Source organism: Hydra vulgaris, chromosome 15, assembly GCF_038396675.1.
Source record: "Hydra vulgaris chromosome 15, alternate assembly HydraT2T_AEP".
Lineage (NCBI taxonomy): Eukaryota > Metazoa > Cnidaria > Hydrozoa > Anthoathecata > Hydridae > Hydra > Hydra vulgaris.
Window position 1 is genome coordinate 19,969,674 of NC_088934.1, and position 72,089 is coordinate 20,041,762.

The 72,089-nt window shown below is 27.4% G+C and overlaps 2 protein-coding genes and 1 long non-coding RNA gene across 5 annotated transcripts; all 3 read right to left on the reverse strand.

Moving 5' to 3' along the window:
* Positions 1-4,691: 4,691 nt before the first annotated feature.
* LOC136091573 (uncharacterized) lies at positions 4,692-5,553 on the reverse strand. Of its 2 annotated transcripts, none has more exons than XR_010644087.1 (2): positions 5,465-5,553; positions 4,692-5,290 (listed from the first exon to the last, which is right to left on the reverse strand). It is a non-coding gene; the product is annotated as an uncharacterized LOC136091573 (long non-coding RNA). The 2 variants fall into 2 exon arrangements; XR_010644086.1 differs by having other exon boundaries at positions 4,692-5,300; positions 5,465-5,538.
* An 11,298-nt stretch (positions 5,554-16,851) lies between these two features.
* Positions 16,852-44,195, reverse strand: LOC136072049 (amidase-like). Of its 2 annotated transcripts, none has more exons than XM_065820086.1 (4): positions 43,422-44,195; positions 40,960-41,139; positions 34,972-35,289; positions 16,852-17,515 (listed from the first exon to the last, which is right to left on the reverse strand). In XM_065820086.1, exons 1-4 carry the CDS (start codon positions 43,999-44,001, stop codon positions 17,046-17,048), a joined length of 1,548 nt encoding a protein of 515 aa, XP_065676158.1. In that variant the 5' UTR covers positions 44,002-44,195; the 3' UTR covers positions 16,852-17,045. The 2 variants fall into 2 exon arrangements, with proteins under 2 accessions (XP_065676158.1, XP_065676159.1); XM_065820087.1 differs by lacking the exon at positions 16,852-17,515 and adding an exon at positions 25,381-25,991.
* Positions 44,196-45,748: 1,553 nt separating this feature from the next.
* LOC136091803 (uncharacterized) lies at positions 45,749-46,219 on the reverse strand. Its single transcript, XM_065819515.1, has one exon. It carries the CDS (start codon positions 46,217-46,219, stop codon positions 45,749-45,751), a length of 471 nt encoding a protein of 156 aa, XP_065675587.1.
* Positions 46,220-72,089: the final 25,870 nt, after the last annotated feature.

A 72,089-nucleotide genomic window follows, 5' to 3' on the forward strand; every position in this document is an offset into this window, starting at 1 on the left:
ATATTAAAAATTGAAATGTACGGTATAAAGGGAACCATTCTTAAGGGGATTGAGTCTTTTTTATCAAATAGAAGGCAAAGAGTTGTTATTGAAAACTTTGTTTCTACGTGGCTTAGTGTTTTAAGTGGTGTACCGCAAGACTCTGTACTAGGACCAATCTTGTTTTTAATTTATGTCAATGATCTTCCTGTTAAACTAAAAACTAAATGCAAGCTCTATGCTAATTAAAGTGCTATAAAATAAAATAAAATGCTAGCTCTATGCTAATAAAATCTATGATTGCTAAGTTTCTCACATAATCCGTGATAACAGTTGTAATGATCTACAGGATGACATAAACTCTATTTTTAATTGGTGCAATGACTGGAGTATGCGACTAGATGTCGAAAAATGTAAAATAATGCATGTAAATAAAAATAATAAATTAAATAAAAATATTAATAAATATTATATCTGATTATCAATTGAGTACGGTGGATTGCGTAAATGATTTTGGTATCATGTTTAAAAGCAATCTGAAATATGGCCATCATATATCTGGTTGTGTTTCTAAAGCAAATTTTAGGTCTTATCCGACACATTTTTATTTTTAAATGCTGATATACTTAAATTGTTATATATTTTGCTAGTACGCCCTTATCTAGAATATGAGTCTTCTATTTGGAATCCATTTTTAAAAAAAGACATTAATCTTATTGAAGGAATAAAACATAGAGCAACAAGAATAGTTCTAGGATATTCAGAGCTTCTTTTTGAGGAAAGATTAAATAGACTTAATTTAACAACCTTATCTATGAGAAAAAAAAGAAGCGATTTAATTAACTTTTTTAAATGTCTTAATTATTCTTTTCAGCTAAATACAGTATCTTCCCTAAAAAACTTTTATCGACCAACTGGAAGTTTTCGTTGTACCTTCGACCGATGCGCGTTGTTCCTTTTACCAAAATGTCATTATTAAAAATGACAATATAAAATATTACTGTCATTAATAAAAAACAATATTAAATATTAAAGAGTTCCAATCATGCAATGTTTGGAACTCTTTAATATTTTAGCTTGTTATATATTCTATTGTTATATATTATATTGTTATCTATTCTATTGTTATATATTCTATTGTTATATATTCTATTGTTATATATTCTATAGCAACTTCTGGCCTTCCTCATGTCAATAAAAAAAAACAAATCTAACTATTTTTTAATCAATCTTAATTGTTTAAAAAAAAATTAGAAAAATCAATCCTTACAATAGTGAAAGACTTGCGTATCAAAGTTACAATACTCAGTCAGTATTACTAATAGTATTACCAATTTTCTTAATGAAATCAGTTATTATAACTATTTAGATATTGTCACATATTTTCTTTAGTTAAATGCTACTTACATAGGATGATTAGGGTTAAGGTCCAAAACTTTAAATGCGATTTAATTGTACAAAATGTGTTTTCTAATATATATATAGTTATTTTTATTATTTTAGATAAGAAAAGAGCCAAGGTGGTCTATATTCATTTATATATGATCATAACACTTTTTATAGAAAATATTTTAATGATGGCAACAAAAAACACAATCATAAAAGAGTATAATATATTAATGATAACAAGAAACCAGATCAAAATCAAACATAAGATTGATGTTTAGATGATCCATGACCAATACTTGGTGGTGGAAGTTTCATAATAATATCCTTAAGTTCAACATCATAAAGATTGTCATCTCTTACAAATTTGTTACAAAATTCTCCTGATTTCTTAAGATCCTTAATTTTGTAAATTATACCAACAACTTCTATAACTTCTGCTACATAACGCCTAGAGTATTTCTTGTCAGCCAACTTGACAATAAAAAATTTCCAGAAACAATTTCACTTTCATTATCAAATATATTTACTCCAAAATCAATTTCATCAGAGCTTTCATCATTTAAACACATGTCAGACTGACTAAAAATAATCTATTATGCCTTTTTTTTTTCTTTTGCTTAAATTGTAGGTTATTAGATTTTGAACATAGAATAATTTTAATTTCCGGTGTATCAGTTAAAATACATGATTTTCCCTTTATTCTTTTTGAAGTAGTTGTTTTTGTTAATTTGGCTTTAGGATGAGGTCGTTTTATTTCAGGTGAAACAATAAACGATGTTGATGGTAAACTCACAGTAGCGGTTTCGCCTAAAACAGTGGATGATGTTGATGGTAAACTATATTGAGCAGTTTTAACATCAATACTTTCATTAGAAATGCAAGCTTTCACTATTCACTATTGGCCTATCAGTAACACTTGCAGCTAAAAAGTCAATATCAGCAAAAATATTTTCATTAAATGGATAAAATCCAGTTCATTTAAAACTGTTTACAATATAATTTGGTACAGAAGCATGAGGATAAACTTGATCAACAAGGTAAGGTATATCATAAATTGTAAGTGGTTTACCAGCATTGCCTGGTGCATCATTGCCATACCAGCATTGCCTGGTGATATCATCCAATTATTCATGGCATTGTTATAAAAATTTTAAAATGACCCAAAAACACTACAATCGAGAGGTTGCATTTTATGGGTTGTGTGAGGATGAAATGTCGTTAAAACTATGCCCAATTTTTTTGCTAACTCAATAACAGAAATGTTTACATGATTTTCGTGATTATCCATTATTAAAAGAACAGGTTTTTCAATTGATGGTCGCACATTATTAAAAAAATGTTCCAGAAATTGTACAAAAATGACATCATTTGACCATCCAGACTTATTAGCTGCTCCTACACTTCCAGGAGGACAATTATTTAACATGTAATCTTTGAATTTAGCACGTGAAAATACAAGTAATGGTGGGATGCTATTTCCAGTAACATTAATGGCTGCAATCATTGTTACATTATTTCCTCATTTAGCAATAGTAATGCGTTTTTTATGTGTTTAGGTGTTTTTTACTGTTTGGAGCTAGAACTTTTGGTGGTACATAGACTCTGGTAATTCCTGTTTCATCACAGTTCCAAATGTTTGATGATTTAAAATGATAACGGTCTAAAACATTTTTGTAATTTTTTTATGCAATTCTTATGATTTCTTTATTGAATGCAGAAGATCTACCAAGACTTGTAGGTTGTGGTTTACATAGAGATAGTTTGTTATTATATCTTTTGCAAAAATCTTGCAGCCATTGTTCACTTGCACATTTATTTTTCATCCATAAAGTTTCAATTTTTTTGTGATTTGCTAAAGCATACTCATATGCGAAGGACCTTATCTGCTTTAATGTAAGTCCATAATGCATATTTGCAGCATCTGTCAAGTAGTTAACCAAAAATAACTCTTTTTCTGTTGAGAATATGTTTTTTGGTTTGGTATGTGAATATAAATATTCGCAACTAAAAGATTTTTTTAAACTACTTCAACTAATATAGTTCAACTAAAAGTTGGCATTTTAAAACTACAATATATTAACAGAACTGATTAACTACTTTTATGCATTTAATTCTCTATAATTGTGCAGAAATTAAGTAATAAAATGAACTTGATAATAATATTATCTAGCTAATATTAATTATCTAATAGTATTATCCAACTAACTAAATTAACAAAATTGATTTTGTTAATAATTAATATATTATCGAATAATATTATCCAACTAACTAAATTAACAAAATTGATCATTTTAAGTGTAGTAGTGGTCCAAGAATAAATACGATAATACTAGAAACAATAAGGCACAGACGCCTAATAAACTAGATCATAAATATTATAAACTTGTCCTCTTAAAGTCCGCAAATAACCGAGGAAACAGTTTTTGTCAGTCAAAGGTACAACGTCCTAGTCTGGTCAAAGGTACACGAGATAGGTTTCTTTAACAATTATCGTCTTCATCCCCATTTACGGTACGAAATAATCATCCAAACTTTTCCATAACAAAAGAATGATGTTGGGTAATGTTTATAATGTCGTAAATGAATCAAACAACAATTTATGACTGTTTTAAAATCAAAATAAGATTAACACAAATATTTACTTTTTAAGAGCCAAAACTTATAATTTCTCGTGGATTGGTACCTTCTATCCTAAGTATAACGTTTTACTGTAAGAAGAGTTGTCGTGGACTATTATTTCAAATGGCACTTCACGTTTTTTTTAAATAATAATAGTAAGCCGACAGTGTAGAGTGACCAAAGGTGCAACGTAGTCAAAGGTACAACAGGTTCCCCTACTTCTGAGATCTGTAGACACTCGAGTAGAAGGAATTTTTTTTACAATCATGTTATTCCAATTCGGAACAATTTCACGTTTGAAGTCGAACTTAATAAGTCAGTGTTAAACTTTAAAAAAAGTCTTGATGAACTTTATTATGTGAATTAAAATTGCAAATTGTAGTTTTTAAATTTGCTGCTAAAGTGGATTACCACTTAGTGAACATTCGCTCACTGCAGCAATTAAATAAATAAGTAAACAAACCGTGATAATAGCAGAATTTATTTTTTTCTTTATAAATGTTTTTAAATAAATATAAATTGGTCTTAAATATTTTTTTGAGTTTTAAATTGTATTGTAAAACTCAACCACAATTTGAATAAAAATAACTTTACAATTATTATTTTCATTAAAGTTTTTGCAGTTGGTTGTTCTTTTGTTATATTAATCACTTGTTTTGATTTGAACGACATAATTCTTACTCAAAATACTTAATACACAAATCTGAAATGATTTTTCATAATATACAAATATTTTATACAATTTTTTCATTTTTATTTTTTTATAAATGTGTTACTATTTTTTCAAAGCTATCTCCACATTTTTGAAATATAGTTAAGCTAAAGTCTTTTTTAATAATTAATTTACATTTTTGCCGGTAAGTCTTTATGTTCACACGTTTACACAAGTTTCTACAAGAGTTTTGTTTGTTTTTTTGTTTAATAGTTTGTGTACGCAATCAATCTTTTGTACTAAATTTAAGTACGTCGGCACTCGATGTTTTTTTTAAGTGATTCTTTGTATAAACACTTGCAAGAATTACTTTTTCTTTTGAATCCAACCTCGCCATTTATAGCTTTTAAGTTCTCCATACTAAAGGTTCTTCCTTGTAGTCGTAGTGCCGAAGCTAAAATATGTGACTTCTGCGTCTCTTTACTACTTTTATCATTACTTAACTTCATTTCTAGATAACTTTTTGGACGGTATAAAGTTTCTGTTTTGCTTTCGTCCATTTTACATAAAAAAAATTCAACTCGCAATCTTACTTGAATTCACCTTTATATTCGATACGTCGCTAATACTACAATTGCTGTATTAATTGATCTATAAAATACTGGCAAATAATGTCGTTTTATTTGTTATGGATTTATTTAATAAAAGGTCTTGAAATAAGTTATTTGAACCAAAACTTGTTTTTTTTTTAAATATACTTGTAAAGACTTATCAGTAATTTAGATTAGATTTGTATTATAAATATATCAAAATAAAAAAAATTACTTGATTGTCGATAGATTTATTAAACTGTACTCTTTAGCATTTTTTAGTCGTTAAACAACGTGTGTAACTTGATTTTGAAATTAAAAGCTCGTTGGATTAAGTAAACTTCTAAAGAATGCTTGGCAACTTTCCAAAGAATAAAAGTCAATAATTTAAAAATAAGAATAAATTTTAATAAATATATTTGAGTATTTTCATTCATTTTAAGTTGTTTCTTTATTTAATTTTTAAAAGAAGAACCTGGTTAATTTTTATATGTTTTTATATTTTATATGTTCTTATAATTAAAAAATTATAAAAGTCATTTTATATTTTTTTAGTTATGAGAATATATCAGAATACATCATTTCGAATATTTTGAATATTTATAAATGAAATTTGAGAATATATCATTTTGCAAAAGTATTAAACCGCGTTGGAAGATTTCAACTGCGCAGTAGTAAATGGTATTTACAATTTCAAAAATAAAATGTGTTACAAAAAATACGCTAATTACATCGTGGTATTCATTTGTCATATTAGTGACTTGAAGTACTGAACACAAAATATATTTCGTGACTTTTTTTATTATCGATTAGTACCCGTGTATCAGGTAATAGAGGGCTAACAATAGAAAATCCGTGATTCTTTATTAAACAAACATTTTTTAATATCCGAGGTGAAAATTTAAAATACATACCATGATATATCAGTTACACTTATAAATGTTATTCTCAATACTATATGTAGCTTATATTTATTTTTTTAAAGAACGGATATAGTGTTAAAAGGGGTTTACACTAAATCAATTCCTTAAAAAAAGCATTTTAAGCGTGTCTTAAAACAACACGGTGGGAAATGAGCTAGCGACTAGTTAGCAAATAGCTATTTGCTACCTAACGGTAAAAGACGAGCTGAAGTCGTATTAGATACGCAGTAATACGTTTTTTAGACGTTTTGTGTCATATCTTTTCCGCACCGGCTATCTTTTCCGCTCTGGGAACTTTACAATATTTTATTTTAATAAAGTTTTGGGTAGCCTCTTTTGTCAAACTCCTATTCCGACATTGAGCGTCCTTCCCGCTTGCAAACAAGAATTTATAGAAGATAAAAAAAACCGGAATTAATAAGGATAAACGTATTGTACTATACACAGATCAACTCATATATTTAGCTTTAGACTTAGTGGACTTACATGTGTGGACTGAAAGTTTTGACAAATTGTCTCGCATTAAAAAGATTTTTTTCGAGGTGAAGAATCAAGTTGAACCTTTAAAAAAACTCATTTTAAATACTATACTTAAAACGTGCTTTTTGTAATGGTGAAGACCTTTTGAGAATCGAATACACTTACAATAAATGACCAGAATTTTTGAGAATCGAATACACTTACAATAAATGACCAATGAAGAAAGCATATAGAGTCTTATCATCGATTCCCATCTACATAGTCGCTGTATAGTACACTTTAAAAAAATAAAATAAAGGTAAAATACAATTATTGTGTACTATTACAGTTGTAATTTTTATTGTGATTACTAATTATTTTAGCTAAAATATAAAATAATATATAAATTAAAAATAGCATATTTTATCAAATAATCAATAAATAAAATCAAGTTGAAAAAAAGCAAGCATTTATACCTTTTTCCAGCTATAGATTTAAAAAACTAACTGAAAATAAACTAATTGATACTTTAAATTCATAAACCAAATAAAGGCCATGAAATTAATTATAATATATAATAATACATGGAATTAGTTATAATATAAATAGAAACCAAATATAAACCGCATAAAGGCCAAGGAATTAATGATGTTAGTAGTAATATAATAATTAAATCAATGTTTTGTTTCAAATTTATCTATAGTATATATAATTATTATTTATAGTATATATTATTATTATTTATAGTATATATAAGTTTTTCTTTAGAACAAGGAATTTTTCTTGATAAACTTTAAGTTGTAAGAGTGATACCAATTCTAAAATCCGGTAATGTAATCTGTCTCAAATTTATTTATGGTATTACTTTATACTCTTGAAAAAATATTTGTAAAAAATATATATTGTAACACGTTGCTCGGCGATAAGACAAAAATAATGTCTTCTTCATGCTCCGGCCATCAATTTTATTTGTAAATTTGTTGGTAGTATAATTTTTTCAACGGTAAAATATAATGTTGAAAAGAAAAAAAAATTACTGACCTATTTCTAAGGCCGACTATAAAAATTCCCCCCGACTATAAAATACCTGTCGGCAAATATCGGCTATATCTACCATGTCGGGAAATGTAGACTTTCAGTCGGCAAATATATAAAAACGAGGACCTATTTTTTTTTTTTTTAATAGAGTCTTTTTCTAATAAAATGTAAATCTAGTCGGCAAAAAATCATATTTTACCCCCCATACTATTCTCTTCGGGACGCCAGTGCCTATTTCTATACTACCATACTTTTCAAAATCATTAGAATATATTATATATGAAAAGTTTTACAAACTTTTTTACAAAAAAAGTATAAAATTTATAAACAAATATTTTTAAGTATCTTAAGTGATCTCTTAATTATAGATTAGTATCTTACTAATCTATAATTAAGAAAATCGTACAAATAAAATAAAAAATAATCAAACCTAAACCCTAAAGATAAGTTAATAAGATATTTTAAAGAAAATTTAAATTAGAGACAAGATAATAAGATAGTTGTTATATATATATATATATATATATATATATATATATATATATATATATACATATATATATATATATATATATATATATATATATATATATATATATTAAAAAGAATTTATTTCGTATACATTAAGTACTTAATATTTTCATATTTAAATATATAATAGTAACAATAATAACAATAATATTTAATAGAAGATCTGGGAAAATTCCATTTCTAAATGAGCTATTCATAATTATGGATAGTGGTTTTGAGATTATGTTTGGAATAAGCTTAAGAATAAATGTGGAAAGGCTGTTTTGGCCCAGACTTTTTTTGTTTTGAAGTTTCATTATGAGACTTGACACCTCAACTTCAGTCACTGGCTCAAAAAAAATAGAACTTTCATTAGGATTTTTAAGAAAGTCTTTATTATAATATTTTGGGATAATTTTTTTGTTTATAAGATTCTCTTGGATAGTAGCAAAGTAATTGTTAAAAATATTAGCAATTGTGGTTTGATCAGAGATGACTTTATCATTTATTTTGAGGTTGAAAGAGTTGTTGTATATAGTAGGTCTGATGTTGATAATTTCTTTTATTTCTTTCCAAGTTCTCTTAATGCTGTTTAGGTTGTTGTTAAAAAAGGAAATGTAATACATTTTTTTGGATTGTTTAAGTAACTTGGTTATTTTATTTTTATATAACCTAAATTTATCAAAGAATGGATTTCTTGTATTAATATTGTTTGATTTAACAAATTTTTTATAAATGACATTTTTGGTTGAGATGGATCTAAGAATACCAGCAGTTATCCATGGTTTAGATTTAAGTTTAATTTGTTTTTTTTGTTAATACTTTGTATGGAGTATGTCTGTTTAGAACTTTTACTAATGTATTTAAAAAAACTTATCATTGTTTTATTTATATCGACGCCTTTTATTTGCACCTCTCAGTTTATACTAGATATATCTTGTATAAAGGTGTCAGAATCAAAGTTTTTAAAGCATCTTCTAGAGATTTTTATATTCTTTTTTTTGGTGTAAAACCAGGAATACAGAGGAACTGGGCCGTGTGGTCTGAAATAGAAACTGTTAGATTGCCAGAGATTGTTTCAGAAGAATAGGAGTTTATAAAAATATTATCAATGGGAGTTTTGGTTTATATTATCAATGTTTACTAGTTATTACTAATTGTTACAATGTTTACTAATTATTATAGGAGTTATTTTATTATGAAGTTTGTACATAAATATAAAAATTTGATAAAAGTTTAACTGAAAAACATTGAGTATGTGATGATTTTTATAGTTCTTTAGAATGTAAGAACCGACCTGCTCTTGAAATAATTCTGACAGCGTGTTTTTGTCTACTAAATAGTTTTTAAATTTTACTTAAAAATTTGTAAATTCACAGTCTAGATTACAAAAAAATAAAATTAAATTAAAATACAAACAAAGGTATCTGATGGAAGATCCTTATGATCTTATCGCCGGAACCTTTTTTCAAAAACAACATGCATTACAATGCCAGATAAAAATTCTTATTAATATACACATTGTATCATAAATTTCATTATATATTGTATAGGTACGTTATCAAAAGTATTCAAAAATATTTTCAATCGAAAGAATGAAATTTTAAATTTATTTTTGAAGGCTGGAAAAGTAATTGACAAATCAAAATTTGGTAAAACAATTCTATTCCAGAGATAAGGTACACGATATGAAATACAAAATTGATTAAATCTTGTTTTACAAAGCGGTCATTTTACAAAATTATTATTTCTTAAGGTGTATTTGATTATGGGTTTCAAAATAAATATGTCTTTAAAAACTAAAGGGCATAAATCTTTTTTCGACATATAAATGAAAATAAAACATTAAATACATTTAATTCGTATACATTAAGTTCTCTCGTTTCCATAAAAAATATTTTAGTATGTGAGAATCTACAAAATAGATTAGGCGCATAGCGTGTTTCTGACGGCGGTAAAGACATTAACTTTTTCCTGTACTACCCCAGACAGTAATTGCATAATTTATATAACTATGAATAAATTAGTAGTGAAGTTGTTTTAAACTTTTTTTATTTGAATATATTCTGGCCTTGTATAAAATTCCAATACTTTTAGTATGTAATGTAATTAATATATTATTTTCGTGTGATGTTCATGTCTTGAAAAAAATTTTTGTTACTAAATCTTTTTTTATTTCAACTTGATCAATAAAAATTTGCAGCATATTTGTGGGTAAGGAACGTTTTTTGAAGAAGGGATGAAAGAGAATCCATTTTGTTTTGTTCATGTTTAGGTTTAATTTGTTACATTTGAACCAATTTGATACTTTTTGCAGTTCATCATTCATAGTCGAAAAGAGTATAATATAGAGAAAAGTATATATTTTTACTAGAGAGAAACAAATTGGTATCATCGGCAAACATGATACTTAAAAGATTCGAAGCTTTATAAAAGTCATTTACGTAAATCAAGAACAAAAGTAGCCATAGAATAGAACCTTGAGGAATCGAATTCAATAACGATAATTGTTCTTTAAACTGTTCTACATTAGCTAGGTCAAAAATACGTTTTTTAGTTTTTTTGTGCTGAATTTTTATTTTAGAGCTTGATTGAATGCTAAGAAAATTGGAAAATGGTCAGATATATCTGTTTTAAGAATTTCTTTTTAAAAATCATTGTTAAAGATATTAGCCGTGATTGCACAACTCTCGAAAAACCCCGTAAAAGAGCAGACCTTATCGAGCAACCTAAAATCGCGCGTCAACTAGAGTTTGTCATTTTTTTCGTCCCGCAAAAACTTTTAAACAGTAAAGTCTAGTATATTTTGAGAAAATATAACCCTAAACTAGAAGGCCAGCTAATATAAAATTGTGAAAAAAGGACATAACTTTTTTTCAAATAAAGTTGTTGTCCCATGGAATGCACTTTTCCAAGCAACAGTGAATGCTCCATCAATCAATGCTTTCAAAGACAGCATAACAAAGAAACTTTAACAAATGCTGCTTTGACTGTAGCGTCTGTTTTTTAATTTTGTCAGAATAAAAGGGGCTGGTATATCACTTCTTCGTCAAAGTATAAACAGATTTATTGTATTTGTTTTTTTGTTTTTTTGATCACTGAAAGAAAAGAAAAAAATAATAATAATAAAATCACTTTTTAGGTATAAACAACATCCTATATAATAAACAATACGGGTTTAAAAAGGATCACTTTACTAATAAGGTTGTTAATAATATTCCCAACTCATTTGATTAAAAAAAAAAAAATGCTTTAGGTGTTTTTATTGATCTGAGCAAGGCTTTTGACACAATCAATCATTACATTTTATTAACCAAACTAGAAAACTACGGTATTAAATATACATTTTTTTTTTATCGGGCCCCGAGCCAGCTTGAAGCGGCCCTGTATGAAAGTATTTATAAAAATCAAAAGCATCGAGTAAACAAAAGGAAAAAAAGTTAATGAAATACATAAATGATTGTTTGTCTTTTTTTTTTATATGTAGTTATTAAGGTGCTCCCTAAAGTCTTTACGGTCTTGTTACAGAGCACTGGAAAAATCTTAAATAATGTTAATATGCTATGAATTAGATAAAACTTTAGAGTAAACATAGAATAAGTATTAGTTATAGTTAAAGATGTCATACTTTTTAAAATAGCCATTCACTATGTACACTGCCACCGCCTAATAATAAAATATTTTAGCAAGTTCTGATAGGATAATGTTTGCGTTTGCTGACCAACACTTGTAAGGGTTTACTGTCTAATTAAGCAAACAGTTTCATATAAAAACTGATACTATTTGCAATTGGAATTATTCTTTCTTACATCTTCATATGTGTGCATTTTTTGGTAGAGATTAGTTTGATCGATTTCATTTACATTTCTTTTACTTACAAAGTACTTCGTAAAAACCATCACCGGTGACTAGTGGCACCGGTTATGATTCAACTCTACGTAGAGCTGAATCATAACCAGTGCCACTAGTCACCAGTGGTGGTTCATCGTTGTCAAGCAGCCTTTCACTGAGAAGAATTTATTGTATCGTTTTATCGTAACCGTAAAATTGACATTCTCATTAAAGTTAAACGATGTTTTAAGATCAGGTTGTAGTGAAGATCTATTTATATCAACTTCTGAAATTAACTGAAATGCAAATACCTGAGCTGGTTATTTTTGTAATCTTTTTAAATGGTTTGAAGAGTATGATACTTTTATACATAATTATCGTTAAATCAAATTGATGTAACAGTCAACAAATAATGTGTGTTTTTACACAAGTCATAAATTAACAAAAACGCCCACAGCGTTGTTGTAATTGTGGGGGTTCTGGCAAAAAACTCAAAAATCATTGTTAAAAGCAATCAATCATTTAAGTTTTTTTCCAATTTGAAACTTTTATTATCTCATTAAATTGCATTTGGTTTTGACATTTAATTACACCTTAATGTTAAGTGTTTACTTAAGAAAATATTTATAGCATTAATTTTTTTTAATTTAAAAGCTTTTTAACTTAAAAGTTTTTTTATTTAAAAGCTTTTAGCCTTAATAAAATACCTGTTTTTATGATTTAACATTAAATGTAACTTTATAAACAGAGAAAAGCTTTCCTCTGGTTATAAAAATACATTTAAACATCTTTAAAGATGTTTTATTCGACTTGTATTTTGCCAGTTTGTTGGTTGTTTTTCTACCGACTAATTGCCGGTCAATGTACTCTCAAAAATGCTCAATAGGATTGAGGTCTGGACTCTGAAGGTCATTCAAAAACTTTGATTTTTTGATTTTTAATTTTCCTTAACAGGTCTTGTGCTATGCTTTGGATCATTATCTTGCTGTAAGATCCAATGCGAGTCATTTTATACTTTGCACGTGGCAGCATAGCATTCTTCATAATAAACTCGCTGGTCCATAATACATTCTATGTGATGAATGGGACCCACATTGTCACAACTTAAAAAGCCCCAAAACATAACATTTTCTACAGTGGGATAGAATCTGTCGTCTATTGGACGTCTGACATACCTAATTCTATCATTACTGAATAGCATAAACTTTAATTTATCCGAGAAAAGGACTTTTGACCAGTCATTAGCTGTCAAACGAAGATAATTTTTTGCAAATTTGTTTTGGCTTTTAAATATTTTGCTTACTAAATCTTTTTTTTAAAAATTAGTTGCTTATTGGGCTAGAGCCGGCGTCGAATCTCGTGGTTCTGAACCAGAACTCTAACCACTGGACTTAAAATATATGATTGAGAAATAGTAAAAATTTATACGTTAAACTAAAAAAATGTTGGCGTTTCTAATTTTTTGCACGCTGCTGTATATTCTGCTTTATAAAAAAAGGTTTATAGATGCTTTTATTTTAAAATCTTTAAAATTTTGTCTTAAAAGTTAATAGATGCTTTTATTTTTTGAGAGATTTTATTTACTTGTTGCTTGAAACTTTCTCTAATAAACAAATTTATGATTTCTCAATCATAAATGAAAATTATTTCAATGTATATGTTAACCTCACATTCTAGACTCTATATTTTTGACTTTTAATTAGTTTTATTTTGTATTATGCGCAAAGTTTCTTCACTCTTTTCATTTACGGAATTTATCTCGGGGTTTGGAAATAAGACATGCTAAGTCTTCTTCTTGCCCATGCTATCAGTATATATTATTAATATCTTACGGAATGCATGTATTTACGCAGAAATAAAAAAAAAATCCGTACATTTTAAAAGAAATATTAAATATCGAAGTCCTTCTCCCATAAGTATCATTTAGATTTTCTTTTGAATTGTTTTAAAGAGGAATTTGAAACTGTGGTCTACAATACTGAATTTGAAGTGAACTTAGTTTTGAAAAAGATCTTGAAACAAAAAAATTATCATTCGAAAATTTTGTATGGTATTTATTATTATATATAAGCGGACAGATTAATTCTTCAACTTCATGCAATTCCACGGCGCGAGATTTGCATCTTGTTTGATCTAAAAATGGAACAAATACAGAGGAGAAAATAGAATTAGCCTCACCTTTATTTTTTGTTTTAATTTAACAAAAATGGCAGTGAAACAATTATAAAATTTACTTTATTTTTTATTATCTTCTACTACAACTAAAAAGTTTATAAATTGGTATGTTTAATTAATTGCAAATGGAAAAAAAATTAAAAGCATTCAATTTGTGGAGAAAATAGAATTAGCCTCATTTACATTATATACAATAAAATACAGAAAATATTTTATTTTTACACTCATTTAATATTTAGTATTGCTTCCTGAATTTTTAATGACTTAAAACATGCGGCTTGGCATACTAGTCAAAAGATTTTGGATAGTTTCTATAGATATTTCATTCCAAGCTTCTCTGATACGAGTTTTCAGCTCCAAGGTAGATTCAAACTGCTCACCATTTTCAAAAAACCTTTCTAGAAAATATTCCCCATAGATTTTCAATTGGGTTAAGATTTGGACTAGATGCGGGTCATTCCATTACGTGAATATTTTTTTCTCTAAACCAAGCTTTTGTAAGCTTTGAGTTATGGATAGCATCATTATCTTGTTGAAAAGTAAAATTTTCACCCATCAATTCCTCACCATGTTCAAGCAAACTTATCTCTAATAAATCAATGTAGTCCTGTGAACTTATTTTTGTTGAAATCCATGCCTGTGAAAGTTTTCCAACGACGGAAAAAGCCCCCAAAACCATAACAGTTCCACCACCAAAGTTACAACTTCGAAAAGAGAAAGAAAATCATCCGGTTTTCTTTCTCTTTTTGAAGATCGTGCCAGTAATATTGATAGCCATCAGAACCATCTTGATTGAACTTTTTTTTCTCATTTAAGAGAACTTGGTGCCACTCTTCCGGCCCAAGACATGTGTTCTTTTGCAAATTGTAATCTAACTTATTTATGATAAGCAGCAAGTTTTGGTCTACGCTTTTTCCAAACTGTGTTCGGATCTTCATGTGAGATTTGTCTCACACGTTGAACAGATACAGTTAATTGTAAATCATCACGAATTTGAGATGTAGTCGTGTGCTGAGCAGCAGCATGACGTACAATAACTCGTTTAGTACGATTATCAATTTTACCTTTGCCACCACTTTCCTTAAAAGTTCCATAATTAACGCCAATCTTGAAGTGATTATTAACCACTTTTGGAGATCTTTTAATTTTCTTTGCAGTTTACCGATTAGATAAGCCTGTATCTTTGTATTCTTTGATTAGTGCTAATTCTTCCTTCGTTAAACGCTAACCATGTCCTATTTCAAATTCAGGTATCAAAAACCAAGTGTTAAAAACTTTATAAGCACTGATTTCACAGTCTTTGTTTAACTTACAAATAATAATAATAAACTAAGTCACAAATACGTATCATCAGATTAAAATATACAAGTAAACTGAAAATGATTATTGATGAGGCTAATTCTATTTGTTATCGCAAATATCAAGTATTATACATTTTATGGTTTTATCAAATGTACCGCAATTTAATTATGCTATATTATAATCTAAAAAGCTGTTGTTTGTAACATCAATTATATGTGTGTGGATACAAAAGATGCACAGCAGAAACTTGCTTACAGATTTACAAAATATTGGATCAGTACATGGTGAGGCTAATTCTAATTTCTCCACTGTATCTGAAAAATTTATCATGTCCGATGATGAGAATACTATGATCCACCGCATAGATAAATAAATATATCGGTCTTTTTTTTTATTCACTACAATCCCTTGAGGATTTTGATATTTAATCTAGTCGATGACTTCAATTTTTGTTGCGACAAGTTAGTATAGGAAATTAATAAAAACGTGTCAGGTTTTATCACGATATGTTAAAAATCTTTTTTTCTACCCCAAGACTAAATTTTCTACCCAAAGATGAGACAAAAAAAAAAAAAAGGAAAGTTGCAATTTCAGACATTGAAATCACCAATTTTTATTTAATTTTATCATGAGGGCACAACCTATGCTTCTTTTTGATTATTAGGACTTTAAAATGATTAAGAATGGCTGCGGATGAATGCGGAAGAACTGACATTTTCTCAAGATTATCAAACGACATAAAATTTTGTTATACAGATACGTTTTTAATAGTTTTGGAGATGTTATATATGATATGTTTAGGTAAAATATGCAGTTTCAAGGTATAAGATATGAAAACAGTTTTGGTAATAAGAATGCTAAGAAATGCCAAGAAAAAGTTAGTTTATCCTAATACCATTTCACTAGTAAAGACATATGTTCATACAAAGATGGAACATTTCACTAGTAAAGACATATGTTCATACAAAGATGGTCGTTGAATAGTAAAAGTAGAGTGTAAAAGTGTATATAGTAGTAGTAGGTAAGCAATCGTAGTAGAATGTAAAAGCAAAAACGGCGAGAATGGTAGCGAGAAGATTCCTTGTTAAAAAGCTATACCGTGGTGCTCCGTGATAAGACTATTAAGTTTTCTTGAAGTAACTCAAGTCTCTCACACTAATTTAAAATTTTTTAAACCATTATCGGACCCAATGACATCAGGGGGGGAGGGGGACATACTTTTTTTCTAAAGAATTTTTTTGTTAAAGAAAATTCTAGATATGGAATTTTCTATAAAAAAAAACCCGCGTTGTTGACCATGATTATCATTATTTTCTTTAAAAAAAAAAAAAATTATACATTATACGATTAAAATTTTATTATAAAAATTATTGAAATCGCTATAAAATTGCGGTAAAATTTCTTACACTTAAAATGACAAACAATTAAAAAAAAAAAAAAAATTAATAAATAATCATTTATAAAAAATAAATAAAATTCATTTTAAAATATCTAAAATAAAAAAAAAAAAAATTAAATCAAAAAAAAAAAAATTATCTTTCTTAAATTATATGGCGATCTTTGAAGTTATTTAAAAAATTAATTTTTTAAATTTTGCATGAATATTGCTTCAAATATTGCAGCTGCATTTAGCACACTAACTTCATCAAAATGTTTTCCAACAACCATTAAACCAACTGGCAAATCACCAACAAAACCACAATTAAGTGACAAAGCCGGGTGTCCTGTACCATCGAAGATTGCAGTATTTTTGGTCATGTCTTCACTCTTAATCATTCTTTCTTTTATTGGCGTATCTTTTAATGGAAGCTTACATGGCAAGTTTGTTAGGGTAGGCATTATGATTACATCATTTTCTTGAAGTATGTTGTTATAGAGTTGCTGCATGTGGGCTATTAAACTAGAAGCTTTAGCATAGTAGTATGGTCCAAACTTTTCTTTGATGTAGTTGGATAAAAGAATGACAGATTTGACATTATGCGATATCTGTGATAAGTGTTGACTATAACCTTCTTTCATTTTTTTAACAAGTGATTCAGATTGCACCCCTAAATTAACATTAAATGACGTAAAATAAATTGAATACAAACCAAAACTATCACCCCAAGGAAAAAAAAAAGAAAAAAAAAAAAAAAAAAAAAAGACCATTTTAAATAATTATTAATAATACTTATAAAAACGTTTGGGTGGGTATTTAATTTAAAAAACTTATTTTCATTTTAAAATATTTTAATAAATCAATTAAAACTTACACATAAATATAAACAAAAAAGACTCTGAGTTAAAAATATTAAAAGATTATATGAAAGAGGATTATTATAAAAGTTATAATAATTGAAAGATTTTTAAGAAATGATAAATCTAAAAAAGATATGATTCATACAATAAAAAAAATAACAAATAGTAATAAAAAATGATAAGTTTAAATAAGTTTCTTTTTGGAATAGCTTAAGAATAACAAAAATCTAAAAAAAATTTTATCACTTCATTTCTTCAGATCTAAGTACTTATTGATATTAATCTTTGATTCACAAAGACTTCAATAATCATATACTTAGACTGGGCATATACTCATTTATCAACATACTTATTTTTGAATTTACAAAAAATTACGTTTTTGTATGAACTGTGGTGCATCGACTATCTTTCTGACACCTTCGTGTTTTCACCTGACACCTTCATGATTTCATGTAAATCTATTTCTAATTACCTTTTACTTTTGGATTCATTAAGTCTCTTAGCCTTGATCGTATTTTTGCAACATGTAGTTTGGGATATGGTGTTGCAGCATGTGGTATCGGCCTGGTAAAAAGTGACTTTGATTTTGCAACATTTTACCTTGACCTTACAACACGTGGCCTTAACTTTGTTTAATGTGGCTTTTTTAACAATTCTAGCTACAATTTTCCTTGGATAATTGATACCTACAATTTTTCTTGGATAATTGATACCGATAAATGAACCATCCAAGAAAAATTGTTATGAGATTTGTTGAAATTGTTATGAGAATTAGTTATGAGATAATCTCATAACTAAAAAAACTCATTTAAAAAGATCTCCTGCTCCTACAAAATTTATTAAATTTTACATTTACAGGACCATAAATTGCTTGTGTAAACTGGCTTAGGGAGTGCAAAGCGCAATTACAAGCTATTTCAGCCAAGGCTTGTGTATACATACAAACATCTTGTCTAGAAATACAAATACCTTGTATATACATACAAATATCGACACACTCAAACTTGCATAAAACATCATTGATGGCGCTATACTGAAATAGCCATGACGCTATACATAAAATATTCAAATGCAGAGGCTTTAGAATATACATCAAATAGAGGCTTTAGAACATACCTCAAATGGAGGCTTCAGAACATACATCAACTGAGAGTTTGGATTTTATTTAGATGTGATTGGATCTAGATATAAAGGACTTTTAGAACAACAACAACAACAAAACATCATTATAGTCATTTTATTTCTTACATACATACCAATAACAGAAGATATTTTATTTTAAACACCTTTTATATTTATAAGGTAAAAAAATGTAAAAAACAATCTGGCATGGTTGTTTAAAAATAACAAAAATTTTTTATATATTATTGCAAAAAATTTTTGCAATATTATTTTATTATTATTTTATGCAGCTTTCTACAACAACAATTTAATATAGATTTAAAATAAAACATGTTATGGTCTGTAAATAAGAGGTATTATATATGCTTTTGTTGATTTATAAAAAACTAATAAATTGAACAAAGATTGCATAACATTTCAATATATCCTAGCAACAAGATCCTAATGACTAATTTGCATTCATCATTAAAAATAACAGACTTCTTTATTATTTCTTTTAACCTAGTCAAATGTTTTCCTGCATACCACTACAGGAATTAAAGTAAGTTAGCCAAATGTTTTTCTGCATACCACTACATGAGTTAAAGTAAGTTTAAGGAAAAGAATTTTTTTATATGTAAAGGATAATGAATCAGTGTTGGTGTATTTTACATGAATTAAAAACAATTTTTTATACAAAATTTTTATAAAAGAACATCTTTAGAAAGAAATGTTACTCACATTTGGTTTTTGTATATTGTACTAAAATACGTGGTTTAGTACATATCCAATTTCTTTAACAATAATAATAAATATGTATATACTATTTTCTCTTGTTATTAGTAAAAAAAGAAAAACTTACTCACATGTTTTTATTTTCACAAGAATCTTTGATACTGTATAAAACATGGTGTCTGATGGAGAGATTTGAAATGCAGCTACTTATTTTAGCATTTTGAATATTATTGAAACGAACTGAAGTAGACAATCAACCAGCAAGCAGCCAAGATGAAAGCAAAATTTTAAAACTTACTTCAGAAATGTCACCTGATGCTGCCTCCTGTTTATTAAAGCTCCTTGGTGTAAAGCTTTTTTAGCAATTAAAAAATAATTAGTATCAAATTTACTAAAAATAGTAAAGAAAAATTCCAGATAAAAAGAAATAAACTGCATCATGTCTGTGTTTACATATTAGTTTTCATATTTATATAAAAAAATAAAGAATCCATTTTGTGAAGTATATCAAACCAGAATATTTCTAGTTTTTGGCCTTTGTTCCACAATTTAATCACAATATTTTGTGAAGTTTCACTGCAAAACAAAAAATCACAATATTTTGAGAAGTTTCACTGCAAAACAAAAAGTCACAATATTTTGAGAAATTTCACTGCAAAACAAAAAATCACAATACTTTGTGAAGTTTCACTGCAAAACAAAAAATCACAATATTTTGTGCAAAACAAAATGGTACTTTTATAATAGCACATTAGGAAATTTAAAAATTACCAAAATTAAATAATACCAACAAACATGAATACCAGCTGCAAATAAGACAAAGAAAAAAATAAATATAAAACAGATAAAACAATTGTTTAACAACATAAAAGCATTATATTTTTTGGTTATTTGTAATTTATTTAACTCCCAAATCATTAAAAAAATGTGGATAAAAAATTCAAAGTTATTTTTCTCAAGATTTATGTCTTATGCAATACATTAAATAAAACTTTTATTTTGAAATTTCCATAGCAGGTCAAGCTCCGAAACCATGACACTACTCAGATAGCATTGTGAAAGTGGCTATTGTGTGGCTAACTGTGTGACTAACCCACAAAACCTTTACTAACACTGATGCAATAAAATTAACAGTTCTACCACCAATATACACACTCTACACTACACACATCAGTACACACTACTCTACATTCTACTCACAACAATAAACTTCCTTAATAATTGAACTATGGGATTTATGACTCGCAAGAAATTTGTACAGTTTTGTAGTCTGCTATCTTGAAACTGTTATCAAAGTATAAAAAGAAATCTAATTGGCTAGAACCTTTTTAGAATAACAAAAAAAATGACATTTCTTGTTTGGAGATAAAGCATTACTTAATTTGATTGGCCATTTTGGAGTTAAAACACATAAGCATGATAAAATCAGAAGCTTGTATATACTTTTATTTAAATACTTGCATTTATTTAAATACTTACATTTATTTAAATACTTTTATTTAAATACTTAGCATGCTTGTTTATATATTAATGAATTTTTCACATTTAAAGAACGTCATTTTGAAAAAAATAATTGCACACAATTGCAACAACAAAAAAAAGAGATCAAACTGCTAAAGTTTCTCTTTGATGTTCCTAACATTAAATACTATATTTTGAATAAAGTTTTAAAATTAGAAAAAGTAAACAACATTGATTTTTCAAACTGAATTGATCTGCATAAATAGGAAGAATTGCCATGTCATAAGGTCCATACATTATTTTTTGATGGACTGTTCCCTCTATAGAAATATACATTTATTACTGTCAAGGATAAAATGTTTATTATTGTAATGTAAAAAAAGATGCACCTAAAAAATTAACCTAATATCAAAAAAACAATGAAGCAGAAAATAATGAAATATATAAAAAATTATGAAGTACACTTTCTGTAGAAGTTGTAATACTCTATGCAATGTGTAACAAGTCAAAACAAGAAATTAAATGTCTTCTAAAAGCCTTTTTTCTTCCTTTTATCTTCCTTTTTTTTCAACTCTCTCTTAATCCTTAACTCCAACAAACAAACCTTAAAAAAGGTTGCCATGACAACAAGGCTGCTGCACAAAGAAACAGGCTGAGTTTTGATTCCAATAAATGTAGTAACTATTTTAAAGCTGCTTTTAGTCATTTCTAGTAGAGTTTAAAATTTTTGATAAACTATTTTGCAGTATTTAATAAATATGGTGTAAATATTGATGTTTTATAATAAGATGTGCAACTGTAATTTTTTTTGTTGAAAAGATCTTTTACTAACACTATTTCTTCTCTCAGATTATATAAACTCATAAAATTCCTTTATTGCTTGCAATATTGCTTGGATATTGATGCAACACTAATGTCCATTAGGGTACAGCAAGAATTTTTTTTCACTCTAAAAGCTTAAGAAAAGATGTATTCTTGTGTAAAATTAAATTTTAAATAGAGTTTCCTAAAATATTTCTTGGATCTGACAAAATTTAGATACCCAAATTTGCACTTTTAAAAATTGAAAAAATATATAAAATCTCATTTAAAAAAAAAATATGCCCTTTATTTTATTTTACAAAAAATTGAATGCAAATAATATTTGTAGACAATTGCAGTTTATTTAATACTTGTTTGATAGTTATTATTTTGCATAGATCCTATCTGCAGTGCAGATTTTGCGCTTTTCAGGAAAAGGGGGCATTAAATATATTTTTTTATATAGTTTTAATAAATAAAAAGTTCTTGTAAAAAGTAAAAAGTTCTTTGTAAAAAAGTAAAAAGTTCTTTGTAAAAAGACTTTGTAGTTCTTAAGACTTTCTTATATTGTTTTAGAAATTAAACTTAATAAAATTTCTTTCTTTGTTTTAAACACAGGTAACAACTCTCTATGTTGAGCACTAGTTCTAATAAATCCATCTCTTGCATCTGGTCCAACTATTGACATATATGCTACTATCACTTGTTTTACAGCTCAGTTCTTTGGGTATAAATTTTGAACTAAAGAGTTATTAAGGAAGGAGTTGTTAAAGGTGTCAATCTTAGCAATAGCATCTTATCTTTAGTAAGGGAATGAGTAAAAACAGGTTCTTGTACTTCTTCTGTTTTTCGATTTAACTAGCTCCTGGAGAGCAGTTGCTGCAAAGATCAGTTTAGGTGTTTTTCTTGGCCAAATTTGCATATCTCCAAGGATACCATTACCCCTTTGTTTCAAAATATGGTCAACTGCAAAGTTGCAGTCTTCTGCATTACTACTGGATAACAAAAAGATTAAAATACTTTCATGGTTTGCATACCAAGCTCCTAACTGGATGTAGGGAGCCACAATTTCTTTTATCCTACCAGGCTGATTTCTGAGAATTCTCAATTGAGAAAGAATGTGATAGAGAGCATCTTCAAGTTTGTCATTACCTTTATATCAAAAAAAAGTTTAAAGTAAAATTGTAAATAGAATAAGACAAGTAACTCTAGATTCTTTAAATTCTGCTCTGTTAAGTCATGTTTCCTTGTCCACATAAAGACTATTCTCATCCCAGTAGTGAGCCATTTGACATGACTTAAGGGGCCACATTGAATTTCTCTCAGATTAGGTGGCAGCAGACCAATTCTAACTGGTTTACATAGCTTGTAGGATTGTTTTTGATCTGTTGACATATTTTTTAGTATTGTTTCTGGAATGTCAACAAAGCTCTCTCTGTCTGAAAGAGCCTTGAAATGAGGATTATACTTCATTTTATTAACACCAGAAAAAAATTTACCTACAGGACCTATAAAATCCAGTACTACATGATGTTGGTCCATCAATTCCTTCTATTAAGTGATGTAAAAATAACTCATTTGAATGAAGCATGCAAATGGCCCAGTGGCACTTGTGACCTAACAGTATTTTAAGATGTTCTATAGCACCACCTTTCCAGCCGGTGTTATTTGAAGTACTATCTGCTCCAAATACTAAACATGATTCAGTAAGATTATATTGTTTTAGCAAAAAATAAACAACTTCAGCAATCTTTTTAGCTGACTTATCTGGATGAATAGGTGCATCTGGGGTAAAATGACCAAGATATTGACTGCCAGGTTCTATAGTCAAGGTAATGTGCTGCTCTTTGTTGATAATAGAATGAAACTGTGCATTTGAATCATTTATCATTGCTCATTTTCCAAACCTATAAAATAAAACTAGTTTGTTTTTTTATGTTTATTTTTATTAACTCATTATCTAAGCATTTGCTGCTCAATAAAATAACAATATATATAGTCATCTTATGCTAGCCATAGCTGTGTTTTTTATTGACATAAAGTTTTTTCTTGATTTCTTATCTAAAAATCTTGTTACAAGGAAACTTTTCCTTTAGAAGTCTTTCAACCAACAATTTAATTTCATTATCTTGTTTTAAAGTGAAGTAAACATCAACTGGTAGTGATCGACCAAAACAGAAACAAAGCGGAAACTGAAATAAACCGAAATTTCGAATACTCTAGTTTGGTGCCGAAACCGACATTTTGGTAAATATTTTATCAAAATCGAATTTTAATATAAGTTCTTCTTTTAATTTTCCTTTAGTTCTGCCCCAAGCAACATTTTCTACTTTCTCTAAAAGCAATTTTATTCAACAATGTAACGATTTCTCACCAATAATAACTAGTTGTTGAAACTTAACTTTTCTCCATTGAGCAAAAACAAGTGGAACTAGATTGTTTGCAAGATCTCTGTTAGAATATTTTTTTTATTGTATATTCTTTTGTTCTTTCAATAAAATTCCTTTTTGAATAACTGCTCTGTTTGTAGGCAGCTCACTAGGAATAAAATCCTTTCCAGGTCCAATAAACTCTGAATTTCTAGTGATGGATGAATGATGATCTAGTGATGGATGATAAAATTCTAGTAATGTCTTAGCTTTTGACATAATTTATAAATAACTCAATTAAATAGCAATTAACAAATTAAATAATAATAAGACTAAATATTAAATAGACTACAATCTTATACCGATTTTAAATGGTGGATAGCAAAGTCAAAATCTATTTTAAAATTGATTCAGCACTGGGCTCATTATGAGAGTCTAATTACATAAAAATGGGTTACATTTATTTTATATTAATTTAACTTTATGTTATTTTAATATTTAAATATGAAAATTTGGGTATCAAGACATTTTCTAATCAAAAAGTGATCCATAGCAAACCTACCTTAAAAGTTAATTTTACATAAGAATATACTTTTTCCTAAGCTTAAATTTTATTTTTTTCAAAAACATAAGAATCTCACTGTACCCTAATGTCCATGATACAAATGGGTAAAAAAGCCTTCTCATGAGTTGTTTGACCTTTTTTCATATCACATTAATTAAAAGAAACTTAATTGTTTATGAGTTTCCACAGTTTTGCTGAGCTCTTGCTGCAACACTAAGGCAATGCTATATCACATGAAACAAAATTTAAATTTAATTGTTTATATTAACATGCTTTCAACATCAATCTATACCAGATTTACAGCAACATCTAACATATAAAGCATCACCTTCTGTCTGACTAAGATGTATATAATTTTTTATTTAATTTGTGTAATGGAAACTACTTTCTTTTAAAAGATTTTTGCCTAAGACTATTCCTTGCAAACTATATAAGCTAACACTATTCCTTTAAACTTTTTTTTTTTAACTATATAAACTAACTGAAAAATCATTTATGTCACTCAGGCTGAAAAGGTTTAAGTTTTTCTGAATATCCAATGGCATAGTTTGTTACGCAATTTAAAGCCATTCAAACAATTGTCACAACAAAAAACTCTTGTTTGTAACATGGAAATGTACGCACATATAAATATACATAGAGATAGGCTCACATATATGTATTTATTTGTGTGTATATATATACATAATAATATAATAAGATTGAGTAATACAAAAAAATATTAATATGAAAAAAAAACTAAACAGAATAACTGAAATGTAAAGTTAAAAGAATTTACAAAAAACTGATTTTATAAATTTTGCATGAATATTGCTTCAAATATTGCAGCTGCATTTAGTACACTAACTTCATCAAAATGTTTTCCAACAATCATTAAACCAACTGGCAAACCACCAAAAAAACCACAATTAAGTGACAAAGCTGGATGCCCTGTTCCATCAAAGATGGAAGTATTTTTTATCATGTCTAAGCTTTTAGCTATTATATCTTTTGTTGGTGTATCTTTCAATGGAAGCTTACATGGCAAGTTTGTAAGAGTTGGCATAATGATTACATCGTTATCCTGAAGTATGTCATTATAGAGTTGCTGCATGTGAACAACCAAACTAGAAGCTTTAGCATAATAGTATGGTCCATACTTTTCTTTGATAAAGTTGGATAAAAGAACAATAGTTTTGATGTTGTGTGATGTCTCTGATAAATGTTCACTATAACCTTCTTTCATTTTTTTAACAAGTGACTTAGATTGCACCCCTAAATCAATATTAAATGCTCATTTGATTGCACTCTTTAATGAACGGTTTCAGAGCATAAAACTGAATGCAAGTAAAAAATCTTTACAATAAAAAGTTAAATATTATAACATATATATACAGTTGCAATTTTTTACTCCAAAAAACTTTATAGTCTGTTAAAATTTATAAACCTATAGCAAACTAAAAAAACAAACACTCGAAAATTAATAATTGTAAAAAAATGTAAATAATAAAAAAATTGGAATAAAATGTAAAATAATTATATCAAAAGAGTAAATGGTTTTTTTTAACTTTATTATAAATAATAACATCAATTTTAATAGTAACAAGATTTTGAAATTGAAAGTTTTTTATCTAAATAACTTCTCTGAATAAAAATCAGCAAATTCTTAATAAATCTCAGATTTTGCTGATTTTTATACAGTTGAGAATACCCTCAGAATTGCAACATTTTTTTAGAGGTTTCAAGTCACACAACTTTAAAAATATTTGATTTTTTTACTTAAAAATTTGTAACTGGCTATTTTTGGGGCAGACAAATCCAATGGAATGACCTGACTGCGAATTCACAAAACATTTTTAAGCATAAGTTTGGCGTAACTTGCTAATTTTGTATTCACAAAACTTGCGCAGTTGTTCAATACAAAACTCATGATTTATTTTTCGTAAGTTCAACTCTCAAATTATGGTATTCACAAAACATCTTCAGAAAATGCTCAGCTTTGATTTAATTGATTTAAGCAAGAAAAGTTACAATAGGTAGAAGCTACTATTACTTTGTCATAGCTTTAAAATATTTGCGCAGCTCACATATACTGACTTTTTTTGTTAAGATTTGCAATAAGATTTTTTTAAACTTGTGATAAATATAGCGTATATGTCCCTATAAATTATTCTTTAGTTTTTAGATTGCTTTTTGTTAAAGGTTAATAAAAGTAGTTTTTTTTAATTTATAACTACTTCCTTAAAGGAAGTAGTTATAAATTAAGTTATGACTGTAAAAGGAATCCTTTAGCACATACTCTATTAAAATGTTGTTTACTAATAATGTCATTTTGCAGTAATAAATACATACTCTTTTAAAATGTTTTATACTATTTGTTGTCTACACATTTTGTTGTCTACACATTTTGTTGTCTGCACATTTTGTTGTCTGCACATTTTGTTGTCTGCACATTTTGTTGTCTACACATTTTGTTGTCTGCACATTTTGTTGTCTACACAGTTTGTTGTCTACACATTTTGTTGTCTGCACATTTTGTTGTCTACAGATTTTGTTGTCACATTTTGACAATTTGTGTAAAAAAAAGTGTAAAAGATGAAATTCTATGAAAGTTCTAAAAAATTTCTTATTTTATTCTATCAGAATAATTTTTGTTTGTGTGTGCCTACAAATAAATAAGCTGTAAATTGGTGCTACTGAAACTTTCAGTCTGAAGGAAAAAAAAAATTATTCCCATTATTAAGTTCAATAAACTTATATTTATTAAAAGATTCATTTAAGTAGTTTTATGTTTAATAAATATATTTATAATGTATAACTTGGAGAGTTAAATTCATAAAAAATTTGTTATAGTTATTGTTAGTTAATTAAGTTATATATTACCTTTTTAACATGAACATAATTCATTGTCTATAAATATATGTATATATATATATATATATATATATATATATATATATATATATATATATATATATATATATATATATATATATATATATATATATATATATATATATATATATATATATATATATATATATATATATATATATACAGGGCTTGTGATGAAGAAAATCGTCAAGCGTGTTAAATCGCGCTCGTAAAATTAGAAAATGTTTTCATCGAGCGTGATTATGTGCGCTCGAAATAACGTCGGCGAGCGCGATCATGAAAATTGCTGAAGGCGATGCTCATAAAAAGCTTTTTATTTTTTTATATCTTTTTTTATTTGTTACATAATTCTTTCGTCAAAAAACTACTTCAACGAAGTAGATTTTTATACTTCCAAACTTCTTGTATATTGTCAGATCGCGATTTTATTTTTAACTATTTATATTAATAAAAAAATAATATCAAACAAAAACGCAACTTCTTATTGATTTAGTATTGAAGTATAATTTAGTGTTTTGATTCGTTGTTTTGATATATGCATTTTAAAATGTTACGCGGTAAACTTAATTAACGGTTAATGGTTTTTATATTTTTTGATATTTTTTATTCAAATTAATTATTTAATTTTTTTCTAAAATTTCTTTTTTAAATTACGTTTTTTTAACCTTAAAAAAATAACACGTAATTTGAAATAATAATAAATTAGAATAATAACTTTCCATTTAATAAACGTTGACGTTATTACTTTGTTTACTTTTCGAATGTGATTGCGAACATTCTAAACAACAGAATCGTTTTAAATTTGAGTTAAAATAAATAATAGTTAATAAAAAAACCTATACTATAAACAAAAACTAATTTTAAAAATTACTCTATTATTAATATTTATTTTTATTATAAACGATGTGTGGAATATTACAAACAATAAATCAAATAAATCTTACTTGATATTTTCACAAGATTAAAAATACTCTAAATAGATTAAAAATAAAGTTTTAATTTTCCTATAGTGGTTTTCTAATTTTCTATTCTTATTTTATTTGCGCATTTTTGTATTCACATTGTGTTTCCACGTGCACATTCCATAATAGAAATTAGTGACTATTAACGACTTCAAACTGCTCATTCATTACGTTAGTGCAAAAGAGAACGACGTAGTGCTTTTTATATTTTATATTAGTGCTTTGATAATAGTATATCTTTAATAAAAAATCTTTTTTAAATATTTTATGAAAATAAAAAAATAATCCCGAACTATTGGACGAGCGTTATTTTATACGCTCGTTATAAGCTGAACGAGCGTTGTTTATCGCGCCTAGAACGTTTGAAAATACCGTTTACGAGCGCGTTTTACGAGCGGAGCGCGATCGCGCTCGCTTTATCACAAGCCCTGTATATATATATATATATATATATATATATATATATATATATATATATATATATATATATATATATATATATATATATATATATATATATATATATATATATATATATATATATATATATATATGTATATATATATATATATATATATATATATATATATATATATATATATATATAATATATATATATATATGTTCTATTTAATAGTGAAGTCTCATTTGTTATTTGACAAATATTAGTTTATTTAATTAGTTGTCAGTAAAAATATTAGGATCTATAGTAAAATAATTTCAGGTTGTCAAAAATATCAAATGATAAATGTATGGTCTAAATGCTTTGATTTATTATTTAAAATAAGGTACTAAAGTGTATTGCTCCATAGCAGTGGTGTAGCAATGAATATGGATTATATGTTGATTCTTATTGAACTGTTTGAGCAATAATTTTCGAAAATAAGGTTTTAAAAAATACTGAGTGATAGTTTGACTTTTTTATCATAAAAATTATGCAACAAACACCAAATATTAATAAACAAACCACTTTACTGTACTGAAATAATACTTAATTTCTTGTTAGGTGTAGATTGAAAGCTAATGTTATCTTTTTTAGTTATTGATGTTAAATATAGCCTAAGTTCTTTATTATTCTTTTTTTATTTTTTATTTAGTGGAGAATAAAACAAATATACTAACTTTCTAACAGTTTAAAAACTAATGTTTTGAGGAGAAGAAAAACTTGTGCTTCTAAATAGGAGGAAGAAAATCATGATTGCTAGTTTTTTATTGAAATATAGATACTTTTGTAACGAAGAACCATCTTTTTTTTTTGTGCCTAACTTCACCATCTCAATCAACTATTTTATTGTTGATGATGAAGCTATCCCACAACCATACAGTAATCAAAATGAGTCCAATAGTTTTGTAATTGATGTGGATGTTATTATACAATCTCTTGCCTTTGCTCAAACATGCCCTGACTGTGAGATGAAGTCTAATAACATGAATATAAATCATTAAATAAAAAAAGTTCTTTGCTGCTATTCAATTGCACTGAGTGTTTATGGTATATGAAGTTCTATACCAGTAAAAAAGTTTCAAATAAATTTTCTGATTTTTTGACATAAAACTTTATTTAGTAATTGCAATGCATCAAATTGGAAAAGGACAAAAGCTGTGGTTTTGTAAATTTGATGCATCATTTTCAAAAGTAAGACATTCAATGTGTTATGGAACTATTAATCCTGTTGCAAATTTCAAGCAGACAATATTATTGAAACATGTGTATAAAGAAAAACTAGCACAGCCTGTTTTAATTAGGTACATAATTAAGCCAATATTTATTGATATATCTGATGAAAACATGTTAGAAAGGTGTCTTCATGAAAAAACACAAAACAATAGTTAATGCAAAAATTTGGGAATGGTGTCCAAAAGATAAAGTGGTAAACTAAATGTTTATTTAGAACTAATAATCCTGGTAATAATGTTAATTGAATAACTTTTATCATAGATGCTCGATTGTTTCAAAAAGCGGTGCGATGATTGTTGAGACAAAAATAAGCTTTTTTTTTGGTTGGTTTTTGTCTTAATCATTCTGTAAAATCTAGGATCATAAATCTAGAAATTGAAAATTTAATACTTTATCTTGAGTTTACTATGCTTTTTTTTTAATTAAGCCAAATTTCTTAAAACCATTTAAACCAGCCAAATTACTTTATACTATATTTTCTTTTATGCGTTAATTCATATATATGTGTGTGTGTGTGTGTGTGTGTGTTTGTGTGTGTGTGTGTGTGTGTGTGTGTGTGTGTGTGTGTGTGTGTGTGTGTGTGTGTGTGTGTGTGTGTGTGTGTGTGTGTGTGTGTGTGTGTGTGTGTGTGATCTTGATAAACTAGATTTTTATAACTTTTTATTTGGTTACAAATTTATATTGTACATTTTTATATTTATTCTTTATATTTGTGCATATTTTTATATTATACATATTTATTTTGTAATACTAGATAAAAGAAGACAATATTTATTTCTGATCTGTTGTTGTTGTTTTTTTCTGCTGATTTTTCACAAAAGTGCTCAACTAGAAAAATTTACCAACATTACAAAAACAAATAGCATTCTTCCATTTCGTTAAAACAAAATGATAATTTTATATTTATTTTTAATTTAGAGTATTATGATGTTTCTCATTGAAACAATATATTTTTTTAATTTTGTTCTTGAGCAGAGTTAAGGGGTTCTAAAGTGAGCTGTTTTGAGATAAATTTTGGCCAATTAGTTGTTTATGCTATAACCTCTATATGCTTTCTACTAACTTTATAAATTTGCTTCAAAGAAGTACCTTGCTACATTATAAGTAAACGCTAAAAGTTTAAGCTTTCATAGAATCTACCATTATCTCAATACCTACCGGTAAATCTCTTGACTTTTTTAGGGTTTGCAACACAAAACTAGGGTCCAAATTTAAAATTTTTATTTTTTTCAATGCAATTAAAGGCCTTGATTTTTAATATAACTATTTTTAATCCTTAAGAAACTCATGTGGCCTTGATGATATCAAAAAAATATATATTACACATCATTCTATATTCATCGATCTTTCAAAAAATATAAGGATTTTGATCTGCAAGTATATGAATTTCCATATATGGATAACAGGGCGCGGTCCCCACTTTTTTGTAGCAGAATACTGCAATTAATTTTTCACTAACTTTCAGACAAGCTGGAGCACTGAAAATTTTATTATTTTTGTAGTGTCAATGAATGTGCATGTTAAAATTGTTTTCAAGGCCCCAAGATATCAGGGAGGACTGGGGTAAGTGCCTCACTTTTTTGTAGTAAAATCTTGTGATTTTTTGCTGCTTTCCTGACAAACTGGACCTCTGAAACTTCCAGCATTTGTATAGCCCTGATGAATGTTTGTTAAAATTGTTTCCAGGGCACACAACCAGGGGGCCCAGACCATGGCAGCATGGGAGTTATGCCTTACTTTTTTTTATTATCAATTTTTTTTTTCTGGCATTTTCAATAAAGTAAAAATAACTTTGAAAATATTGTTTTCAAAAATTTTTTTTGCTTTGTACTTGTTCCATTTTATTTAATCATTTAAAAAATAAAATACAAAAGTGTAAAGTGTCAAGATTGTGTTAAGACTTGCTTAGATGAGTCCACAATTAAAGTATACATACACACAGTTGCTGGTACAAGTGCATCAATAATACAAATTATTTTGGCACTTGGAACCCAATACTCATCTGCTCTAGATGGTCAGAAAGGTTTTTAAAAAGAAGTGCACAGGTCCATAAATGTTACCATAACATCTTGCTCAATATTGTCAATTTCATTTATCATACTAATCCAATGATATGTGTCATACTTACATAAAATGAATTCATCAAACTTCAATAAATTGATGTCAGTTTGCTGATTAGGTTGAACGCTTTGAATATTAGAATAAGAAAACATGCCTGTTATTTTAGCATTTAGCATTAGCATTTAGCATTTAGCATTAAAAAATATCAATTTTTTTTAATTCAAAAAATTTTAAATTATACTATGTAAAATTCTGTTAAAATCATTATTTTAGATGGATGACTGTTTTCAATCCATATACTTGCAAATCAAAAATCTTATAAACATATGTACTTTCTTTAAACATTTTAAGAAAGTACATATTTTGAATGAAACAAGTATAAACCAAAAAAATTTCTGATGACAATATTTTTAGTTATCTTTACTTTAAGATTTTTTTTGAGAAAAGTGAGGCATGGTACCCAATGACCCAACCTTATGGACCCCTGGTCATCTGCCATGGAAACAATTTTAATACATGTGCATCAGGACTACACAAATGCTGAAAGTCTTAGAGCTCAGTTTGTCTGAAAAGCAGTGAAAAATCTATCAGAAGATTCTGCTAAAAAAAGTAGAAACAACTTTACCATGCACATTTATCGGCACTACAGAATCGCAAATATTTTCAGAGCTCCAGCTAGTCTGGAAGGTAGTGAAAAATCAATTGCAATATTCAGCTACAAAAAAGTGGGGACTGTGCCTTGTTATCCATATATGAAAACCCATATACTTGCAGATCAAAATCGTTATGTTTTTTGAAAGTTCAATAATTATAGAATGATTTGTAAAAATTTTGTCGATATCATCAAGGCCACATGGGTTTCTTGAGCATTATAATCAGAAGTATAAAAAATTGCCTAAATTTATTTAAATTAATAAATACAGGTACTTAAAAAAAATTTATTACATTTCTGATCATTTAATTGGATTTGTCACACCTGAAAATAGTCAGGTACAAATTATTTAGTAAATTGATCAAATTTTTTTGAAGTTATGTAACTTGAAACCTCTAAATAAACGTTGCAACTCTGAGGGGACAAAAGAAGCCTGGCCAACATCTGTTAAAAGTAAAATGGTCATATTTCAGGACCATTCTTGGAACCAGAGGCTAAATATTTTAAGGATTTCTTATCTTACTAAGTATTCTCAACTATATGAAAATCAGCAAAATCTGAGATATATGATGACATTTTTAAAAAATTTCTGGGTCATTTGACATGGAATTACCCATTAGTGTTATTGATATGAAAAAATCTTTAGTTCTTGTGATCAAATTGAATCATAAACAAATAAAAGCATAAAAAAACGTTTTTCACTAAAAAAAAATTTAAGTATATATCTGGTAGAATATTTATCATATTTATGTGTTTATAAATCAAAACGTAATATAAAAAGTAATTCTTTTAATAAGAAGTTAAAAAGGTTTTCATTATGTTTTTCACTAAATTGTAATATTGCTTTAAATAGATGCAGAAGAGTAACAATAGATATATTTGGTAGATCAGAGTAGATATAGATGGTAGATCTAGTCTAGCATCAAGAGCCTAGATGTTAATAAAGCTAGACTAAGATGCACATAACTTAGAAAACTTTATTGCAAATATACTTAGTATGTTATCATACATGACCCTTAAACCTGCTAGATTCTCAATTCATCAAAACACAAAAAAATAAAGCAATTTGAAGAAGTAGCATTAAAAAAAGAAGAAAAAAATAAAGAAAAGAATACAATACATAATAATTAAAAAAAACAAAACAATAGTAATCATACCTATTAAACATAATATTTTAAAATTATAGAATATTAATAACAACTTTATTTTTGTTTAAATAAACAACCTAATATAAGCCTTGATTTAACCAACAAAATATTACAATACCAACAAAAAATTACATGGTATTTAACAATGATCTTTTGCATAAAAACGTTGTTGTAAATTACCATGTCATTAAACTCGTTACTGACCAATTAAAAGTTTAAACTGTAGTTTGTATTTAATTTTTAATCGAATGAATTTGTTAGAAGTAACTGTTGATTTCAAAGAATGTTCTCAAATTAATAAAGTTTATTATTATTATTTTTTTTTAGATTATTTACCTCCCCAAGGCCCGAGGGGGGCCACTACAGTCGAGGAGGCTACTCATTTTTTTGTCTTTTTTATTTTTTTAGTTGTTATTCGTGGTGCAACCCTCTCTCAACTCTTTAACTCCGAAACATGAACCTTGCCGAGCAAGGTCGCTGCGCGGAGAAACTAAGTTGATTTAAGGTATTCAATGCGTATTTTGATTACATGATCATAAATTTAGGTTTTGAAGTAAATAAAGTAAAAACACTGATCTCAAAGTATAACTTTTACTTTTATCATATTCTCAAGATCTCAAAGTATAACTTTGAGATCATAAATTATCAAATTTTAATCAAACAATATAGTTTTAAACAAAAATTAAAAAATAAATATTAAGTTATCTTTTGTTATTCATTTATATCATCTCTGTAAAATAGGATCCTTTTAAAAGAAAAAAATCTCACATTGGCTTATAGCCTAAGTACTCCTAATATAGAAATACTTAAATAATACATTCATACATACATACATATAAATTGGAATTTAATATCAAACCTGCAAATCCAGTTCCATAACCACAACCATCAATCATTGAACCAAATACACCATCAAAAAACAAAGGTACCATTAAACGATATGCTTCCTTGTGAAGAGGCAAACTAACTGTTTTTATATTCAAAAACTCACTTTTCTTTAACCAACTTACCGCTTGATTAAATGTCTCTTTAACATCTTTATCACAAAGATCTAGTCCTTCTTCTAGAATGGCAACATTAATTTTCTTTTTAGGAACTACTAATGGATAAATAAGCTTAGAGTATTCATAAACAGGCGCAAATGGGCTTTGACGATAATCAATTCCAGTATCATACCCTACCAATAGAAAGATTTAATTTTTGTAATGAGTTTAAGAGCAATATTAAAATAAACTAGACAAACCCTCCCTCCACTAAATAAAAAAGTATAAAATTATATAAACTAAGATTTTATATTACTTAATTAAAATATCAACTAATTACATATACACTTATATGTGTGTGTTTGCATTAGAATTTAAATATAAATACTCCCGCTCAAGGTTTACTGTTGAATTACATCATTTTAAAGTAGTTTCTAAGATTTTTTTAAAGTAGTTTCTAGGCTTTTCTATATGGTCTTCAAAGCTTTGAAACTAACTATGAACAAAACTAAGTATGAATCTCACAATAATTAGTATCTAAATATTAATATTAGAATTTACAAAGTTACATCATTATATCTTTCCTCTTTTTTTTTTGCTATGTTAAATATTCTTTTTATTATGTTTTTTAAGTTACATACTTTAGTTTCAGAAGTAATTCCATCAGCATTATCAATCAAAGAAAATAAATGTTTTTAAATTTAAATTAAAAATAAAACTTTATATGAATCAAGTTTTTATTAAACTCTTTTTTTAGTTTTTCAAGTTACTTTCAGATATTCAACGATATCACAAGAAATTAGTTTAAGACTATTATCAGAACATTTTTGTTAAAAAATTTTTACAGCTCTAATTATTCACCACAGATTACAAATTAGATTTTGTTAAACTTTTATAACTGTTTATAATAATCTTAAGCTAAAATGATTTATATCTTTTTATACATAACAATAATTCGTACATAATTATATTCATTTTTTAGTTACCTTTTTCATTGCTTTATTAGTTTACCTAATGTTGAAACATGGTTTTATTTTAGTAGATTTGTATGATGGGAAATTTACTGTGTTAACCCGTAGTCAGCAGTTTGGAAGAAGCTGGAATTCTACATTATTGAGGTAAAAATAAATTTATTTACTAGTACAAAACCAGTTTTTATACTTAATTATGAGACCCTCTGTTTATTACTAATCTCTTAGTGCTTCCTTATACTACAATTGGTAATAACTAAGTATAAGAAATGTTTTATGAGTCGCTTACTAATTTATGATTTAAATATTTAAACTATTCCTGGAGTTCAAATATTTTTATAAATAAAGTGTTACTAAATTGTGGTGCTACTTGGTAGCAGTTAGTGCCAAGCGGTGTTACAAATATAGACCTAGGTTGTGTTATGTAGTATTTTTTAATTATTCTGGAAAAATATGCCTGGTAATATTTAGCATAATAAAATGTCATTAAAAGAATTTTATGCAACATGCTATTGTTGTAATATTTTGTGTTTATAGACAGCTTGGTTTCATTATGGGAACTCACAATAATAAATTTGCAATAAACACAAATAATAAACGATAAATAATGTTTATTTAAATTTTGTCTTCAGAATAAGAAAAAGTTGCTTTTTTATCAATTTTAAACATAGTCGATAAACATTCACAAAACCTTTTGCAATATGTCATTAAACAAGTCTTACACAAATAATGTTGCATTAACAAATTTGTAAATGATTTTTAACATCATATTTTTTATTAAAAAAATTAACAAAGCCAATTTTGTTAGTGGAATCCCAGTTGCTGTTACAGATTTTTTGGATAGATTTTAAACAACTTTAAAAATATCAATAACTAATAATTACTGACAAAATTGTTACATTACTCAGTTATAATGATCAAAATTTAATCCAATCAGCTTTTGTGGTTTTTTAAAAAACCACAAAAGCTGATTGTTATATATCAAAGAATAGTTAAGAGCCATTTTTTACCACAATGGGTAAATTTAGATGTAAAACTATAGGATAATATATATATATATATATATATATATATATATATATATATATATATATGTATATATATACATGTATATATATATATATATATATATATATATATATAGATCTATAGTTTGTTGGCTTTAGGAAGAGCGGAAGGAAAAAAGTGATTCTTACGCCAACACATACGTCACTTTTAATTACTTTTGACTTTCGTCCAACATTTCCGTGTTGGACGAAAGTAAAAACCATTAATTTAATTACAAATTAATCGTTTTTTAAAAAAACCACAAAAACGCAAATTTAATTGACCAGAATGTTTTTAAAAACATTCTGAATGTTTTTATAACATTTTGAATGTTTTTAACAATATAAACAAAGTTTTTATTTTTATTTTTTTTAATAAAATGTTTTTATTTTTATTTTTTTTAATAAAATGTTTTTATTTTTATTTTTTTTCTGTAAATCATGCGCGGAGTGTTGCTACATCGACTATCTTATAGCCTGACTCGCAAGGGAGTGCTGCTACATCGACTGACAAATAGCCTGACTCGCAAGGGAGTGCTGCTACATCGACTGACAAATAGCCTGACTCGCAAGGGAGTGCTGCTACATCGACTGACAAATAGCCTGACCCGCAAGGGAGTGCTGCTACATCGACTGAGGGTTTGGTTGGGGCAGGCAGTCTATCATTATTAAAAAAAAAAAATTCCGGTCTTGCATTTTAATTTTTACTTTTTGTCAACAAAATATCGAAAAAACTTTCGGACAACATCTAAGGGTTCTATATATATATATATATATATATATATATATATATATATGAAGACCTCAGTGGAAAAACCGGCATTGTCACATTTAAAAAGTATTGAGAAAGTATTTGTTGATCATTAATAAATGTCTTTATTTAAAGCAAAGAAAAAAAAATTTTTGTATAAAAAATTACAAAATGTTTTGTTTTTGAATAAATTTTAAATAAAATAATTATAATATAAATTTTTTTAAATTGCTTAGTTTCATTTGCTTTAAATAAAGACTTTTATTAATGATCAATAAATACTTTCTCAATACTTTTTAAATGTGACAATGCCAGTTTTTCCACTGAGGTCTTCATATATATATATATATATATATACATATATATATATATATATATATATATATATATATATATATATATATATATATATATATATATATATATATATATATTATACGCATACAGACCTCAGCAGGAATAGGGGCAATCATCTGCACTGCCTTCACACCCGTGTAAATCAGTTAACACTGGCGAAATAAAGTTTGTGCAAATATACTTTTTTTTTTTAAAACAGCAAAATTAGTTTAAAACAGCATATTAAAACAGCAAAATGTTTTTTAGGTTGAGTCGTATTTTACTTACATAAACAAAAATAGTAAAAAACCTATAGCGCATATAAAATAAAACATTGCTTTAATAAGTAATTATACAATAGTAAAATAATAATAAAAGTTAAAATAATAATAATAATAATAAAAGCCAAAAAATGTTCATTCATTGTTATGTTTTTGTGAGCAATTTTAAATTGAAAATTCGTAATTGAAGGTTTTATAAAAATGTTTTGACATTACTATTTTTAAATAAACTTCATAAGTTTCAAATGATTAGTGTAAGAATTTCATTTAAATACATTTTTAAAAAACTGTAAAAAAACAAGAACAAAAACAAGAAGCTATTTAAATTTTATATTTTTTAATAAAAACTTTTTAAAAATAAAATATAATTTTTAATACACAATTTTTTTATAGTTGCATATTTAATTTAGTATCAATTTAATCAAATGACAATTTAATCAAAAAAATACATAAATAAAAAAATACATAAATAAAAATACATAAAAAAAAAAAAATACACAAACGCTTATTTAAAACTTAAACTTTAATTACAAAAACAATTTTAAAAGAATTGAACTTATTCATTCAAGTATTGAACTCATTCATTCAAGTTTTAATTACAAAAATCTTCTTATAATTACTTTCTGTCTCAATTTTCAAACTTTTCAAATTAGTAAGAAATGTTTCAAAGAAGAAGAGTAACAAAGGAACTTTTTAAATATGAAAATAAGAAGAAATGCTACACAAAATAATATTTATAAAAAAATCATTTCAATAAAAAAGCAGTCTAAAAATATATTAAAATATAGTTTAAAAAGTTGGTCATATGCAACATTTTTTCGATCAATTTTTCTAAAAAACATTACAGTGCTTGAATAAATAAACACTAGAAATACAACCGTTGTGACAATTGTTTTTCTGAAGTATTGAACATTACAGTATAAAACTTAAAAAACTATTACTAAATGTAATCAATTTTATTTTATCCATAAGCTTTTTTATCTATATACCACAAAAGCCCATAGATAGATATAAAATATATATATAATATATATATATATATATATATATATATATATATATATATATATATATATATATATATATTTATATATATATATATATGTAAATTATGTTAGTGTAATTTACAAATAGAGTGCTCAATGTTCTTAAAGAACAGAGCAATAATAAATTAGTAAAAAACACTTATCAAACCTTTTTCTTCAACTTTAAGTTTCACCATTGCTGGATCATCAGGAAGAGCCATCCTGATGTAACTCAGAAGAGTCACCCTCATCAGGAAGACTCTTCCTGATGATCCAGCAATGGTGAAACTTAAAGTTGAAAAAAAAAGTTAGATAAGTGTTTTTTACTAATTTATATATATATATATATATATATATATATATATATATATATATATATATATATATATATATATATATATATATATATATATATATATATATATATATATATATATATATATATATATATATATATATATAAACAAACACACATTTAATATATGTTTAAAAGAAAAATTAAATGAGGCAAGTTTTTCATTTCATTTTCAATAAAATCAATTTCATAAACTTTGTTTAAAACACTCAAGAGAAAAAAAGCTTTAACACATTTATGATCACAGGTCTAAATTAATTCATAACAACGTTGCAGAAATGTTTGCAGTTGATATTTACCCTTTTTCTCTAGTAGAAAATCTCAAAAATAGCTTCATTATATATGTTGAAAATACATTTAAAAGATGATGCTTTATTTATTTCATTCAAAACTCAAGGATAGAAATTGATGGAAAAAAACAGCTCACTGGTTAATCAACAATTTAAAACCATAAAATCACAATTCTCTTAGCGAATTTAGTATCACATACTGCTAAAAATGTATATACATTCACAACTAAATGCTAGTTTGGTGTTTTCCTCCTCAAGCAGCGGCTTCGGTTGTATGGTTATATTTATAGGAATGGCTCCAATAAGCTAGTAATAGGTTCTGCAGGGATACATTATCTCTGTTTCAGCATTGATATGTATTATTATATGTATTATTTCTGTACACTGATCCCATTTTTTTGTGATACTGAGTCAGAATTAGTCATGCAACCAATTGGACTTTTATTCTGATGAGTGCAAACACCCAGCTTCCATAGCTCAAAAGTATTCTTTAGCTTGCCAAATCCAAGAGAAACATTATAGTCAAGAAGGCTACTCTCTTTGTTATTATTATACTCATCTCTCAGCCACACAAACCTTGACAAACAAAACTGCTGCACAGTTGAACTTTGTATCTCTTTCTTATGTAATAAGCACTCTACTATTACACCAGTATCACATAAAACGTTTTTCAATTTAGAATTATTGTAAACTATATTTATTAAATTTATGTTTAATCTATTTATGCATTGTTTAATTTTTCAGTATAATTATGTATATGCATAACTTTTTAGCAAATTAAATTGAATTAAATAAATACTATTACATACCTGCTAGAACTTCTAAAAAAATTGCACAGTCAGCTACATTTTTTGTCATAGGACCAACATGGTCAATAACAGGAACAATCGGAATCGCTCCTGTGTACGGAATTAAACCATGAGTTGGTTTTAAGCCAACAATACCACAGCAACTGGCTGGTATTCTTATTGATCCACCTTGATCTCCGCCTATAACCAAAAAAATAAAAAAAATAAAAAAATAAAGTGTATACCATAATTTAGGAATGTCACATTAGGGTGGGGTAAAAATTACTTTCTTTAAAAAATTCCAATTATTACACCCCTAGGTTTGCTTTATAAAACAAAACAAAACTAGATTTAAAAATTTTTTGAATAAAAAATAATTTTAGTGGTCTTAAAACTTAACAAAAGTTACAATTAAAAACACTTGATAGATGAAAATAATATTTTTGTTAAAAAACTATCATTTGATTTTGGTAATTCAAAATAATATGATTGCTTTTTAATAAAAGATTATTCTTAAAAATTCTTTTTTTTTTTTTTTTTCAGTAGCACTTTTTATGGATTATTAGATTACAACCCTACTAATATATTTTGTTTTTCTTTATAATAATACAGAACTTAATAGTAGTAGTAATAGTAGTAGTAATAGTAATAGTAGCAGTAGTAGTAATAATAGTAGTAGTAGTAGTAGTAGTAGTAGTAGTAGTAGTAGTAGTAGTAGCAGTAGTAGTAGTAGTAGTAGTAGTAGTAGTAGTAGTAGTAGTAGTAGTAGTAGTAGTAGTAGTAGTAGTAGTAGTAGTAGTAGTAGTAGTAGTAGTAGTAGTAGCAGTAGTAGTAGTAGCAGCAGTAGTTGTAGTATTAGTAGTTGTAGTAGTAGAATAGTAGTAGTAGTAATAGTGCCCATTCATGGGTGTTTGACACAAAACTCTTGGTAGGGCATTTCCAAAAAATCACGCACAGAAACTCATATATGTTATGTCTATTATTTTCATAATAATAAAACTAGCAATCTTCAAATTGCTTTCATTTAATTTTAACCTATATAAATATTTTGTAAACAACAAATGGTATACATTAGTAATGTTAACAAAGAATAAATTAAGATTGAAACCGAATCACGCACAGAGCAGAAAAACTCAAATTTTAGTTACTAGATAAATAAACTTTAATTCCTCAAAAAATATAAGCTTCAGCGATATATATTTTTTAAAATAATATTTTAAACATTAGTAATGCTTTCCAGAAAGATACAGGATTGCTCTATGTATCATAGAGTCACAGCAATCGTTTAAATGCAGTTCATGAATGATCACGCAAGGAAGTCACACACGGAAGTTGTGAATTTATAATTTTATGTAGATATTTTTTTAAAAAATAAATTGCTTAGGAGAATTTTAAGTGAAATATTATGCTTTTATGACTCATATTTAATATATTTTCAATGAGAAATGGCAGTTATCAATTATTTCTAGCTAAAGTATAGCATTTTGAAAATTGTTGTTTATTTTCAAATAGTAGCAATATTATTACGCAAAAAAAAAAAAAAATGATCAAAATATATATATATATATATATATATATATATATATATATATATATATATATATATATATATATATATATATATATATATATATTATACAAATATCTGATAAGAGGGTTTGTTCTTATGCTACTTTATGCAATACACAAATTACTTGTGGTAACTTTTGCATTCTGTGGCATGAATTAAAATAACCAGATAGTAGGCAATAATTAATAATTTATTTTAACAATAAAATATCATAAATTATTTATTAAACGGTTTACTATTGTGTATAAAATAAGTAAATATTTTATAAATTTTATATTTTGTAATGTTTATGTTGACTTAAAAGTAAATCAATTAACTTCATGTAAACTGTTAAAAAAAAGTCTTCAAATAAAGTATTAATTAGTATTATTTTTTGATTTCCATTGGATCAAAATTTGATAGCAGATGGTAAAAGGGTAAAAAGAAGAAATTAAAAATCAAATTAGTAATTAGAAAAAAAGTGTCAACATTAAACAGGAAGAAAATGATTTTAAAGATATTTATGTAAAATAATCATCAAGTTATTCAGTTTCTCGGAGACAATGAACCCATGTGTAAAAACAAGTTATCTAAATTGAGTAATCAATTAACAAAGACACAAAATGAAATTATTGAAGTAATGGTTGATTTGTCAAGTAAATAGGAGTTCATGGAATCATAAAAAAATGTTGGAAAACTCAATGAAGATATCGAAAAAATAAAAGACAAGTTCATCAAAATAATGGAACATGTGAATAGATGGATTTTTTGCAATTGAACAAAAAAATCTTGTTTAAACAACAATCAATCTTATGTTGTTTTAAACAAAATTTAAATTAAATTTAAATGTTTTTTTTATATTTTACATTTTTGGTAAATGTACTGATGTTGCTTTAAATCAAATTGAAAACAAAAATATTGTGACATTTTTCACCTGTAGCCATATCAGCTTCACCAGTTGCAACAACAACGCCGCTTCCAGAACTTGATCCCCCTGCAGAGTATTCTGTGTTATTCGGATTTCGAACTGGACCATATGTTGTCATATAACTTGCTCCACTAAAACATAAATCTTCACATGTTGTCTTTCCAATAATTATACCTCCTTCATTAAGTATTCTTTGAACAATAACTGCATCATACTCTGGAATGTACCCTTCCAAAACTTTGGAACCATTCATCATAGGTATATTCGCAACAGCAGTATTATCTTTAATTGCAATCTTTTTACCAGCCAACTTTCCATCTTTTTTTGCATTAATATTGCATTTTACGTACCAAGCAAGATATTCATTATCTTCAGTTAAAGGGTATAGATATGTGCGATCACCTAAAATTTCTACGGAGGGAAGTAAAAAGTTTTCTACAAAGTTGTAATCTTCAACAGGTCCTTTCATAACTTCTTGGTAAATTGAAAGATCGTCTAAAGTGCATTTTAAATTGTAACACTGATTAATTTTTTGAAGATCATCTAAACTAGGAACCAATACCGTCCTAGAATTTTCTGTAGCCATGTCGTTATAATTTTCTTAGTATCACTTTCAATGTTTATAAGAACAACTCACCGGAAAGTTTTGAAAATGAAATTTCGATTAAGACGAAAGACCTATTTAAACAGTCATGCCAAGTGGAAACTACCTAGCAAACAATGGCGTATTTAAGACGTATTTTCAACGTATTTAACGTACTTCGAAAAATGTCATTAATTCATTTGATTTTAAAGCTAGGCTAAACGGCATGCTTAAAAGCACGGTTCTTTTAACTCTGAAGTTGTTTACTACTGTTTTTAAAAGTAGAAAACAATTTCAGAGTTACTTACATCATAAATAAAGCTGCATAGTGACTTAGAACAACCAAAAAAAGGCAAAAAATAACATTTATTCCATTTATTTTGTCAGCTTAACCAAATTTCAGCATATAAATCATTTTAGAAATTCTATGAACAGTACGGCCAAACAGGCTTTGAAGAGTACACTTTGCAAAAATCTCTGAAAAATGTATGTTTTTAGGAAAGCGTTTAACAAAGGGATGGAAGAAAATAATGATATAACCCCCCTCCCTCTTGGAATTTTTGCGGGTAAATATTTTTTGGTCAACCATTGGTGGGACCCCCCTAAGGACAGGGGCTATGAGCAATTTGCTCGGGTGACTCACCGTTTGCACTACCCTGATTAACCAACACGATTAATGAAAGAACAAAAGTTGTACCACAAATCTGCCAGACACACAAAATACTTTATAAAATGCTATTGAGAATGGCTGTGTCAATATTTTGTATACAGATTTCTCAAAAGCATTTGATAAAGTACGTTATATGCAATTGATAATAAAATCTTTGGTATTTTTGGAGTAATACTTGTTTCCATAGTAGTTTACTTACATAACAGAAAACAACGAGTAATTTTGGGTGAAAACTACATTAAAATAGTTAACAGTTGACTGTGGTTTTTACTATATCTGGATTTGCCAGATACAATTGATATTGTAAATTGCTTACTAGATTATACAGTAGATTTAGTATTAAACTATATGCAGGTTATGGGAAAGGAAATTTAGTTATGCAAAATGTAAAATAATGCACATTTGCTTAAAAAATTTATGTATAACTTATTCAATGTTTGATGCAGAAACCAAACAAAATAATATCATAGCAACATCAAAACTCGCTCTTATTAAATAGACATTTAAATATTTAATATACTAAGAAAATTAGGTACAACTTTTATAAGACTACTTCTTAGGTTGCAACTTAAACCTAGGTTAAGGTTGCACTTAGTTTGCGACCTAAACCTAGGTATAGGTTGCACTTGGGTTGCAACCTAAACATGGTTTTCTTATTTGAAACAAGATATTGTAAAGTGCAAAAAAGAGCTACAAAATTAGTATCAGCTTTAAAGAAAGTATCATATGAAAAAAGATGACGTATAAAGAATTTAACATCACTAGAAAAGAGTCGCTTACGAAAAGATCAAATTTTTCAATATAAAATAAAGAAAGATATTGAAAAAAATAGTTGGATAAACAAGTCAACATCTTAAATTTTTAGAAATAGAACTTGTATTTAAAATAAATGTTTTCACAATCTAAATAAAAATTCTTTTTGCTTTTCATTATACGAAAAATGCGTTATATTTATAAAGTTTAAAATTTCTCTTTTCTTAACTAAATACCATATAAATGTACAATCTAATAAAAATGTTCAATAACTGTCATTAATCTGGTCATACTCAATAATGAGATTTACTGTTAGGAGGTTAGATTTTATTTTTTTTCTCTATCATTATCGTTCAAACGTATTATTAAAACAGGAACGTGAGAGTGATGCATTATATTTTCACTTGTTGATCTCAATAAAGTTCGTGTTAATTTACGACCACACTTTTGTCCAGTCACAATAATTGTGGCGTTATGAGTTTCGGCAACGTTGCAAATTGTGTGACCTTTATTATTTTGAAGAGGAGCTAAATGTGGAATGAACTTTATATTTCTTCTTACGCACTTTGCCTTAAATCTTTCTAGCACTTTTTCGCTCTTTGAAAACCTTCTATACTCAGAATCATAATGGTTTCCTTTCCCTTCGACCAAAGTTTCTATATATCGATTTGGAGAATCTTGCACATGAACAAGCAGAGCAATGTCGTCTTCTCTATGGTAATTTTCTGCATACCAATAAAAGGCATTATCGCTCTCTTTACTGCTATCAACAGCAATACAGTTAATTCTTTCAGCCATAAGATTCTCTTCGACAGCTTTGAAATGTCAGTTAACTTAAGTAGACTAATTAGTAAAAATAATTATGTAATTAATAAAAAAATGCAATGAAAAAAATATGTGCTTAATAATATTTTGACATTGATAAGTAAATTATCACATTGATAAGTATATCTTAATGTTATTTCAAGCATTTCTTTAGTTTAAAAAAATAATAATAAAAATAATAACAATAAAAATAATAGTAATAATAATATTGATTAGGCGTTAATAAAAAAACATTTTATTTAAAAAATACTTAAAACTTGATAAAAAAATTCAGCGACCATTTGATTACACTTATTTTTTTATTATAAAACTCCATTTAGTTTATGCTTTTATTTCTAATTGAATTAAATGAGATAAATTTTTTATTTTCCCTCATGACAAGATATATAAATATATTGATTAAACCAAGTGAATTGGGTTAATAATATTAAAACGTCATATACGACTTACATGTCATTTACTATTTTTTAATTTCATGAAAAATTCATGTTGGAAAATCTAAATAAAGTGTTGTTATAGTGTTGTTTAACGCGTGTGCGTACCAAAGGATCAGACAACGCTATCGCAACACTTTATGTTGTTTTTCCAATTTTTATATTGTGCTGCTTATACTAACTAAAAAAAAAAAAAAAAAAATAAAGGAATTTTTAAAAAGAAATAAAATAATTAAAAAGCTTTTTGTTGTGGTGGTTTTTAGAGTGCTCCAAAAAAATTATGTTTTTTGGAGCACTCTAATAATTATGTTTTGGAAATAATTTTTTTTTTGATCTAGACAAGAAGCACCGCGCATTAGCATTTAATGAGGAGGTTATTCGCTGGCATACATAGACAATTCACAATCCAATACAAAACATCTTATAGACGTCACAAGTCCGTTGGATGTCCTTAAAACGTCCAACGAACGTACTGTGTTGTATTGCAAAGTATAACACAGTACTGTGTATAGCAGAATACTACACAGTACTGTGTTATATTGCAAAATACATTATTTTAAATAGACTATTTGATTTTGCAATACAACCACTGGGTTGTATTGCAAAATCAAATAACCGTGCAATTAAGTATTGTAAATTATATGGATTATTATTTATAAAAATGTATACAATACATAGTAACAGATACAGGAATTTTTGGTGTGAGGGGGGGGGGGATGTTGAAATACTTTTGTATTTTGTAACACATTTGTGTCTTCTAAAAAAAAAAGGTCCTCAATTTTTTCAAGATATTTTAGGACTATCAGATTTTGGTGGGGCGGAGGAGGGATGCATACTTTCCCTTTTTTTTAGTGAGTAAAAATTTAGTTGTTAAGGTTTTTCAATTTCTGTTAAATCTATACCTACTGATGGTAAACCTGATAAAAACTCATTTATTTGTTGTTGCTTTGAGTAAAATAAAATATATTTATTTTTATTGTGATTTCAATGGTAAACTAGTTTCACTCAACAATTATTTACAGTTTTTGTAGTTGAATAAATTAAGAATAAATTTTTTAGTGAATAAATTAAGTAGTGAATAAATTAAGTTGTGAATAAATTAAGTAGTGAATATCAACTTCAAGCATACAACCAAGATTTGTGGAGGCTTATACAATCAAGATCTGAGAATGGTTTAGGAATTTTCAATGTAAATAATGAATACCAGTCTAGTATTTTGAAAAAATTTATTTGTAATAACTTTGTACTACTGCTACTGTCTTTTATAGCTCATTTTTTTCATTTCAATAGCCAGTGAACCATTAAATTATTAGGTGTTTTTTATACCACACTTGTTTAATTTTTCAAGTAGAATTATATGGTCGGCGGTATTGAAAGCTTTTTTAAGAATAATAACTTTCTCAACACAAGCTCTATTTTTGAAAAAGTTGTGGTTGTGTTGTTTATGAGGTCTAAAAATGTTTCTTTTAAATAACTTCACTGAAAACTGCGTTGATATTAGTTAAGTTAAGGTAATATTTGTTTGAGGTATTTTTTTTTAAATTTTAATAAACTGTTGTAGCCGGAGTACTATTTATTATATTTGGTATATCGACTTTACTTCTGAATAAAAATCAACAACAAAATAACCCTGTTTTTTAAAAAAAAGTTTTTTAGGAGCATTATTTTTTTTTATTACAAAATAATAATTATTTACAAATATTTCAACTATCTATATGCATAAAAAATACTCATATACTAATTAAAATAAGTTTTGCTCCTCTTTGTATATATTTTTCAATTTTTCAATATATTTGTTTATAAGCGTTTATAATATGACAAAAACAAACTTTTTTACATAAATTTAAAACCGAACTTTTCAAAAAAATTCTACACCCTGTATGCCAAAATTTTTATAACAGTTTCGTGACTTCATATATATAATTATATATATATATATATATATATATATATAATTATATATATATATATATAATTATATATATATATATATATAATTATATATATATATATATATATATATATATATATATATATATATATATATAATATATATATATATATATATATATATATATATATATATATATATATATATATATATATATATATATATATATATACATATTTTTTTTGTTTTGTTTTTGTATTTTTATTTTTTTGTGTTTTTTAATTTTTTATTTTTTTGTATTTTTAATTTTATATTTTTTTGTGTTTTTTGTTTTTTATATTTTTGAGCCGTTGTGCGGAAAGAAATCAAGGATATGGAAAAAGGTTGAAAATGAAGTTGGTAAAGATTAATTAAGTATATTTAGTGAGGAAAGATTTTATTAATTAATACTAAAAAAGTACAGGACTTTTACACAAATCATCACGTTACGAAATCTACAGAAAACATGCAAACAATAAAATATATATCATAAACTAAGGGCTGATTGTCTAATCATGCATAACAATATTTTTGTTGTAAAAAGAAAAATATATTCGCAGGGAGCAGGAAGACTTAACTAAATATTTAGATCTTTCTATGAGCCAGTGTATTAGTTTAACTCAGATGTTTAGTTTCAAGTTCCCATTCTCTATTTGATAAAAAACGTTTTTAATACAAAAAAGTTGACAGAAAATGTCCGTGGTATTTCTACGGACATGATAATTATATTTTAAAGTAATAATATTCCTAATGTTTCTGGTAATTATCCTTATCACTGCCGTTGGGTCAATATTTGAATTGTTAAACATATGGTGGCATCTGCAATTCCATATTTCACTCATAATGGCTTGAGTGACTGTCAATGGCAGCTGAGAGGTAGGGTTTTTCTCCGATAAATTTGCAGTCTCAATCGAGAATATAGAATTTAGAAGATGAAATCGGAAGAGGATGTTTTGCGTCGGTCCGTATGCGTGGGAGGTAAAATTTCTTTTCCAAATCTGGGTCTACGGCATTGTTGTTTTTGTTGAACTGTTCCAAAAAAGTACGGCTTGCACGACTGTCTTTTTGTTTTTTGCCAATTCTAAATAAAAATATTTTGTTGATTTTAGGGGGATGTTAAATAGGGATCCGTATTTATCTAAGATTTCAATTGTAGTTTTGTAGTACTGAGGAACTTTGTTGTCTCAGTGTTTTGGAAACGTGTTTTGCCTTAAAAAATTCCAGCTTTGGTTTAGCTTAGTAAATTTTACAAGTGAACTTGCCACCCAATACTTTGAAAAGTAGTAAGAATTGTGAGTTTTGTTCTCGTCGCATTCTTTTATTTGAAAGAGCGTTTTAAGGCGGATTGCAAGACTTTGCTCCTTTGATGATAATATTCCGAGCCCCTCGTTTTTTTTTTTGTTTTTTTTTTGTTCTTTATTACAATATTTATTACATTTTAAATAAACAAAACTTTGTTACAATAATAAAAGTTAACAAGTCAAGATATCGTTAAGAAATAAATATTAAAAGTAAATATAAAGAACGCGGATTACTCAAAGAAGACCATCAGGTCTTGTCACAGAGAAACCGCTAATTGCTTGTGGATAAAAAAACAAACAAAAAAATAAATAAAAAATAATATACATTAAATATATGCATATACTAATATATATAAGGGATTTTCATAAAATTTTAAAATTTAAAAGTAGATTAGTATATTATCAGTTGAAAAAATGAGTTTTTTAAGATTTTGTTTAAAAGAATCAAAATTACATTCTTGAGAAAAATCTTTAGAAGTATTTAGAACTATACTATTTCATAAAAATGGTCCGCGAAATGAAATAAAAAATTTTTCAAAATTAGTTTGAGAAAATGGTTGTCGAATTAAATTATCGTTCCTTAAAATATATTTATTTCTATCTCTTTGTAAATACAATTTACGAAAAGAAACCGGTGATAGGTGGGTCTTGCATTTATACATAAAACAAAGAATATTAAAAACATTTAACTCATATATATTGAGTGCTTTCATATTATATAAAAGAGGCTTGGCGTGAGCAAAACGGTCCTTAAAATTTATAAGGCGTGCTACATGTTTCTATTGTCGATAGAGAGGTTTAAGTTTACTTTTATAAGTGCTACCCCAAGCAATGTTTGCATAATTAATATGGCAATGAATTAGCGAATAATATATCTGAATTAAGGTATGTTTATCTAGAAAGTTTCTTATTTTGTATGAAATGCCTATACTCTTTGAAATTTTATTGCACAAGTTAGCAATGTGGCTTTTCCAATTAGGATTTTCATCGATATATACACCTAAAAATCTTGTCACTAGAACTCTTTTAATAATTATGTTATCGATAAAAAGAAAGGGTAAGTTGCTAGGCAGCTGGTGTTTTTTACCATAAGGATGAAAAAAAATCCATTTAGTTTTATCAATATTTAATGATAGTTTGTTTAATTTAAACCATTCGGAAATTTTGGCTTGTTCAATGTTTATGTTGCTATAAAGTGTAAAAATGTTTTTATGAGAAAGAAATAAGTTAGAATCATCAGCAAACATAACTGTCATTAAGTTAGAAGCTTTTGGTAGATCATCAATATATATTAGAAATAGGAGGGGTCCTAATATGGATCCTTGATGAAATATTTAACAAATTAGATGATACGTTATCATCTGCATAAACAAATTGTTTCCGATTATTTAGGTAACTTTTAAGCCAAATTAATATATTTCCAGTAGTTCCATACCACTCCAACTTTTTAAAAAGAATTTTGTGATCAATAGTATCAAAAGCTTTTGCCAAGTCAATGAAAACACCTAAAGTAAATTGAGAATTTTCAAATGAGTCAGATATATTTCTTGTAAATTGTAAAATGGCATGTTCAGTGGAATTGTTTTTTTGGAATCCATATTGATTGTTGTATAATAAATTATTTATAGTAAGATGATTATAAATTTTATTGTACAAAATTCTTTCTAAAACTTTAGAGAATACAGAAAGTAGTGAAATTGGACGATAGTTACTTATATTCTCAACGTCACCACCTTTTAATATTGGTATGACTTTTGCTAATTTTAGAGCTTGTGGAAAAATTCCTTGTTTAATTGATATCGAAAAAATATTAGAGTATATCTTTTAAAACATCAAATGAACTTATAATAATGTTGCCGTTAATACCATCAGGGCCTACCGCTTTGTTAGATTTCAACATTTTAAATGCAATTTCAAACTCTTCAAAAGATAATTCAAAAGAGTTCAAGTAAGAGTTTAGAGGGAAACATAGATCAATCATTAAGCTGTTTGCTATAGGAATGTTTTTTGCAAAATTTGGTCCTACAGACACAAAATATTTATTAAACTCTTTCGTAATTTGTCTTTTATCATATAAAAATTCATTATTATGTTTAACCATGTTTGGCAAAGGGTGAGATGTACTTTTTTTGCTGCCAGTAATTTCTCTTATTATAAACCAAGTACGCTTAAAATTTAATTTATATTAATCTAGTAAATTTAAATAGTATATATATAAATATATATTTTTTGAGGCTTTCAAAAAGTTTAGCATAATTTTTATATATAATTTTATTTTCATTTGTTTTACATTTTAAGTAATTAATGTATAATTTTTGTTTAACGGGTAAGAAAAGTGCCTCTCGTTTGACCGGGTTGAAATTGGTCTTTTGCCACAGATTTTTGAAAATGGCTGAATGCAAACGCTCTATTACCAAATCGGGAGTGGGTAAAACGTTTGCTAAAAACCACACTTTTGACATTGCTAGCGTATTTATCAAGTTAGTCTTTCCCCTAAGTGACAAAGTACGCAGTCCCAGAAAATTGAGCTTTTTCTCTATTTTTTTAAGAGCTACTTGCCAGTTGAAATTGATAGTATCGCTCAGTCTGGTGTAAAAAGTAACACCTAAAGTTTTGAAACGAGTGTCATTGTTCCACTCTATGTTATCCAATTCTCTGTAAATTTCGGGATCAAAACCCCCAAGAGCAAGACCCTTGGTTTTTGAGGCGTTGATCACTGAACCACTTGCATTTTTGAATAATTTTAAGTTTTCAAAGAAATAGCGGACACATTTTACGTCCTTGGCAAAAAAAGTTCGAATCGTCTGCGTACTGCTGTAGTTTTAGAGGTTTCGGTGTTCCCGGTAGAGGAAAACCCTCTATTCTGCTGTCCGCTCTGATCACCAAAGCCAAGGCTTCAGCAACAAAAATGTACAGCAAAAGAGAGAGAGGGTCGCCTTGTCTAACTCCCTTTCCGTAAGAAAGGAGGTAGACAGGAAGCTACAATTCAGAACAGTTGCCGAAACTTCTGAATATAAGCTGTTAATGAAAGATACAAAAGTTTCTCCGAGATTAAATTTTTGGAGAATCTGCAGCAGAAACGCGCGATCGACTTTGTCAAACGCCTTTTCTTGATCTATTGTAAAAATGAAACTAGGTAGTTTTTTAAATTCTGCGTAATCTATTAGTTCACGTACTACTCAATGCAACTAAGACATAGAACAAACTCGTAAAAAAAAAAGCCGATAATTTTAAACAAATCCGATTGGTTGTTAGTGGCAACCGAAAAACTTTTTATTTATTGGTATTTAATTTATGCAAACAAAGAATTCGTAAATAATAGCAAAATATGAAGCGTCTGTTAGTTTTGCAGTAGATATATCCATATAATAATAACTTGTGTTGGTATATTTATAAAAAACATGCTTTTTAAAAAGCAGTTGGAATAAATTATGTAATATATATTTCATTTTGCCCTGTGCTAACAACAAAAAGTATTTATCTTAATACATTACTGAAGCCATAGTAGCTATTTCTATCAACTTAGTGTTCAAAGATATAATTTTTTTTATAATAATAAGTTAAAAGTAACTTATGTTACTTTTAAATTATTGTTATAAAAATAAAAGAAACCAAATTTCAATTAAAGTTTACTACTGATATAAAAACGAAACGAGTGTGAAAATGAAAGTAATTATTTTTTCAAGATGGCCGAATAAGTCCCGAGTATTACAAAAAATGGTACTAAATACCGAAAACAGTTTTTTAAATGGGGCTTAAAGTTATGATTATTTGTGCAAAAACGACTTTGGTAGAAAAATTAACACTACCATAGTTTATCTGAATCCAACGTGACATTATTGTTAATCATACTCATTTAGGTGTGGTATTGAAAATAATAACTTCAATTTTCATAAAAAAATGGTTTTTCATGGATAATTTTCTAAATCATGTCTGATTATAAATGTCAAGTTACATTCATTGAAAACAAACACCAATACGTGCTTTTATGAAAAAACCAAATCCATAGTCTTATCTATAGTCGAGCCCCAAGGCACTTTATGTTGAAAACTACATCTTTTCTAAATAGAACTACGCTTGACGATTTGATGTAGTTGAATAACTTTTACCAGATTATAATAGTGGCTAAAATAGTCTTTCCATACATACCAAATATGTCATACATTTTGATGAAAAAACTTACATATATTGTAATTGAAAAAATATATATTTTTGTTCGGAAAAACGTGTACCAGGCCTTAGTTGCAAGAGTAGATATAAATTTGAAATGTTTCAACCTGGAATTCCGCAAGTTTGATTTGGTTCTATAATTTTTCCCATTAATTTTGCACGTCTTAGGACCAGCGCTTTTGTGATTATTTTGTAATCAGCGCCGATTAAAGATATCTCCAGCGCCGATTAAAGATACCTCCAATTTTTGCATTTAGTAAGATCTCTTTGTTTGGGAATAAGTAAAATTGTTGATTTTTTTTATAGAGCATTATACCTAAGATAAGGAAATTTTTTTTGATAAATTTTTTGCTTTTTTACTTTACTGTTGATTTTGGTTCTGTCTTTTGCTTTTTTGCTTTACTATTGATTGCGGTTCTCTCTTTTGCTTTTTTGCTTTCCTGTTGATTACGTTCTCTCTGCAAATATTAATAGCATCAATTTATCAGTATTTTGGTTCAATGGAAATTTTATAAATTAGAAAGTGTCCTATATAATGTTTACCTGACAATTTGAAATGGTTAGAGTGGCTTCAATATTTAAAGATGGTGATCTTTAAAAATTATCAAACTATGAACTCAGAGTCCTTCAAAAAACGCAACTTTCCAACTTTTCTAGCCCTTGTAAAGTTGGCTTATCTTCTTTTTGTTTTCAACTCTCTAAATAAAAATTTTTCTCATTCAATAACAAAATTTTTCGCTAAAAGTAGACTAGTACAATCATGCGTTACTAGAAATATATATAGTAGAAAGCTAAATGCATCATTTTATAAAACTCAGAAGTATGGTAAGCATTCTATTGTCTATCAGTGCGTTTGTAAATGGAACAAAAGCCTTGTATGCGCTGTAAATGATTTTAAAAAATTACAACTTCAGACACCTTTATTATCTTTTCTTCATCTTAAACAAAAGCAATTTAATAAAGTTCTGAAAGATATTTTTTTCTAACTTCTTCAGATTATTATTTCTTATTCATAAAATATACTGTTAATTGTCTTATTGCCTGTGCTGGATTATCCAATAGGCGAAATAATGACATAGTCTGGGACCCCCAATAATTAAAAACCTCCAAAGTTGAGGTAAAATACAAAATGTTTTAAATTATTTACGTTCTCGTCTGCAGAGACGTAAAAACCTTAGGAATGTTTACGAAAAGCAAAATGTTTATGTTTAGTAAAAAAACGTTAAAGTAATTATTTTAATATTAAAACTGACGGAAGTAAAAAAAACAAAAACTAACGGAGGAAAAAAAAAAATCGATTATCCTGCTGATTTAACTAATATTCAAAAAATAACTTCATTTTTCAAAAGGGCCATTTCCACATCTCTATTATCCAGTGAACGAATCGAAACAGTCAGAAATAAAATTGCAAGGAATAATTTTTGCTTAGTGTATGTTTCATAAAATCACTTCTATCTTTAAAAATGGCTGCAAGTTGAATCCTTTGAACTACCGACCTATCTCACGCACTTCTGTCTCTTCCAAGGTAATGGAAAGTCTTATACATGGAGACATCACTGATCACCTGCCCACAAATAAACACATCAACCTAGCTCAACACGGATTCCAAATAAGAAATGTTGCCTCACTAACCGACATGAAACTTGCAACATCCTGACAGAAGCTGCCCACAATGGTCACCTAAAAAACATTATATTTACAGACTTTGCAAAAGCATTTGACAAAGTTCCGCACCATTGTCTTCACAAGATGAAATCGTACGGGTTGACTGATACCTTGCAGAAATGGATCAAGAGCTGGTTAACCAATTTTAAAAAGACATCCAACGGATGTTTTTACGTTTGTCGGACCATGAGACATCCAACGGACGTGCCCACTAGGTAGATCAAACATATTAAGTTAGCAATACATGACTTGAATTTGAGAAGGATAAAAAAAAAAGATGTTATAATTTTCAAAAATAATCAGTTTCCGCCAAATATTATTAATACCGAAATCAAATTATAAATGATAAAAAAATTATTCCATCTGTCATAAATACTGTAATCCTAAAATAATATATTTTAAACTTCCATTTACTGGATTTTATTTTAACTCCAGTTAAACTAAAATTAATAAAATTATTTCAAAAAGTTCTAAAGAAGTAAGTAAAGGTACCGATTGTGGAATATTGATCTTCGATTGAACGTCATGTTACTATCCCACAATACTGGAATACTGGTGTTTTTGAGAAAATCGGTAGAAACACCTACATTCTAATAGCTGAATATCGTGTGTGGTGGCATTTTCTAAAGGGTAGCCAAATCAAAATTGGCTTACCTATCAGCTATAATCATCCAAAAAACTAGAATAACTTAGTGCAGTATTAGGATTCAAATAAGTTGAGGTGTTTAAGAAATTTATAATGTTGTCAAAGAAGTAACATTTTGGATGGATAGCATGAATGTGTTCTATAAAACGCATTCATACTATCCGTCCAAAATGTTATATATTCATACTATCCATTTAAATTTTTTCCAAAATAACACCAGCTTGGTGTTATTTTGGAAAAAAATTTAAATAACACCAGCTTTTTCCAATTTTTTCCAAATAACAACCTAAAATGTTAATTTAGAAACAATGCACTTTAAGTGCCCAAAGTAGGTGCCCATAAGTGTTCAATTTTTTAGTTTAGGATTTAGGTTTTAAAAAAGTTTTACAGTTAAAATAGAAGTTATGATTATAGAAGAAGAAAAAAGTTTACCTAGTTTAACTAAATAATTTATTTTAGGGGTAGAGAACTTATTCAACGTTGTATGTATAATGCATATGTATTTAGATTTTTGTGCGATTTTTAAACTTATAAGAAGCATTTTTGAATAAATTTAGTATTTACTCAATTCAATAACACATAGTGGTTCTACTTATTTACATAAAATGCTTGCTTAATCAACCGGTGTGCTTTACGTAATTCTTAGACTTCATTAGAAATTTATAACAGTAAACTATAAATTAATAAAATTTATCTATATTTAAAATTCTAAAAGTAAAATTCTAAGTAATGAGATTTTAGTTAACAACATTATTTAAATGGATAGAACTTGAAAAATTTGACGCTTCAAAAAGCGTTTTAGTAAAACACGCTTTGAAAACAAATCATTCCATTAGTGATTGTCAGAAAAAAGAAATACACCGAAACCAAAATAAACCAAAATTTCGTTTGTATTATATTTCGATGCCGATAGTCTTGCAAACATTTCAACAAAACAAAACTAACTTCATTAGGAAATGCCAATTAAAAAAACGATTTTACATTTGTTGTTTATTTAGACGTTTTTTCAATTGAATTCACATGTTACTTAGAGTAGAATTTTAATACATAAAATATTTATATAACTTAAAAAATTAAAAACTAGTTTTGACTACAAAACAAGATTTTTTGAGGTTATTTGGTAATAGTCTGTTTCTTTCATTGGTTAATATATCTACAACTTTTAAAAATAACCTTCCTATATCAATAGATGTTGGTGGAGGGGTAAGAAACCTTTTACCAATTTTAGCAAAGGCCTGCTACACTTCACTACTTGAGTTGTTTTCATAATTCCTCGAAAAGTCAAGACAAACAGAAAGTAATTGAGAATCCATATTTTCCAATTTGATGAAAAACATCATTGCCCAATCTCAATCTATGCTAGATCAAAGATCAAATTCTAGACTGACCGAAGAAGTGAATGATTATTCGGCACTTCTTTGGTCAATCTAGAACTTGAAAATTTGTTTAGATTCATTGAAAGACTTTTTTCGATCTTAGATAACAATAAAAAATAATTATTCATATATAAATAATAAAAAATTTTAAATAAAATTAAAAAAAAAAATACATCCACAAAATTTTATTCTTATTTACAAAACTTGATGTGCAAGGTTTATAATATTGTGTGCACAGTAATGGTTTGTTTATTTGCAGTTTTAATAATTTTTAGAAACAGGCGGGTACGCGACTAACCTTTAATTTGTTGCTTCTAATCATAAAAAATAATAATATATAAATTAAAACACTTGAAAACGAGTTTAAAACGCACTGTTCTCACATACCGTTTTTAACAATGATTTTTAATTGCTTATGTGCATTCTCATATTAACTATGTTTCAAAGCATAAAAGCATTTTCATTAAAGTATTATTTTTATTAATAATTTAGAGATAAGTTTTATCAATTATTTTTCAGAAAAATGAAAGAGCACTGCTAGCAAACATAACGGGTGATGCGGAAGTTATCGGACAAATCCTAATTTCATTATTTGAGCATAATAATTAGTTTTAGTGGTTTTATGCGTAGGCATAAACGTTCTATAAAATATAAACTTTATTATTTGAAACACAATTATTTAAAATGAGGTTAAATGCAGCTGAACGAGAATCTTTTCGAAAGCGACTAAAAATGTTTTTTGTACATAAACCTAATATAAAAAATAAAAAAAATCGTAAATCATTTTGAAAATGAAGGATTTGCTCAAAGTACAATATATGATAACCTAAAATAACTTGAAACTGTTCGATCGTTTTCTGATAGAAAGCACCCTGGCCGTCCGACATCCTGGACTAGAGAAAAGAAAGCCGAATTAACGAGACTTGTCAACAATCGAAAAGGGGTCAGTCAGAAAAAAATAGGTATTAAATTCGGTGTAAATCAATCGACAATTGGTCGTCAGTTAAAAAAAAATGAATATTAAATATAGAAAACGTGAAAAGACTCCAAAATACACTATAGAACAACAAACAAAGGCAAAGAAAAGAAGCAGGAAACTAGTTAAACAACTCTATAACACAAAATCGCTTTAGTCATCGATGACGAAAAATACTTTTGTTTTGCAGGGGACAACATGCCTGGAAATTCTAAATACTACACAAACAACAAAAAGACATGCCCAGAAAGCGTTCGTTTTATAGGAAAAGAGAAATTTCCAAAAAAATTATTAATATGGGTAGCCATATCTGGCCGTGGTATGTCCGAGCCATTGTTTCGCACTTCCAAGGCTGTAGCGATCAATTCATCAATCTATATTAATGAATGCTTAGAAAAACGACTTCTTCCATTTATTCACAAATTCATGGAGACTTTAACTATTTATTTTGGCCAGATTTAGCAAGTTCTCATTATTCTAAAGATTCTCTTAATTGGATGGACCAATATGTCTATTACGTTGATAAGGAATCCAATCCCCCAAATGTGCCTCAAGCACGACAAATTGAAAATTTTTGGGGACATTTGGCACAGAAGGTTTACAAGGGAGATTGGCAAGCTTTAACAGAGCAAGTTGATTGATCGCATTAAACTAAAACTACAAGAAATTGATTTAAACTTTTTACAGTCGCATATGAAAGGCGTCAGAGCAAAATTGAGATCAATTGCAGATGGTGGTGTTTTTTCATATAAAAAATAATATATTTTTATTTAAAGATAAATGCTTTATTTAAAAAATATATAATAGTAGTTTGTTTTTTTTATTTATAAATAAGTTACTGACGTTTACATTTTGTCCGATAACTTCCGCATCACCCGTTACATTGAGCCAATGTAAAATCTGCGCGAACGACTGTTTTTCCTGATTCAAATCCAACGTTGATCCAACCTTATGTGTTTACCAATTATATCAATAAAAAGAATAATACCGATGCAACTAAAAACAACTTACGCAGGGACATTGGTCTAGCGTATTTATAAAAATCCCAAAACTTTAATGTAACTTCAACGTTGAGCAAATAAAAGTAACCCAACGTTGAAACAACGGCTGAATCTAACTGTTATTTGAGAATCTGGAAGCAAGTATCTGTTCTGATTTGTTTTGAATAGCGCGTAAAATAATTCATGAAAAATGTTTTTATTAATTTTGAACATTGATATAAGAAGATGATAGATAGGGATTGTACCTCGAAATTCGAAATTCGAGAATTCCGGAATTCGTTTTCATAATATAGTTTCGAAATCCGAAAAATTTTTCATCAAATTCCGAAATAAAAATTTATTTTTTCGTGCTCTTATAAACTTTTAATTTGCGTTTTTGTTTCTGTACATATAAATATTCTGCATTCTTTAAGAAATTCTGCATTCTACAAGAAATGTTTCTGTACATATAAATATTCTGCACTTCTATAAGAAAAAATAAAGAAAACAATTGTAAATTACAGTTATCCTGCATAATGTAAGTAGACAGAGAAAACATTCGTAAATTGCACTTAACGGTTTTGCGTCTTCATTTCATATCCGCATGTAATAATTTGTTGAGATTTGCTTATTGCGTTATTGCGTTATTATGCTATTGCAGTTAACAGTTTCATGTCTTCATTTCATATCCACGAGTAATAATTTCTATATTTGGTATAACCTCGTGTTCGTGTCGTATATTTTACGATTTTCAACAGTGTTGAGATTTGCTTATTGGAGTGCGGTGTGTATTGAATTATTTGGATCAATATTTTTCAAATAGGTAAGCAAATAATAGCAGTTTTAGTTTAAAATAACTATTTAATTTTAATTTTATTTTGTTTAACAAGTTAAATTATTATCAAAAGTACATCCTAAAATGTCTTTAAGGGAAAGTTATTCGGAATAAACAAAGCAATGTAAAAATCAAATTTCTGTTTGGATTCATTTTTTAAGAGGATCAAAAAAACTAACAGCAAAATGTAAAATATGTTATAAAATAGTAAAAACCGCTGGTTCGACGACAACACCGCAGCACACGCATTTAAAAACAATACACAATGTTAATGTATTAAAACGGGATGTCGTGCAAGATGAAGGTCCAGCATCAAGCAGCGCATCAAAAATGTCCAGCAAAGCAGCGCATCAAAAAGATCCAGCAAAGCAGCGCATCAAAAATGATGATTACAAACTATTTATTCAACAAAAAAGATAAATCACTTTCTGTAATCGTATCACAAATGTGTGCCTTAGATAATATGCCATTCAAAGTTTTCTGCACGTCTATTGATTTGAGAAATTTATTTTTGACTAGAGGCGCTCGAGATTATGTATTACCAAAATCATCTAAATCTATTCGCAAAATAGTTTTAGAATACGTACAAAAAATGCGGGCTAAAATGATGCAGGATTTTATAAATAGAAGAATGGAAAAAGAAGATGGAACAAGATTTTGCTTAACTCTAGATGAATGAACATCTTCAAGAAACCGATGTTATTTAAATCTGAATGTCCATGGCAAGAAACAGTTTTTGGAATTTAGGTTTAGTACCTATTGAAGAACGTTTCCCTGCAGAGAAATGCATTACGGCTCTAAAAACCACATTTTAAGAGAACAATCTAAATATCGATAAAGATATTACGTCTGTAACAACTGATGGGGCAGCTGTCATGCAAAAAGTTGGACGGCTTTTACCATGTAATCAGCAGTTGTGCTTCGCACATACTATACATTTAGCTGTAATTGATGTTCTGTATAATAATTCGAATACAAATGAATTGGTGGCTCACATATATACAGAAAATGTTAGTGTAGAAGATCAAGTAAGTGACTTCGATGAACCGGATGAGGAATACATTAAAGATAAAAATTTTGGCTTGATTAAACAAACTTATAATGAAGCTGAGCTTGTTGAGACTGAAGAATTTATTTCTATTTTTTTCATCAAAAAAGTTCGTTCGGTTGTAAAGAAATTTCATTTTTCGAGATCGTTAAATGATATTCTTCAAGTATACGTGAAACAAGAATTTAGAAAACAATTGAAACTTATTATGGACACTAGAACTAGATAGAATAGCTTAGTCAAAATGCTTGAAAGGTTTAACAAGCTAAAAAGCTGTGTTAGAAAAGCATTGATTGACATTGCATCTGATATCGTTATTATAGATGCTGAAATCTTGTCGTCAAAAACATTATCTCTGCGCTTCTCCCAGTGAAGCTTGCTGTTGAAGCCCTTTGGAGAGAAGATGCTTTTTGCTGATGTGGCATTTTATGCTTGAGAATTTCAAATCTGATGAAATAATCAAGAAATTAGAAGACAGAATAAACCAAAAACGAACTAATGTGACTGGAACTCTTCAGTATTTACACAATGGCGGAAAAAGTGAGATTCACGCATCTTTCACTAGACCATTGAAAAAAAAATAGCCAAAGTTATTGAAAAATTTGCACAAAGATTGATATTTAACACTAACATGGAAACTTCCTCAGGCGAGCAGTCAGAAGCTGACGATGTGATAAAAGTGATGTTGGAAGAACAAACTAAGCCCTTAACATTAATGCAAAAGTTGGAGAACAAATTTCAATTGAATTTATCGTCCAACATAACGTCCAACTCAACTCGGCAAATAATAAATAGGAGCTTAATTTCAAAAAGTGTATCTGAAATGAAACTCTTTGAGGAGTCCGTCTACTCATATTTGATTTTGATTCTGCCATCGAGCTTGGAGTCTGAGTGAGCCTTCTCAATTGCAGTTAACTTTTGTGCAAAAGTTCGAAAAAGACTCGGAGACGCAGCTTTAAGTGATCTCTGCTTCATCAAGGCATATTTGGCAAATAAACAATGATTTTATATTTTTTATTATTAAATGATATACCATATTAGAATGTTTCTGTACTAATTGAATTTGGTATAATTTTATGTTCCATTTTTATTTTCGAAGAAAGTATATTTTATGCAATAAATAACAATGAATTATCTCAAATAAGTTATTTTTATTATTTTTATAGACATAAACGAATTTAAAATATTTTCGAAATTCGACCGAATTCCGAATAAATGTAATTTTGAATTCCGAATTCCATTTTTTTTATTTTCGTAAAAATTTGAATTCCCTAATGATAGATATTTGTTAGGAAGACATTTATTATATTTGACTTAATAAATAATGCTTGGAAATACGTAAAATGGTCCACATGAAACGATTCTAATTGCACGCTGTTGTTTATTAAAATTTTTAATTTTTTTGTACTTCACCAAACAATGCTTGCCTAATTAAGATGGCAACGAATGAACGAGAATCAAAGTTTTAATATAATCAGGTTTAAAAAAAGTTTTTTTTCTATAAATTAGGCCAATCTTCTTAAAGATTTTATTTTCCAGAAAATATATGTGCTCTTTCAACCAAGGGCGGGGAAAAAATAATTGGGCAAACAATTAAATGTAATTAATTGATTGCAATTAATCGATTGAAAATTTTCAATACCAATTAATTTATAGAAAATATTTTTTAAACCAATTAATTGATTGGGTCAGAATTGCAATTAATTGATAATTGATAAATTTTGCCATTAATATTATTTACCGAGATTATATTATACTTTTATGTAATTTTTAGTTTAGCACTGTTTTTAACCATAAAAAGTTAAAGATAGAATGACGCATAAGCAATAATACGCATGTATAAATATTTCGAGCTGTGAACACATATAAGGTTAAGGATAGATTGACGCATAACCAATAATACGCATGTTTACGCATGTTCATTTCAATTGTGCTATTAATTATGTTTATATGTAAGTATATAATTTATATATTTGTTAAACACCCACTATATATTACAAGTAAGGTAAATAAAAAGTTTCAAAAAAAATCTCTAGGAATTTTATTTTCAAGAACATCCTTGAAGATTGTTCTTTGTTCTTTTGAGTTCCAGTACTCAACTGCACATTTTAAGATTTTAAGATCCGTTTCAGGAATTATATTTTTTAAACCAGTAATTTTTATTTTTTCTTTGTGTTGCATTAGATTCTCTATATTTAATTTATGACTATTGCACAGAGCCTTGACGCTATCTACAAAAGGTCGTGGACCTGATTCGTTGTTCAACTGCGACTTAAGAATATCAAATGTCATTTTATTTTTCAACAAGCGAATAAATAAGTTTATCTTATTTTGTTGCGTAATTATAGATATATCTTCAATACAAAATAGGGGATGTATATAATTTTTACTATGTTTTGAAACGTTTAGTAGTGACTTCAGTGCAATTCTTCCTACTATATCAAGTTTTTGCAATAACATTTCTTTATGGTCGCAAAGCTCAAGACCATACGTTAGTGTTGGAACAGTTAAAGTTTTATATAACTGGACAATAGAGTTTGGGTAAACAAAACGAATTCCAGCTTGAATTAAAGACTGTATTACTGCCCGGAAATGGGATATTCGGTTATCAATGTTTAAACAATTAAGTGAGGCAATTGGTGAATATTTTGTGTCCCATATAAAGCCTAGATGAGTAAGTTTATTGTCTGGTTTTATTTTTTGGTGGTTGAGTGTTACGTGCATTTTTTAATTTGATGTTTTCCGGTGACCAAAAACTCGGTTTTGTCAGCATTCAATTTTATGCAATTTTCTTTTGTGTAAATATTACAGGTATTAATTAGCTTTTGTAGGCCAGAGAGGGTGGAACTAAGAAGTATAATGTCATCAGCATATGCTACAACACCCGTGTAGTTTCCATTTATTGATGTTCCTACGACACTTTCATTTTGTAAGGTTTCTAGTAGGTTTTGAGTGTAAAGATTGTACAAATGAGGCGAGAGAATCGATCCCTGTCTTACTCCTTGCGTTAGATAGAATCGAGATGATTTGCAACCTAGATAAGACACAGAAGCACTACTTTCCCTGTATAATGACGATATTGTATTAACAATATACAGTGGTAATTTTTTATTATTGTACAGTTTCTCAAAAAGAATGTCCCAGTTGCAGCTGTCAAAAGCTTTTTCAGCATCGAGGGAACAGAGATAAACAGGTGAGTTGTTGTTGTTGTAGTGTTTAATTGTTTCACTAATAACAAATTCGGCGTGTAGGGTTGAGCTATTTTTGGTGAAACCAAATTGAAGAGGATGAGCTTCTTTTAGATCTGGACAGATCATTAGGATTATATATTCGATTAGTTTTGTGAAGATTGGAATGATGCTGATACCACGGTAGTTATTTGGATCAGTTAATGATTTTTTATAAGATTTAGCAAGTGGTATTATAAGTGATGTAGACATCGACTTTGGCGTTTAACCATGATTAAGAGAAAATGTGAAGAATTTTTTTAGCCATTCTATTAGGGCTTCACAACGCAAATATTTTAAATGTTCTGCAGAGATTCCAAATGCATCTTTGGTTTTGTTTAATTTTAGGCAAGAAATAGCCGTTTTTATAATTTCATCTGATATTATTACAAAGTCAAATTTTGTACAAGGTGGAACTTGAAAACTCGTCGCGGTATGCGTTATAGATTTAGTGTTCAACCGTTTTTCGAAACTATCGGCGAATTCTCTTGTGATTGACTCCTTGTCCTTTTTATTATTTATTGTAAATAATTTTGAGTTTGCATCAGTCTGTATACTTCTAAAAGTATTCCAGAAGTTTTTTGGATTTTTATGTATTTTTTGTAAAGGTTATAATTTTGTGCTTTCTTAACAGCGTTTCGGAAATTTTTTCGTGCAATTAGGTATTGGTTAAAAATGTGCGAACTTAAATCTTTTACGAAACCCGTGTCACGCCATTTCTTAAAATGAAATGTAAGAACTTTTTTACTCCTATTTAACTCGGGAGTCCACCAAGATTTCGAATATAATGATTGTTTTTTCTCAGATAAGTGTTGGCTAAGAGCCTCAGATGCACTTTTTGTAATCAAATTATAGATTTTGATAAGTTCTTTATCGTAATTGTTATTTGTATGGCCAAGACTTTTAATATTATTATTTACGAAATCATTATATAATTGTATAAAACGTTGATTATTCCAAGCATAATTTGGAATGCTAATTTTGTTTGTCATTTTGTTAATATTCTTTTTGAGAGATCTTCCGATGAGTTCAATTACAATTGATACTGGCAAATGATCACTCATATTCTGAGGTGAAAAGGGGGCAACAAAACAGTTGTAATACCTAAGAGAAGTGTTTTTTGAGATAGCTATGTGATCAATATATGATGCATTTGGTAGTGTATTATGTTGATATGTTATCTTAGGGCCTGAACCTTTAATTACGTCCACTAGTTCAAATTCACTCGATTTTATAAATTCTGATAGAGCCGCGGAGTAATTATTTTTTTTGGGACTTGATCTTTCTAGTAAATCGTATATTTCGAGAGGAAAAGATTGAAAATCACCAAATACAATTACTTCGCCGACACCCTCATAATTATTAACAAGGCCTTTAATTATATCTAATTGATTTGTGTATTCATCTAATGATGTTCGATTATTCCGCGATGAAGTTAGATAAATACCAATTATAACAATGCTAGTATTATTTTTACCAAGATTTATGGCAAGAATATGATCATCTTCATATAAAATAATGACATTTTGAAACATATGTTTCCGAACCAGAAACGCATTTCCGCCAAACGGCCGACCTTGCTCGCGTTTATTTGCCTGGTGGAAGTACGAAGAGTGGGTGTTTTTGCAAATATTTTTGATTATTGAATGTTCAAGTATTGGTATGTTCGCATATAAAAGTAATATCATGGGAAGTTATCAAGGATTCAGTGTATTCAATGTTTGATTTAAGCCCATGACAATTAAAAGTACATAATTTTATGGGAAATTTATTTTTCTTTAATACGCTGTCGGAAGCCATTTTGATTTATAGAAATTTTCCTGGTTGCCGTTGTTTTCCAGATTTTGAGCTAAGTTAGAACTTAAGCGCTTTTTTCGAAATGGTTTGACTATTATATTGTTATCCCATAGAGAAGGGTTAATACTTTATTTTTTTCTGTGTTATTTATGGTAACTATATACGATCTGTTATACTCGTTTTCTTTATTTAAACATACCGAAAACGGGGTAATTCCTATTTCTGTCTCCATATAGATTTTAAAAAGCTCTTAATTAATATGGTTGCTTATGCCTCCAACAAAAATTTCAAATTTACGAACAATTCTTTCGCCAGCAATTGTTTTGTTTTCCGAAATTTTTGTGCCAAAAACGACCTCTGACACCCTATGTTTTTTCATTATAGGCAAATTTTGCGTTTTTTGAATTGACTTACTTTTTCTACCAACTAAAATAAACTTATCATTGTTTGTTTTTGGTGATGCTAGAATAATATCCGAATTTAAATTTTTTGTTTTTTCATTGGTACTGGCGGTTGATTTTATTTGGGCTACGACATTTGCATACGTTTTTAATAATTGTGGTTGATTTTTATCGTGTGAAAATGTTTTATCCAAAGTTTGCTGAATTATACTATTTGTAACATCTGGAATAATTTTTTTATTTTCACTATGCGCAAAACAATCGAGTTTTAGTTTCGGCGTTTGACTCGGCTGAAGGATAACGGGGTCCAGTTCCAAATGTTTGTTTGTTATCTTTAATTTTTCGATAAGCTTATTTTGAAAAACTATTTTTTCTTTTAATAGTTGGAGTTCTTCTTTTATTTCTTTAAACTCTTCTTTTCTTTCTTTGTTTTCTTTCTGTATTTCCTTTGAAATATGAATCAGCTCTTTTAATGATAAAATTAGAAATTTATCGTGTGAAGGTTGGTCGGTATTTTTTGTTGAGATAACAACTTTAATAATTGCTTTGTGAAACTGTTTTTCACATAACGTGATTGAGAATATATAAATATCGTCAAGACATAAATTCGTTTTATACCTTTTACGAAGGTTTTTTTCGACGGGGTTTACTGGGTCTAGTGTTACATTTATCTCGTTAAACTCATCGGTACAAAATGCATCCACTATTTCAGCAAATAGCCGTTCTCGAAGAGTTCGAATTAGATTTTCCGATAATAGATTCATATTTAGTATAATTACATCTTTCGGATGCGAGCATATTTCATCAATATTCTTTAGAAAATTATCTTCAAAGGTATTTATATCACACTTCAGATTATCAAAGATGTCCTCGATTGAACGTGGTGGCATCTTGGCTTTGTAAATAAAAAGAGTATATATTCTTTCATCGATAAAAATCCATTAAAAAATTACTTTTTTTTTTACAGTTTTCTTTTCTCTTGAAACACGTCTTGCTTGTATAAAAGTTGCGGTAAAAAAAAAAATGTGTGCGCATAAAGTAAAAAAATTCCTTTTAAGGAATTTTATAAATCTCGCTAACAATGAATACAAAAGAAATAGTGAACTTTTACTTCAAGAAAGATGAAGCTAATGACAGTAATTGAACCTGTAAGTGCGGAAAAAAACTACGCCAGAAAACTGGGACAGATGGACCAGTTTATTTAATCATATTAAAAGTATGCACCCAGAATATATAGAATATAATACTTCTTCAACTTCAACACAACAGCCGATTACACAGTTTAGTGGTTTTACTCATATTCCAAGACCAACAATAGCAAAGAGTGCCGACAATATGTGTTCATGGATAGAATGGGTGACTTGTGGCCTTAAACCATTTTCATTCGTAGAAAACTCTCTCACGCAAAAATACTCTAAATTAGAATATATTTCCATAAAAACCTTTTAAAAGTACATGAATTTGCTGACTAAAAAGGTTGAAGTAGAAATCGCTAACATTGTTCCAGAAAATTTTGCAATTATTTTTGATGGACGAGACTCTGCAAAAATTTAACTCAGTAACCATTGCACTTCAAGGAGAATTTATTGACATTTCAGAAGTAAGAGTTTTATTAAATGAAATAATTAGACACGATGTTAATATCGGTACCTATTTATCTTCAAATGCAGATATTACTCATTCTAAAACATTTGAAAGAGCGCTAGTTAAAATATTAGACAACAGAGAGCACGAGCTATTCTTAAATGAAAAGGAAAGTGTAAATAAACTTCTAAAGCAACCTGAGATCAGGCCAGTTAGTATTGATCATGATTTAGACTTTGCTTCTAAGCTGCTAAAGAAAAGAAAATTAGAAAAAATGTCTTCGGATTCAAGATATGTGAATTGCAAGTTTCTGGTGCCAACGTCAAATATTGCGGAAAGATTTTTCAGTGCGGCAGGTTACGCAATTGGCCATTTGAGACATAATATACTTCCGTCCAATCTTGAAATGCAAATGTTTTTGTGTGTTAACAAACGATTTTGGGACAGAAAAATGCTCTCAGATATTATGATGAATAATGAAAATAATTGATTGTTTTAGTGACTTACTCTTCATTTCATTACTCTTCAATTCTTTTGGTTTTCAATTTATTTTTTATAAGTTCTTATTAAAGACGTACTTTAAAAATATATGTAATGATTACATATATATATTCAAAGTAATAACCCAACAATATCAATCTTTTAAGTATGATATTTAATAAAAAATGATAATTTTATGTTCTGTTTTTAACATTTTTAAAAACTAATAATTAATTGCAATAAATTGGAAAAATTGATTGAATTGTTCAAAAATTGCAATTAATTGATTGCACTGAATAATAATTGCAATTAATTATTTGGTAGCATATTTTTAAACAATTAAATTGCAATTAGATTTTCCCTGCCCTTGCTTTCAACGTCACGTTTTCTTCAAGAAGTACACCGCGAAATTTTAAAATGGTTTCTCTTATGTCTTGATTCGCAATGCAAAGTTTCGAAAGTTACAAAGAAATTTTATTTCGACCATGAAAACGAAGGAAAAATTAAACTTTTTTTGGTTTTATTTAATGATAATTTGTTTACATTAAACCATTCAGTAAGACTTAATAACTTTTTGTTAACTGACTTAAGCAGAACATTTATATAATTATGTGTATAAAATAGATTATTGTCATTTGCAAATTAAAAAAAAAAATCGTAGTTCAGTACAAGCTTTGCTTAAACCATTACATATAATATACGATATTCAATACCGTATTTTGGTATTGAATATCAATAATACTTTGAGTGTTAGCAATAAATAACTGAACATTATGTGGGTTAAAATTGGAAAACCACTGCATGCTCCAAACTGTAACTGTAGAGAAACCGGATTCAAGATTAACTGGCTCTAAGCAATCAAAAGTGCTGACTGATGTACATTTTTGTCCAATGAATAAAAATAATGGTATTTTAGATAATCTTTGAGTTTAAATTTGTCCTTGGTCTTTTCATAGATGAAAAGCAACACAAGACCAAGGACAAACTTAAACTCAAACAAGATATCTTATTTAATTATCTCACATAAAATAGAAAAGATTACAACAGCAATTGCTGGTTATATAGCAGAGAAGTTGATGATAAGAAACCATTATTGCAAATCTATGCTTGTTACAAATACGTTTTTTATACATAGTTATTTATTCATATCTAAATATATTTTCATGGTATGGTTTTACAGTACCTTTACTTTTTTTAATGATTTTATTAGATTTTACATGAGAATTTTTTGCAGTCTTTAATAACCTTTAGAATTTAATCAATGGACAAGTTGCTAATGTCAAAAACGTATCATTAAATTATAAATACGTATCATTAAGTTATAATGTCATTAGAGTTTTATGTTGAATCCAAGGTATTATCAAATTATACAAGCTAAACTCATAGTTTAGTTTGTAACTCAGACAAAAAATGAGGTGTTTTAACTTGCTTCTAATACCATAATTTATTTGTTTTTTAACAAAAATCAAAGCCGGTTGAATAAAAAAAAGCGATTGCTTTTACTTAGCGTTTTTGGAGTAATTGTTCAGCTTTACATAAATAATAAGTTAACCCAAGTCGCTCAAATTTTTATTCACGTAAAGCTGAGTAATTTACTCCAAAAACGCTAAGTAATTTCTCAGCTTTACATGAATATAAATTTGTGCAAAATTGTTTAAATTTTTATTCACGTTAAGCTGAGCAATTACTCCAAAAACGCTGAATAAAAGCAATTGCTTTTTTTATTCACTTGGCCTACAGAGTTGCAATTTTAATATATAGAAATCAAAACTAAATCCAATCAGTCTTTGCCTCCTATTGTTATTAAGTAATTTTTCTATTGTTACTTAGAACTTTTTTTAAATTTCAATGAAAAGTAATAGTTGAAAGTTAGAAGGTCTGCATTTTATTCATAAATTATTAACTTTAGGTTATGTAAAGTTATTTTATAATGTAAAGTTTATTTACAAGGTATTTAATATTTTATGTAAAGTATGTTTACCTATGTAAAGTTTATTTACAAGTTATTTAATATTTTATGTGAGGCTATAAGTTAATCAATTTATAAAAAATAGGTTGTACCATATTATTCAAAGATATATTTACTAATTTATGCAGAACTATTTTTAGATCTTCTTCAAGTAACATCGCCGATGATTTTATGAGACAAAATTAGACTGTACTTTTTAATTAAGTAACTAAAAAATACAGACTGAAATAGTTGGTATTACATTTCAAGTTTGTTAACAAATAGTATAACTACTCACATTTTTTAAATGACGATAATTAAAATAATGGTTATAATAATAAGAAAAGTGTAATTATTAGAATAATTAACATAAAAACCACAATAATAATAATTGTTATTATCAAATAATAACAATAATAATAATAATAATAATAATACTAATAATAAAACAATAATAATAGTAATAATAATAACAATAATAAGAATAATAAAAATTATTAATCATAAACGTTTTCATAAACACAAAAGCTAAATATGCAAAGGTACAAACAGTTGATTGACAAAACCTAACAACTAACAATGATATAAAACAATTATTTAAATTGAAAATAATAAAATAGGAATAGTAATAGTTAAAAGAAAAGTTCTTTAACTTACCCCACTCCGGGGTAAGATGGCGTAAACTACAAAAATGAGTATTAATGTACTATTAAATGCAAAATTTTTAGAAATTTTTTTACTATTTATTTTAGCAACAATTTTAGGCCTAAAATTTAATATCACATTTAGCTGGTTCCAAATATTAGTTCATACAACAAGCCAAAACAGTAGCCCACTTCATCTGTTAAAAAAAAACCTAAACTGTTTTTTTTTAAACTTTTGTAAAAAAATTTTTTTATAAAAGTTTAAAATTTTTTTTTTGCAATAAACAGTCTATAGATCCTGAAAAACGGCAACTACTGAAGAAAAAAAAAAAGATTCGAAATAGTAAACCAATTGTAACTAAAAATTTTTAACAATTTTTTTTTCATTTTATAAACTATTT

What these genes read in the sequence shown, in the direction of transcription:
- LOC136091803 (XM_065819515.1), bottom strand. Translation starts at nt 46,219, where the DNA reads ATGGCTGAAAGAATTAACTGTATTGCTGTTGATAGCAGTAAAGAGAGC.
- LOC136072049 (XM_065820086.1), bottom strand. Translation starts at nt 44,001, where the DNA reads ATGGCTACAGAAAATTCTAGGACGGTATTGGTTCCTAGTTTAGATGAT. An exon ending in TGAAGCTGATATGGCTACAG is followed by an intron (nt 41,140 to 43,421) that starts GTGAAAAATGTC and finishes TTTTGGTTATAG; the next exon opens with GCGGAGATCAAGGTGGATCA. An exon ending in TTATGGAACTGGATTTGCAG is followed by an intron (nt 17,516 to 34,971) that starts GTTTGATATTAA and finishes ATGTTAATTTAG; the next exon opens with GGGTGCAATCTGAATCACTT.